General features: G+C 44.6%; 2 protein-coding genes across 3 annotated transcripts; one reads left to right on the forward strand and one right to left on the reverse strand.

Moving 5' to 3' along the window:
- The first annotated feature begins 17,906 nt into the window (after window positions 1-17,906).
- oxtr (oxytocin receptor) lies at window positions 17,907-43,061 on the forward strand. Of its 2 annotated transcripts, none has more exons than XM_033036776.1 (3): window positions 17,907-17,988; window positions 18,406-19,554; window positions 42,265-43,061. In XM_033036776.1, the coding sequence occupies exons 2-3, from the start codon at window positions 18,623-18,625 to the stop codon at window positions 42,659-42,661; spliced, it is 1,329 nt and encodes a 442-aa protein (XP_032892667.1). In that variant the 5' UTR covers window positions 17,907-17,988; window positions 18,406-18,622; the 3' UTR covers window positions 42,662-43,061. The 2 variants fall into 2 exon arrangements, with proteins under 2 accessions (XP_032892667.1, XP_032892668.1); XM_033036777.1 differs by having other exon boundaries at window positions 18,406-19,529; window positions 42,265-42,660.
- Window positions 43,062-51,901: 8,840 nt separating this feature from the next.
- cav3 (caveolin 3) lies at window positions 51,902-59,278 on the reverse strand. Its single transcript, XM_033036778.1, has 2 exons — window positions 58,920-59,278; window positions 51,902-52,438 (listed from the first exon to the last, which is right to left on the reverse strand). Exons 1-2 carry the CDS (start codon window positions 59,028-59,030, stop codon window positions 52,097-52,099), a joined length of 453 nt encoding a protein of 150 aa, XP_032892669.1. The 5' UTR covers window positions 59,031-59,278; the 3' UTR covers window positions 51,902-52,096.
- Window positions 59,279-60,948: the final 1,670 nt, after the last annotated feature.

Genomic DNA, 60,948 nt, shown 5'->3' on the forward strand with positions numbered 1-60,948 from the left:
ATGGAACAATTATATTTCATGCTCATCCAGTAGCTTGCTTCAGTCCTTTGTCGAGTTGTACAGAAGTAGATAGCATCAATAATCTTAGCATTGCATGAACATTTCATGAATTTAACCTTTTTTTTAAATCATCTCTTCAAGCTACTTTAGTTTGGTTTAGTTTATTATTGTCACATGTACCAAGGTACAGTGCAAAGTTTTTGCTTGCGTGCTATCCAGTCAAAGCATAGATAAATACATGAATACAATGAAGCCGTCTATAGCGTACGGATAATGGGGATAAAGGGTAAAGCTTTAGTGCAAAATAAAGTCTGATAAAGTCCAATTAAAGATAGTTAAAAGGTCTCCATTGAGATAGATGGGAGGTCAGGACTGCACTCTAGTTGCTGAGAGGATGGTTCAGTTGTCTGATAACAGCTGGGAATAAACTGTCCCTGAATAGGAGGTATGCGTTTTCAAACTTCTGTACCTGTTGCTTGATGGAAGAGGAGAGAAGAGGGAGTGACCAAGGACCAGGGATTATGCTGGCGGCCTTGCCAAAATATCGTGAAGTGTAGATGGAGGCAATGGAAGGGATGTTGGTTTGTGCGATGGTCTGGGTCACGTGCCCAACTTCTTGCAGTCTTGAATGACGCTGACTGTGTTGCATCCCAGTAAAATGCTTTCTACCACTGTGTCATCCTCTAAAGTTTTACACACCCCTATTCGTCATTATTGTTCTCCAACCGTGCAACTTTGGGCTGATGCTCTCCAAGAGCAGCCTATTACCTCCAGGCTGAAGATGGTTGAACGAGATAGGATCATAGAACTACACAGCACAGAAATAGACCTATCGACGTGCCAAGTTTGTAGTGACCGCAAGCAACCTATTTACACTAATCTCATGTGTGAATTCCCCACATTCTCATCAACTCCCTCTAGATTCCATTACTCACCTACACACTTAGGGCAATTTATAGTTGCCAATTCGTGTGCGGACGTGGCGTCGAAGGACGAGAAGCCGAAGCAAAGAAATGGAAGCCAAATACCCGAATGGAAACAAAGCCGAAACGCCAACCAACCGAAAGGGTGGGACGCCTAAAAACCAACTAACCAAACGGCTGCGTCGCCTAAAAGCAAACTCACCGAAAGGCCGCTCTGCCGAAACACCATCTACCTGAAAGTCTGCATCACCTACAAGCCAACGAACTGAATGCCGCTCAACATAAAAGTCAAATAATGGACATGACGTTGCCGGGGGGCGGGACTTGTCAGCGATTGGTCCAGACCCCCGCGTCCAACACATCACTGGCCGGTGGAGACAGGAGGGTGGGGGTCATTTTCCCACACAAGCCATAGGTGACTGGACAATCTGAGCCACAGCACCAAGTTGTAAGCGACCGAAGGTGCGCATCCCTCGGGACAGCCCCAACTCTCCCACGGCCACGGCTGCCCTCCGCCTCGTCTCCCCATGCGGCCGCACTGTGACGGGCTGTGGGTCAGGTGGAGTGGAGTTGTGGGACAGGCTGGTCCCTCTGCCCACCCAGAGTCACTGACCGCGATGCACTGCCAGCGGACCCCAACCCCCACACCAGGTGATTCCAACCCCCTGACCCTGACACCCACACCAGGTGATTCACCCACACCCCGGCTGCGTGAACAGATGGCTCGGGGCATAGTAAATCGCTTTTAAAACATGCGGGGGGACACACATTACCTGGCAAGCCAATGACAAGTGTGCATGACAACAAACAATTTTATCTCCTCCCACCCCTCCCCCCCCCCCCCCCGTGACAACAAGAAGCACGTGTGTGGAACGCACACAAGCTCCCACGCACAAAACACCAAATAATCTGTAAACTGTTTTAACCGAAGATGGACACAAAAAGCTGGAGTAACTCAGCGGAACAGGCAGCATCTCTGGAGAGAAGGAATGGTTGACGGTTCGGGTCGAGACCATTCTTCAGACCTGAAAACTGAGTCTGAAGAGTCTCAACCCGAAACGCCACCCATTCCTTCTCTCCAGAGATGCTGCCTGTCCCACTGAGTCACTCCAGCATTTTGTATCTATCTTTGGTGTGACAGTTGTCTCATTTCATCGGCTTCATGTATTGCGCGCAGGGAATTGCTGTTGGAAGAAGATAATTCTAAATGGACGAGAGAGACGTCGGTCAGCAGGCAACGGGGGGGACCATGATGATTCAGCGTGATGATTGGAAGAGGGAGGTGTCTGTCAGAGGCGGAAGCAGGGGGGTGGGACTAAGGATAGAGCGCGGTGATTGGAGGAGGGAGGCGCCCTGGTGGAGCAAAGATCATAGTGCGGAGCTTGAACCGGCCCGTTCGTGGGGCCTTTCATCGCCCGGCTCGTCCCGGCCGGCCGCAGGATCTTCTACCGCCCCGCGGTCAAATTGCTGTGTCGAGGTGATCGAGGCTCCCGATGTTGGCCCCGCGAACGGGCCGATTGAAGCCCCACGATTCGGGGCGGACAAAGCTGCTGTTGCTGGAGTTCGGAGTCGGTCACCAACCAGGTCAGCTCCCGATGTTACCGTCCACAGGGCCCATTGCCGAAGCCCTGCCTGTGTGCGCATGCGTGCACGGCCGCCAAGAAATTGTGTCCCCCCCCCATGTTTTGATAGCGATTTCCGTGCCTATGTGTAATGTTATTTACTGAATTCACTCCTACAAAGCCTGGCGCTCACGTTTGACACGTTCCCCGTCCTTCGCTTTTCGGTTAATGGAAAGAGATTTTCTCTATCGATCCAATAAATTCCTTTTAATTAATTTCTGTACATGTCATGTCATTTAATGATTGATGTTCTTCGACATCAAATCATTAGTCCTCCTTCGCCTTCAACTTTTCATCATTTTGTAAGTACTCAGTTCCCTCATAAAGTGGGTGCTCTCAGATATTCCTTTGTAAAAATCTATTTGCTACAATTTTGCTCATTTACTTAATTTATTCCTAGAAATTCAATGCTACCACCTACACTGCTCACACTGCTGTCTATCTTTGAGTCATCAACAATCCTGGATACACTACTCTCCATTCCATCATTTATAAATATAATGAATAGTGCAGTCCCATTAAAATCTTGACAAGCACTACTAGTCATATCCTGTCAATGTGAGCACTCTCCCATTATACCTACTCTCTCAATCAATTTCACAGACAGATTAAGAATTTGTTTTCACTTCCATGAATTTCAACTTTAGCTAACAGCCTCTTCTCCGTTCCTTTATCAAGTGACTTCTGGAGGTCATATTAATGACACTCAAAGACACACAGTGGTTAGTGCTGCATCCTCACAGCTTAAGGGACCCGGCTTCTATCCTGACCTCCCATGTTGTGAGTGTGTGGAGTTTGCACGTTCCCATGGTGAATGTGGGTTCATGGTTATGTGGGAGGGAACGGGATTATTCAGAGTTGGGATGGAGTCACAGAGTCATGCAGCACAGGAACAGACCCTGAGGCTCACCACATTCATGCCGACCTTTTTGCCCATCTACACTAATCCCATTTACCGGCATTAGGAACATATCTATCTATGCCTTGTCTATTCAAAAGTCTGTCTAAATACCTCTTAAACACCAATGGGTTGAATGGCCTCTTACTTTAGGAGAACTATGAAATTCCCTGTCTGCTGTTTTAAGCATCAAAACTCAAACACCACATGCCCACTTATAAATTATGCTTGTTCGCTCTGACCATCTGAAAAGCTTCAAGGCAGTGTCATCCTAGCCTTCCTTCTAAATGGTAGCAATTACCCAGAAATAAATATTGTAAGACAAAAAGTGACCCACACGATTTTCTGGATACAAGGGAATGTTGCTGAATGACAAGGACTTTGGAAAGTTATAGTTATGACCAGGCTGCAACATTCTCCTAATTCCATGGCTCGAGCCCCTCTTATACAACTCTTTATTTGTACTTTAAAACCTCTCACACCAGAAAAATCAGACTCTGAAAGGTCCCGTCCCGAAAGGAGAAGCTAGACAAATGAGTGGCGGAGAATGAAATAAAAGGGTATGTTGGGTTGGAAATAAGTTGATTGCAGATATGAAAGAGGCATGACTGCCAGTATTGGCTTCATGAGCCAAATAAATTATTTATTTATTATAAATATATATGTAATTCATTTAGACCCAGTTCTATGTCCTTTTCCCATTTCCTTCTAAAATGATTATTTTAAAATATTTATTTATCTCATTTTGCAGTGGACTTTCTTCCACCGTCATCCTCAACAGTACCACCTTCTCTGCATAAAATCATTTTTCCAAATCTTTATCTTTGACGATAATCATAGATGTATGCCTTTTCACCATCATTGATCGGCTGAAATCATCTTCCTTGTCAAAAAATTGAATTACCTTGAGCATCTCAAAAATAAGTTTCTTGATTCTAATGAATTAATACTGGTCTAATCTTTCCTCATAGAATAAGCATCTCACTAAATCTCTTCTGCACATTATTCATAATGTTCACATGCTTTTTGAAATGCTCTGCACTGGCAACAATATATCAACCAATGATGTGTACAGTTATCACATCACTTCTGCTTTTAATAAGTTGCAAACCCAAATGTCATTTATATTTTAATAATTTATCCATCTATTCCTAATTATAAATATTTCTCTGTTTTGAACTTTCTTAATATCTTTGTTTTTCTGTTATATTACGTTTCACGGTAGCGCAGTGGAAGAGTTACTGTCTTACAACAGCAGAGACCCCGGTTTGATCTTGACAACGGGTGCTGTCTGTACGGAGTTTGTACGCTTTCCTTGTGACCACGTAGGATATCTCTGGGTGGTCCCGTTTACTCCCCCATTCCAAAGACGTACAAGTTTGTAGATTAATTGACTTCTGCAAATAGTAAATTGTCACTAGTGCGTAGGATAGTGCTAGTGTATGGGGTGATTGCTTGTCGGCAAGGACTTGATGGGCTGAAGGGTCTATTCCCGTGCTGTGTCTCTAAAGTCTAAAGTCCGAATGTATCAATTCAGATTTCACTAATTTAAAGTGAATCACATCACATCCAACTATGTCCTGTTTTCACGATTAAGCATATATTGTTTGCAGAATCTGTTGACATATTTGGTAAACTGTTAGTCTTAGCACTAATCTCTGAGAGATACATCTGTTTACACTTCTGGTCTAAAAAGAACATCCAATTAGCTAATAATTCAATTGTCCAACGTAGCCAACTTCCAACAAGCTCATGCTGTTCGTTCAAAGTTATCAGTAAGTCTCCATACAATGCCTCATCAAATTAATTTTATAGAAAAATATACAACGCTTAGAGCATTTTCATCATCAATAGATTACTACACGTGAATAATTATGTTGTAATTCTCTACCTTATAATTCTGAGAATTCAAAATTCTTCCATCTCTGGATCATTGAAAGTTCCCCATTCTTTGCCCCACTATTTATAGCTGGACATTTGAACACTGAAGCCCCCCTTCATTAGCCTCTCTAACCCCATCCCCTCTGATAAAAATATTAATTAAAACCCCATCTTTGTCTTCAATTATAAGGATAAGATTCTGTGTATTAAATAACCAATACACTTCCCCTAAGAATCCAGATATTTTTATACCCCTTAATTTTAATCTACTTCCTGAAGTTTCCTTCTTTGCCTCAATGTCAACATCTCTGTTTCTGTTGATGACTTGCATTTCCTTCCATTAGTCCCAAAATAGCTCAAACAAAGCTTTGATTTTTACATTTAATTAAATTCATTTAAAAAAAGCAAACATTCATTTGATTCTACATTACAGCCTCCAGGTGTTTTACCTGTTACCCAATTTCAAGAAATACCATCCTATCCATTGAAATACCCCCATTGCCTCTGCTCAAACTACCACCCTGGTTTATACACATTTCTCCCTCCATCTCCCACCATTGCAGTCACACTGCTAATTTCCACTCCTCCGTATGCTTATCTCCCATCCCCAAGACCCATATTCCCGTTCCCTCCGTGCCTTCCATTCATATCAGTCCTTCCGGCTTTATATTTCACTCCTCCTTCACTTATCTGACACCGTTTTGATTACTGTTCACCTCTAGCCTTTGTCACTATCTCCACCCATCTGCAAATCACCCCCCTCCTCTCACCTGTATTCATCTATAACTTGCCAGGCTTTGGTCCACTCCCACTGTTCTTTTCCAGCTTTCTCCACCATACTCCATCAGTTTGACCCGAAATGTCACCTGTCCTTTCTCGCCACAGATGCTGCCTAACCAACTGAGTTCCTCCAGCACTTTGTTTTTAACTCGATTCCACCACCTGCAGTTTCTTGTGTCTACAATGTTCGGTTTAAATCTAAATAGACAATTGCCAGTCATGCTCAGTAGTTCAAGCAACATCTGTGGAGAGAAAATGATTTATCTTTTCTGCTCAATGATCTTTTACCGAACTGTTCTGTTCTGCTGCTGCCTGACCCTATACTTGTTTCAAGGACTTTCTATTATTTTACAGCTTTCTATCATCTGCCTATTTTTGCTTCAATCAATGTTAGAACAATAGGTTTATCATCCTCTGAACTTATCCCTCGTTAAACAGGCACATTACATTGGCAACTCTCCAGTTTACTCAGCTTCAACTTCATGTGCACAGTGTTTGGAGCTTCATGGTCTGAGCTTTCACTGTTTATGAACAGTGTCAGATCCTGGACCTTCTCTTCTCTCAGTAATGCTTCTTGATCTATGGTTTTCATGTATAGGGTTCCAAGCTTCTACTTGACCCCAACTAACAACACCACTGACCAAGTGAGTTAATTCTTTAACTTGGTCATAGCTGACAGACTCTGCATGAATGGTGAATGAGCCAAAATAGTCAATTTTCCAGACTAATGGGGGTTATTTTTATTACAACTTCCATGAGATCATACTCACTTTTTAGGCGCTAAAGAGTACTTACAGATCTCCTTATAATGGATTTTGGTTATAGCAGACTGTCTTTAAGAACACAGGCTGCTAGTTGCACCGCGGAGACCATTGAAACTGACAAGCAATTGAAATTGACCGAAGAAGTCTGAAGAGTTTTAGGAGTCTGAAGAAGGATTCCAACCCGAAACGTCACCCATCCCTTTTCTCCAGAGAAAAATGAAGCAGTACAAAAAATGTATTAAGATATATGTGTTCTGTATTATTGTAATTTACCGTACTTCTAATAAAAATATTTTTTTTTTTTAAATAAAAAATAAAATTATTTTCATTTTCGATGCATAAACATCAACACAAGAATGATTTGGACTTAGACATTACATTCGACTTTAGTGATACAGCATGAAATCAGGCCCTTCAGTCCACTAAGTCCACGCTGACCAGTGATCACCTCATGCTCTAGCTTTATCCTACACACCAGGAACGATTTTACAAAGCTAATTAACCTACAGACCTGTACACCTTTGGATTGTGCGAGGAAACCGGAGCACCCAGAGAAATCCCACACGGTCACAGGGAAAATGTACAAACTCTGTACAGACAGACCCTGTAGTAAGAGTACACGCCAGGTCCCTGGCACTGTAAGGCAGCAACTCTACCCATATGCCACTGTGCCATCCCAGATTATATGGGGATGTTGGGCAAAAGCAGGTGAGAAAGATTTATGAATGATACAATAAATGTCACAATTGGCACTAGCTTTGCTTTTGCAGCAAGTTAGGTCAACTTAGGTCAACTTAGACAAACACACTTCACTCTGGCAGAATCTGTTCAATGACGCCAGAACCCTTTACATCACAGAACCAGCATTCAGAGACTCTTGACTTATTGTCGCTCAAGCACTGGGAACATGACGACAAGATTGTAATTCCAAGTTCTTTAATAAGGCTGGTGGATGTCTGCAGGGTTGTTTTTGAGATGGTCATGGTCTGGAGGACTAATTGTGAATACTGCACTATTGTGCAAAATATTCTAGAGAGACACTGCTCTGCAGTTCAGCACGCAATACTGATTCAATAAATTCTGATGGCTAAAGATTCAAGGAGCTAATCTTCTTGGTCTTCTTTCAGTTCCCATCTCCCCACTATCACATAGTGCAAAACAGGAAGTCTAAGCTTATAATCCATTTTACCAGTGGAAAAGAATAAAAATGTTGGAAATTTATAACAAAAGCAGAAAATGTTCACCAGGCAGCATCTGAGCAGAGAGAAACAGAGTTACCATTTCAGGTAGATGTTTATTCACCAGTAATGAGAAAGATTAGAAAACCAAATATAATTTAAGTTGCAGAGTCGGATATTGAATATGGAGATGCAAGGAGATATATCTGTGAGTGAGAAGAATGAGAGGAACTGAATAACACATGTTGTGTGGTGCTGGCTGAGAGAAGGCAATAAAGGCTTGTAATCACAATTGATCAAGGTCATAAGGTCATAGGTGATAGGAGTAGAATTAGGCCATTTGGCCCTTCAAGTCTACTCCGCTATTCAATCATGGCTGATCTATCTCTCCCTCCTAACCCCATTCTCCTGCCTTCTCCCCATAACCTCTGACAATTGTACTAATCAAGAATCTATCTATCTCTGCATTAAAAATATCCACTGACCTGGCCTCCACAGCCTTCCGTGGCAAAGAATACCATAGACTCACCACCCTCTGAAGTAAAGACATCTCTCCTCATCTCATTTCCAAAAGAACGGCCTTTAATTCTGACGCTATGACCTCTAGTCCTAGACCATCCCACTAGTGGAAACATCCTCTCCACATCCACTCTATCCAAGCCTTTCATTATTCTGTATTTTTCAATGAGGTCCCCCCTCATTCTTCTAAACTCCAGCAAGTACAGGCCCAATGTCATCAAATGCTCATTATAGGTTAACCTACTAATTCCTGGTATAATTCTGGTAAACCTCCTCTGGACCCTCTCCAGAGCCAGCACATCCTTCCTCAGATATGGTGCCCAAATTTGCTCACAATATTCTAAATGCGGCCTTACCAGCGCCCTATAGAGCCTCAACATTACATCCCTGTTTTTGTATACAAGCCCTCATGAAATAAATGCTAGCATTGAGTTTGCTTTCTTTACTACCGATTCACTCGCAGATTAACTTTTTGAGAATCCTTCACCAGCACTCCCAAGTCCGTTTGCACCTCCGATTTCTGGATTCTCTCCCCATTTAGAAAATAGTTTATGCCTTTATTCCTACTACCAAAATGCATGACTCCACATTTTGCTACACTATATTCCATCTGCCACTTCTCTGACCACTCTCCCAACCTGTCCAAGTCCTTCAGCAAGGCCCCTGCTTTCTCTACACTACCTGAACTTCCACCTATTTTCGTATCATCCACAAACTTGGCCACAAAGCCTTCAATCTCCTCGTCCAAATCATTAATATACAACGTGAAGTAGCGGCCCCAGCACCGACCCCTGTGGAACTCCGCTAGTCACTGGCAGCCAACCAGAACAAGCCGCCTTTATTGACACTCTTTGTCTTCTGCCATCCAGCCAACCTGCTATCCACGTTAGTATCTGCCCTTTGATACCGTGGGCTCTCATCTTCCTTAGCAGCCTCACGTGCGGCACCTTAGCAAAGGCTTTCTGAGAATCTCAGTAAACAACATCTACTGACTCTCCTTTGTCTGTCCTGCTATTTACTTCTTCAAAAATTCCAGCAAATTTGTCAAGTAAGACCTCCCCTTCACAAGGCCATGCTGACTTCGGCCTATTTTATCATGAACATCTAAGTACTCCGTACTCTAAAATCTTACCACCACCAAAGTCAGACTAACTGTCCTATGGTTCCCACTATTCTGCTTTGCTCCCTGCTTGTGATCTGTCTGGAGGAGGTGTAAATGGAAGGAGATACCATTATTAATTTTGAAAATTGCGAATCCTGGTACTGATGGTAAACCAAACAAAAGATCTACTCTGGGCTAACAGCCGCCTTCAAGCAAAAGCCCGGATCCTGCTGAATTTCCTATGAGAGTGCAACAAACGTATTACAACTAAATTGGAAATTCCATCTCCGTGCAGCATCTTTTAAAAACTGATGATCCTCACACGTACTCTTTCCTTGTGCTAAATGTGCACGGTGTCCTTTATTAAAGATGGAGATTGCAGCTGCAGAGAAGCAGATGGTAGGACGTGCAAGACCACTGTGGTCCTTCTGCTGTGGACATTGTCAGTGGGATCAGAGGTCGGTAGGAATGAACTGCAGGTGCTGGTTTACACCGAAGATGGACACAAAAAGCTGGAGTAACTCAGCTGATCTGGCAGCATCTCTGGATGAACCTCCTATTCCTTTTCTCCAGAGATGCTGCCTGACCTGCTGAGTTACTCCAGCATGTTGTGCCTATTTTCAGATCAGAGGTGGGGCTAGCTGAGGACAGCCTGTTTCATGAGAGTGGCATGTACCTGCTGTCTCTTCTCATTTCCCTGCAATCAGACCCAGCAGCTGTTAATGCATCAGTTAGATGGCACTTTCAAATATAGTTCAGTGTAAATCCTTTGTATTCACAGGGTTGAATTGGGGGGAGTGCATTAATACTGTAACATGTACTGTGACATTTTGTTATCCTGTCTAACTAATCCCTGATGGTGTTGCTCCTCGCAAACATGACAACTTGCCATCATGATGCCTGGGGCAATTCCTCTTGCCTTTGCAAATAAACAAATTTATCCCTGTTTGGGCTAAGGCTGCACTGACATCTGGAACTGAGCAGTCCAGATGGGACCCAAGCTGAGCATTGGTTAGTAGGCTGTTAGTGAGCCACATTAACAACATTTTCTGGCACTTCACTGACGAAGGGACAGTAATTATGTCCAGCATGTTCTTGGTGACTTGGGCTTTGTCAGCAGGATTAGAGGTACAGATGCTGAGGACCTCTTTTTTACGAGAATTTGACGTTGAATATAAGGGGAAAGTATGCTGTTAATGTCATGACTCTTAGCAATACTGATGTGCAGAAGGATCTTGGGGTCCAAGTCTTTAACTCCCTGAAAGTGGCAACACAAATAGATAGTGGGACGACAGATGGCACAATGGGCTAAGTGTTCGGCTGGCGACCGGAAGGTAGCCGGTTCGAATCCCGCTTGGAGTGCATACTGTCGTTGTGTCCTTGGGCAAGACACTTCACCCACCTTTGCCTGTGTGTGAATGTGTGTGAGTGATTGGTGGTGGTCGGAGGGGCCGTAGGCGCACATTGGCAGCCACGCTTCCGTCAGTCTGCCCCAGGGCAGCTGTGGCTACAGAAGTAGCTTACCACCACCGAGTGTGACTGAGGAGTGAATGAATAATGCAATGTAAAGCGCCTTGAGTATTAGAAAGGCGCTATATAAATCCCATCCATTATTATTATTATTATTATAGTGGTAGAGAAGTCATATATTATGTTTGCCTTCATAAGATGGGGCATTTGTTGGAATAATTTACACGAGACGTGAGTGACTTTCAAACAGTAGCTACTTTATTAGCAATAACTTGTCAGACAAGGTGAACAGTCAAGCAAGAGACTGTTCTCTCAATTCAAAGCATAATATAATTTTTGATAGCATAATAGCAAGGTCAGTCACGTACACTTGGTTACATGGTTAATTTTTGTGATCCAGAATTCAGTAACTTTCCACTGAGAAACAAGCTTTTTTATCCATGTAGGAAGATTAGGGTATCTCGGTGTAGCTTTGAGTTCACAAGCTCTTATTTGTGTTAAGTGAACTTGTTTTCTTAGCTCTATGGTCCACCTGCACCAGGAATGTTTAGCCTACTTCACACAGGTTACATGTACTGTATTAACGTTCGATACCCACAGAGTGAAGTGGAGCCCATGTAGAAAGACAAAATGGTAGAACAGACCAGTTCTTCCCATAATACCCACACGTTGAGTATAAGAGTCAGGAAGTCATGATGCAGTTTTATGGGGCTTTTGTTAGGCCACATTTTGATATTATGTGAAGTTGTGGTCACCTCATTACGGAAAGGATGTGGAGGCTTTGGAAATGGTGCATAGGCAGTTTACCAGAATAATGCCTAAATTATGGGATATTAGCTACAGGATAGTGAAGTGGATAGTCTTAGGTCACAGGCAGACATTGATCAGCTGGGAAGTTGGGCAGAGTAATGGCAAATTGGATTGAATACTGATAGAGCTAAGTGATGCATTTTAGGACCATAGGACAGGACACAAAATTAAGCTTTTCATCCCATCGAGGGTGCTCCTTCATTCAATCATGCCTGATCTATTTTTCCCTCTCTACCCCATCTTCCCGCCTTCTCCCCATAACATTTGACACCCTTATTAATCAAAAACTTGAAACGCCACATACCTGGTGTCCCTTCTTATTCCCCATGCAATCAGGAACCACCAGGGTAATTATGATACGGCCAAAAGGCTCACCAAGACCTCTATTTCCTCAGAATGCGAGGAAAATATGGCATGATTCTAATGGGTCTCACCAATTTCTACAGTTGCACTTCAGAATTCATCCTATCACTATGTATGCTTGATGTGGCAAATACTCTGCTCAAGACCGCAAGATATCACAGAGAGTTGTGAATGCCGCTCAGTCCATCATGCAAACCAGCTTCCTCCCATCGACTCCATCTACCTCAAGAAAGCAATCAACATCATCAAGAACCCCTCACATCCCAGTCATTCTCTCTTTGCCACACTCCCATTGGGCAGAAGATACAAAAACTTGAAAACACAGACCAAATTCAAGAACAGACTCGTGACCAGATCGCTCATCTGTATGAAATTAGTGATCTCCCAATCTGTCTTGTTTCCACTTTTGCACATTTTTACCTGCACGTTATCTGTAGCTATAACGCTATGTTCTGCACTTGTTTATTTTCTCCTTTTCATGATGCATTCGTGCATGTTACGATTTGCTTGATTAACATGCAAAACAAAGTTTTTCACTGTTTCTCCATACAGGTGACAATAATAATGCACCAATCCAAACCAACAAACCACTGAAGTACATTTGATGTGTTCTGCTTTTTGTGGACCAGGCATCTGGAAATAGTTCTTCACCTCTCCGTTTGAAGAAGGGTTTCGACCCGAAACATCACCTATCCAAGTTCTCTAGAGATGCTGCCTGACCCGCTGAGTTACTCCAGCACTTTGTGTCTTCACCTTCCCATATGTTCTGAAATTGCACCCGTGGAGAGGAAAGCACCAGGTGTAACCCCACTATTTAAGAAAAGAGGAAGAAAGAAAACAGGGAACAAATGACTAATGTTTGTTGTGTAGAAAAGACTGGAGTTTGTAATGAGGGATGGAATAATAGGGTTGCATTAACATGGATTTCTGAAAGGAAAATTGTGTTTGACCAAACTGTTGAAGATTTTGAGGACATGACTGGTAGAATAGAGAAGTAGGAAACAGTGACTGTGAAAGTATTTGGAAGAGGTCCCACACAGAAGGTTGGTCAGCAGTGTTAGTCCTCTTAAACTCAGGTGTTCCAGCCAGAGGAAAAGGGGTGAGGAGAGAAAGGGGAATGAAGAGAGGGAGGAATTAAGAAAGGCAGGAAGCATGGGAGGAAGGAAGGGAGTGAGGGAGGGATGGAGGAAGGTAGTGTGGAGGAAGGAAGGGTTGAAGGAAGGATGGGAGGAAGGGTGGTAGGGAGGGAGGGAGGGAGGGAGGGAGGGAGGGAGGGAGGGAGGGAGGGAGGGAGGGAGGGAGGGAGGGAGGGAGGGAGAGAGAGAGAGAGAGAGGGGGGGGAGGGAGGAAGGAAGAGAAAGTGGGGTGCCTCCCTGCTAGCTGTGTTCCCTTGTTGCAGGTCTGGAGGAATGAGCCACTAGGACAAACCCAAGACCACCAGAGCCAATATTTTTTGGTCAAGACTGGGCTGCCAGGACAAGGCCTAGATAGCCACAGCCTCCACTGTGCCAAGACTGAGTACCCGGGCCATGATCTAGACTGCCAGTGTCTTAACTGCCCACAGGCACAAGAGACTGTGGCCCAACACAGAGGCAAAGACTGAGTCACCAGGATAAGCCTGAGACTGCCAGCGTCTCCTCTCAAGGCAAGGGTGAACTGCAGGGCTTGAGATCATTGCACTTCCTCCTTCGATGCCAGGACCGAGCTGCCGGAACAAGATGTGACAATGAGGGACAGTATCTCCATGTAGACCTGGACCATATCAGGCGAGTACACCCTACTGCAAGTGTCCGGTGTAGTCATTCCTGGCGTCATCCCCGACACCACAGGACTTCTGGACAAATTGTTCCTTTATCCTGCCTCGTGGCTAGTCCGGTGCCAGGTAGTCTGTCTGCCTGCTTTTACTTTGATTGTATTATTGTAGCTGTTTGATACTGCAGGATCACACTATAATTTTAGAAAGCAGAGTCAGCCACATTGATGGGGAATTATGTCACATACAGGCCGTCAGCTAAGGACTATGAGTCCGAAGAAGGGTCCTGACCCAAAATGTCATCTGACCATTCCCTGCACAGGTGCTACCTTGACCCGCTGAGTTGCACCAGCACTCTGAATTTTGCTCAAGATTCCAGTATCTGCAGTTTTTCGTGCCTCCGATGGCTTTAAGTGTTGTTCCCCAAAAGATGACCAGTTCCAGCAATCCAGTGGATATTTGCAGGTTTATTTAATTATGGGTGTTTACATTTTCCAGCTGCTGTATGAAGTTGTCTCTGGATCTTAAGCCCAAGCATGTGTAGTATATTTCAGTGTGTGCTCTCATATCCACTTTCAGCACAGCAGTGGCTGGATTTGAAAGCTGTGAGATGCTTTGGGATTTCTCAAAATCATGAATGGTAATTAGAAACAAGCTGACTGTGATGTCAGGGTGCAAACACTGGACGATTTGCTGCAAGCTCCTGTTTTACCCAATGGATGCTCACGTTTGCTCTATCTGGTTCTAATTGGTTCGCCCTGCCTTGATTATAGCCACAGTGCGATGAATGAGAACAACAGGTTGCATGTATAGCACACGTTGATTGTAGCACAGCAGCTCAAGGAGTCTCACAGCAGCAATTATCAAGCAGGATTGGAAGCAAGCCAAAGAATGCAGTTGATCAAAAGTTGAATCTTAAGTGAAGGGAGGGAGGCTGAGAGATGTGGGAGTTTTCATTGATTGAAAGATTCAGCATGGAAACAGGCCCTTCGGCCCACTGGGTCCATTCCGTCCATCGATCACCCGTTCACACCAGTTCTATATTATCCCATTTTCGCATCCACTCCCTACACACAAGGGGCAATTTAGAGAGGCAAACTAACTTACAAATCCGCACGTCTTTGCGATGTGGGAGGAATCTGCAGCACCTGGAGGGAACCATCATGAGCACTCCACACTGACAGCACCCAAGGTCATGATCGAGCCCGGGTCTCTATTGCTGTGAGCCAGCAGCCTTACCTGCTGCGCCATTGTGCCGCCCAGACCACCGGGTTACAGATGTTGGAAGCTGGCAGGGCAGATGCCAGTGGAGTGGGGAACAACTGTGGAATACACAGAAGGCTCTGGCTCATACAAAGAATGCCCCCCTAGAGTAAGCGACACCAGCCAAACCAGGGGTCAGCAGGTTGGGAAAGGAAAACAGGAAACATTTTTAACATTAAACAGCAAAATCAAAGTGTGCATCCCCATCTAACGCAGTGTGATTCTGGCAGCAATTTTTCACTTTTCTTCCACCCACGTTCTAAAACCAATGTTTACTGACGTTGCTGCAAATCTCACACTCTGAATGCATCAACATGACATCTCATTACTCATCGCGGTGAGACAAACTGTCAGACTATGGAAGCCTGCTGCACAGAAGAAAATATTAAACAGATGTCACTGGTGCAGGGAACAAATGTGTAGACCTTTACCAGATGTGTAGGAAAGCACACCATGAAATGAGGGAGGATTAGTGAATTCATCCAATGCACATGGTGTGTATGGTGGAGCCAGACAGAAGCACATCAACACTCCACACAATGATCATCCATAGTAACCAACCACACACGTTAACCCATAACATGAAAGGACCACATGCTGCCGACCAAAGTTCACAAACCTGAATTCTTATGCAAACTCTTGCTTCTATTATTTACTTGTTTTTCCCATCCACATAGGGGCACAAAGTGTTGCAGTAATTCAGCGGATCAAGCAGCATCTTTGGAGAACATGAGTAGGTACCGTTTTGGATTGGGATGCTTCGAAGGGTCCTGATCTGAAATGCCTCCTATCATGTTTTCCAGGGACGCTGCTTGGCCTACTGAGTTACTCCAGCACTTTGTATCCTTTTGAGTAAACCAGTATCTGCAGTTCCTTGTTTCTACATTTCCAAGTTTCCCATCTCCCCTCCATCCTCTCTTTTCCCATTTCTCCTTCTCTCCAAACCTCCTTCTATTGGCCTTTCTTCTGCTTAACAACATTGACATGTAGAATACTGAACAAGGGACAGCATCCTAGGTCAGTACACAATGCTCAACACCTAGCCACAAAAGAGGATGTTACGGAAATGAGTGGAAAAAAAAATTCTAGTAAGGTGCATTTTAAAGGAGGATGGAGAGTTGGAGAGGCAGAGATTATAATAGAATTCCTAACTAGGAGCTAATGTATTTAGCAATACCAGAATGCCAATGCATGGTGCAGTGTGAGTTTGGCTTTAGACAGCAGAGTTTTGGATGTGCGTGTTTATAGTGTTCCTTCTCTGGTGTTCCCCCCTCATATTACTCCCTCCACTTCTCCTTCCTCTATTCATTCCTCCCTCCTATTTCTCCTTCTCTCATGACATTCGCGCACGTATGTCCCTCTCCCCCTCATATTGCTCTCCCATATCCTTCCATTTTCCTTGGTTCCTCCACCCTCCTCTCCTGTCCCACTGCTCGACACCCCCCTCTCCTATCCCTTCCCCTTCCTGTCCCTCTCTCTTCTCCCCTTGCTGCCCCTCTCTCTATCTCTCCTCCTCCTGTCCCACTCTATCTCTCCCCCTCCTGTCTCTCTCTCTCTCTCCTCTCCCAATTACTGTCTCTCCCCCTCCTGCCCCTCTCTCTATTTTGCACCCTGCTGCTCCCCACCCCCTCTCTCTCTCTCTCTCCACACATCCCCCTCTCTCTATCTCGCCACCTCCCACCCCTCTCCCCCAATCCCCTTCCTGCCCCTCTCCTCCAAATCTCCCGCTCCTGTCATTCCCCCCGAAAGCACTCCTGCTATCCCTCTCCCCCACATCTTCCTTTGGCTTCTGTTGCCGTTCTACCCCATTTCTTCTCTTCCTATCCCTGACCCTATTCCCTCTCCAGTTCCTCTCCTCATCCTCACCCTCCTTGATTCCTTGTTCCGTCTCACTCCACCTCACTCGTCCCCCCTCGTCCCCCCCTCTTGCCCTCTCACTCCGTTGCACCCTCAACCTCATTGAAGAGTTGAGGCAATTGAGATAATCCGTCATCATATTGAATGGCTTGAGGGGGCTGGTGTTTCGACGGAGACATTCAGCACAGAAACGGACCCTTCGGCCCACGGAGTGCATACTGCCCCATTGCTTAATGTGTTTTTTATCCTTATCTCTCCAACCTCTTCCTCTCCCTCCCCGTTGTTTCCCTCTCTATTCCCTCATTCCCACTCCCTCAATCTTCACCCCTACCTTCCCAGCGCTAGTCCTTGCCCCCCCCCCCCCCCCTCCTTCTTGCCCACCGAAGCTTCAGTGCTCCGGCCGGGCTTTGCGTGGCCCTGGCTCCCCCTGTCGAATGGTCGCCGTACCGCCAATGCGTGTCTCCTCCCCATCCATCTCCCCAAACTGCTATATATTTGGGAGCTGGAAGCTCATCAGGTTAGTCCGCGCAAGCTCCTGGTCTGCTTCCAGTTAACAGCAAACCGAGAGCAAAAAAAGTCACCCCCCCCCCCCCCCACATCCCCGAATCCCCAGTCCGGCAAAGAAAACATAACTCCGTGCAGTGATACAGACGATCCCTGCTCTGCTTCTCTCTGGAACTCACCCGCTCGCAGTTCACAGCAAAGATCCTATAGCGGATCTTTGGTTCACAGGGGTTAAGGATTCAGGGAAGCAGGTTCAAGTCCTGCGCTGCCTCTTCACGCCAAAAGCCGGCACAACAAGCAGGTAAGTCTGAAAATACCCCAATTTTCGTTGAATGGCGAGAGGCAGCAGGCGGACGTTGGGTCAGGGTTGACATGGCTCTCGGTTCTCGGCTTCTACCCACGGCCGATAACTAAGACCCGCCGCAGAAATCGTGTTCAAGTTTCAAATAATTGGAAAAGCGCGAAATTGTTTCCCTTTAAAAGACAGAGACATGAAGGACGGGAGTCCAGATTCCAGCTCCTGTTTGTATGAGTGCAGGGGGGGGGGGGGGGGGGGGGGGTCACTTCGTTGGGAGGAGAGGATGGTGTGGGTAATTTTCCAGAATAACCAATCCAGCCATTGGGAGGAAGGAAAGTTGCGTGTAACTGGGTCTGATCTTGTTGTCTACGGGTCTCCAGGTTAAAGCAAAGCGGGATGACAGAATGTTTCTTTTTACAGCCTCGTTGGACGCGCGTTGGTTGAAATGTGATCATCCCGGGGAGATTGAGATCCCAGAGGTTTGAGCAGCGGCAGACCCCGGACTCGATTACCGCGTTGGAACAGGAGAACGTTCCCATTAAACTCGCTACCCGGCCGGTGGGGCAGAAGAGCCGGGCGGAGAGAGAAGAGGGAGATAGATAGATGCAGGGGTGAGTGAGGACGGAGTTGAGAGCGGATGGAGGCAGCGTGCGGAGCGCTGGGCCCGGGCAATGCCTCCGCCAGTGGCTGGGACTCTCTGCTGGACAACACCACGGCCACCTGTAACCGCTCGGCCCACATCTCCCCCAGAGACGAGGTGGTGGCGCGGCTGGAGGTGACCGTGCTCGCCGTCATCTTGATCCTGGCCCTCGGCGGCAACATCGGCGTCCTGTTGGCCATCTACTCCAACCGCCACAAGTCCTCCAGAGTCAACTTCTTCGTTAAGCATCTGAGCATCGCCGACCTGGTGGTCGCGATCTTCCAGGTCCTCCCGCAGCTCATCTGGGACATCACATTCAGGTTCTACGCGCCCGACTTTGTGTGCAGGACGGTGAAGTACCTTCAGGTGGTTGGGATGTTCGCCTCTACTTACCTCCTCATCGTTATGTCCATCGACCGCTGCATGACCATCTGCCAACCCTTGATGTCCCTGCACCAGCGCTCCAACCGAGCCTTCGTGGTCTTCTCCTGGCTCATCAGCCTTGTCTTCAGCCTCCCCCAGGTCTTCATCTTCTCCCTCACGGAGGTGGCGCCCGGCACTTACGACTGTTGGGGTCACTTTGTGGAGCCCTGGGGTGCCAAGGTGTACATCACCTGGATCACCCTCTCCGTCTATGTCATCCCGGTCATCCTCCTGATCGTCTGCTACTCCCTGATCAGCTTCAAGATCTGGCAGAACGTGAAGCTGAAGACCCGCAGGGAGGCCAAGGCGTCGAGAGGAGGGGTGGTGTTTTCCCGAGTCAGCAGCGTGAGGATCATAACCCGCGCCAAGATCAGGACCGTCAAGATGACCTTCGTCATAGTCCTGGCTTATGTTGTGTGCTGGACGCCGTTCTTCGTCGTGCAGATGTGGAAAGTCTGGGACCGCCAGGCTCCTCAAGAGAGTAAGTTGATGTCTTTGGGACTCAGGTTAGTGCGAGCGGGACCGTCCAGCCCGCACACCCATCCCGTTCCTGGTTAACAGCGGGCGAGAGGCGAAGTGAGTTCAATACTCTTATCAATAAGACCGCTCACGAAACAGGCTACACTCATAGATATCGCCCTTATCTTCGCATCTGGGAACCGTGCTGATTCTTCTGTACAACGTGTAGGAAGGAACTACAGATGCTGGTTACACCGAAGATAGACACAAAACGCCGGAGCTCAGCGGACCCGCTGTGTTGCTCCAGCATTTCGTGCCTATCTTGTGTATAATGTTCGGTTATTATACACATTTTGACTAATTCTAAATCAATGTCTTATATGTACTGACAAATTAGATGTCAAAGTAGCCACGCGTTATTTATACTAACAGTATAATTCGTGATTTATTTATATTAAACGGCTTCATAGTAATGGAATTCGCGGATATGTTATTGTCGTGTATTAGTTATACTGATAGATGTATATATTAGCTATCCCGACACATATCGGTTATACTATTCCAAAGATGGGCACGAAAAAGCTGGAGTAACTCAGCGGGACAGGCAGCATCTCTGGAGAGAAGGAATAGGTGACGTTTGGGATCGAGACCTTCTTCAGTATTATTCCAATTACGCTATGCTAGTTAAAAAAAATTTAATCTATAAATTGGTTTGATTGGTTTTGATTATGCTTTGAGCTAATATCTCGATATGACATTCTGATATTTATTATAGGTGAGGTCGTTAATTATATGTCACCTACTCACATAATTTACAGACTGATATTCTGACATTGCTTACTGCCTATTTAAAATGTATGCTAATTCATTATATATTACTGGCTGGTCCTTTAATTGTCGCTTATCATTATAGCTGCTTGGTGTGCACACAGCATTGACAAACTAATGACATTGAGTGCACAGCTAATGCGGATTGATTGTAAACATGGTATATACCAATTGATTACAGTGTAATTAAAATGTGGGTGAAAAATGTGTAAATATATTGACATAATCACAAATCTAAAATCTTATATAAAGCAGTGCAAATAATTCCCCCACAAAAAGCATCATTATTTTATGCTGCCTGACTAGTTGAGTTACTCCACTTTGTGTCTTTTTTATAAACCAGAATCTGCAGTTCTTTGCCTAGATTATTATTTACTACTTGTCCTTTGATTAAAGAATTATTAATGCATGTAAGAGTGGCAAGCTAGTGAGATTTTTTTACTACAATTGCCAATTAATTTATCACAAAATTAGAGCGCTATTACTAAGCTTGTACGATCCTCCACCATGAGGTGTTCTGATATATAAATCTCGACTAGCTTCTGTGGTGTAGTCTGTCAATTCCTTCGTAGTCTTTTTTTAAGATGCCTAATGGTGCCTTAACCTGAAACACAATAAACTGCCCTATTGGTAGAGATTCATCAAAATGGTCAAAATGAACAACAGCTCTTTGGTGAGAGAGTGGGGATAGTGTCATATAGGGATGGAGTTATTTGTAAACTAGCCTTTTACAAATGTGAAATTTTTTAATGCAAATAATATTTAAAATTTCCTGCAAAAAAAGCAAAGTTCTGGAGTAACTGTGGGCGGGGACCATCTGTGGAGGGAATTGACAGACGGCACCTTCTTCAGGGTGATTGGAGTAGAAAAGAGAAAGCTAGAAAAGTGAGGTGGGTGTGGGGTAAAGCCTTGGAAGTGATAGGTGGATACAGGGGAGGGTGGTGGTTGGTAGATGGGTGGAGTGAGTGACAAAGGCTCGAGGTCACAAGGGGACAAAATGGTGTCAGATAATAAAAGATGAGGGATATAGGTGGAAGAGGAAGGGAGATAAGGGAAGAGGGGGAATAAAAGGAACCAGAGGACCTGGGGATGGGTGATGAGCGTACAAAGGAAGGGAAAGGGGCCGAGTGATTGGGGTGGTGGGAGATGGTGCCTTCCCCCTGTTCCGATGTATTGTCTTCACTGGTGTCTCCTCTGTATCCCACAGTTCTGCTCTTGTTCCCCCATCCCTCAGATGGAACAAGGAGAGAGTTCCCGTAGTCCTCCACTTTCCACCAAACCAGCCTACGTATCCAACACATCATTCTTCGACATTTCCATCACCTTCAACATGATCCCACCACCAGTCACACTTTCCCATCCCCGCCCTTTCTATTTTCCACAGAGACCACCCTACGTGGTTCCTTGGTTCACGCATCCCTTTCCACCTAACTTGCCATCTCCCAAGGTACACTTCTACGGGTGAACAAAGAGGAAGATGACTGAACTTTATTGCCTTCCCTCACAGTGGGAAACGTTGATTTCACTGTGTGGGGATGTTCATGTTAAATTCTATCGTGTATTGTGTTCTTTTTATTCGTATGGCTGTATGGTAACTCAAATCTCACTGTACTAATTGGTGCATGCGACAATAAATGTAACTTGAATTTGCAACTGCTAGAGATGTAACTTCCTCTCTCACGTCCATTCAGGGACCATCAGCGGGACAGAGATTCAAGTACATTACTTCCAACCCCGTCTACTGCTTTGGTGCCTCCTCTACATTGACGAGACCAAGCGTAGACTAGATGACTATTTCGCTGAACACATGCTCGGTACACCAATGCCTGCTGGATCTCCTGGTTACTAACTGTTTTAACTCCCATTCCCATTCTGAGCGTTCGCTCCTTGGCCTCCTCTATTGCCAGAGTGAGACCACACATAAACTGGAGGAACAGCACCTCATATTCTGCTGTGGTTGTTTACAACCCAAAGGCATCTTTCCCCTGCTCCCTCCCAGCCTGGTGCACTCACGTTTCTCTCACCATCTCCCACCACTCACTCACCCTTTTCCTTATCCTCCTTCGTAGCATCCTCTCCTATGCTCAAGTCCCATGGCTCCCTTTGATCCCTCTCTTTCCCCTCCCTTAGTTTAGTTTATTAATATCATGTGTAGCGAAGTACAGTTTTGTTTGCATGGTATCCAGTCAGAGGAAAGACTACAATCCACAGTGCACGGATAAAGGATAAAGTGTACAATATTCAGTGTACACTGCAAGATATAACGTTGATAAATTCACATTAAAGATGGTTCAAGGGTCTCCAATGAGTTAGATGTGAAGTCAGAACCACACTCTAGATGATGAGAGGACTGTTCAGTTGACTGATAACAGCTGGGAAGAAATTGTTCCCGAATCTGGAGCTGTGTGTTTTCAAACTTCTGTTGATCTTGCCTGATGGGAGAGGGGAGAAGATGAAAAAGTCCCCTTTCACCCATATCTCTCCCTCCATCTTTATATTTCACTCCTCATCTTTTCTTATCTGACAAACTTTTGTCTTTCTTACATCTTGAGCTTTGTCACGTACTCCACCTATCTGCCATCACACCCCAGTCACCTGTATCTTCCTATCAGTATGTGTCTGAAGAAAGGTCTCAACCAGAAACGTCACCAATTCCTTTTCTCCAGAGATGTGCCTGACCCACCGAGTTACTCCAGCATTTAGTGTCTATCTTCGGTGTAAACTAGCATCTGCAGTTCCTTCTTATAAATTCTCCTATCGCTTGTTAGACTGTTCCAGCTCCACCTTTCATTTCCAGCTTCTCGCCCCCTCTTATTCCAATCAGTCTGAAGAGTGTCCACATTCAAAAAGTCCTCTATTCATTCCCTCCACAGATACTACCTGACCTGTTGAGTTCCTCCCGCGCTTTGTTGCTCAAGATTAGAGCAACTGCAGTTTCTAGTGCCTGAGTTTAAAATATTACACTGTTTTACACTGCTTTGGCCAATTTAATCTACTTTGTATTGCTAATGCTTGTTGTGTTGTAAGTCATCATCTTAACTGACTCTTACATAAATGTTTTGGTCATTCTACGTTGTAAATATTGAGCAGTTATAAATTAATTTATTCTCAAATGTACTGGCATTTTACGTTAACTTAGACGTAGACTTCACGCCCTAAGCGCAAGTAAGCACATGACCATCAGGCTACAGAACGGTGCAGTAGTTAGAACTGCCACCTCATAAATCCAAAGGCCTGGATCCTGACCTCGGGTACTGCCTGAGTAGTTTGCATGGTCCTCCTGTGATTATGCACTGTTAAATGGTGACTATAAATTGCCCCTGTGTATCTGGGAAGAAGTGGGAAGAGTGAAGGGGATATGAGAGGAAAATGGGTTTCATGTAGATGGGGGCTTGATGGTTATAATGACCCATGAAATGCCTGAAGTGGGTTTGTTCCCATCACAAACCTTTCCTTTAGGTGGCTATGAAATTGTACCATGGCAGTTACTAAAACATAAAAAAAAGTAAAGCGAAATTAAGCAAATTCTACGGCTTCTTTGTATGTCTTGAAAATGACAGTAACCTCCTATAAACTTCTGAAACCTGGATTAGCTACTGAAGGCACCCCTAGGCATTGGATAAATATTTTGTTCACACGGGACTTTGAACTTTGATCCATTGGGTATAATATTGCGATGAGTGAAATATGTGTCAATCAGACTATTTGCCTGAAACTTAGAAATTAAAGTTTGCTGAGCACCATTTGACAAGAATCATGTTCCTTTAACAGACCCAGAGTTTAAGATAAAAGTTGACATTGCAGAATTCCCTTTACTCTGTTCTGACAAGCTATTGACCAGGATCTCCATCAATTCAATTTACATACTTCTCTCCTCACTGTGATGGCTTGCAATGGTGACTTGCGGACTCCTATCCTAGGCAAATGCATGGAGGCAGAATTGAGGTTGACATACGTGGTGCCCGATGCTGTACTAAACAATCACTGCATGTGGGGTTTTTTTTACTCGTGTGTCAGACGATGTTCTGCCATCGCTTTGCCACATCTGTGCCTCTGCGGAGATCGACCACAGTGCATGCCTCTCCGCCGCAAGTCAGTAGGTGGGCCATTGTCTGTATCTCTCCACAGTTGCACTTGTCAGAGTTCGAGAGGCCAAAATTCTTCAGGTTGAGTCCGCAACATCCCACTCCAGTGCAGAGGAGGTTTAGGGCATTCCAGGTAGTATAAGGCAGGTGGTGTCCTGGTGCCATCTGTTGTTTGGTTTTGGTGCCTGGTACGGTTGGCTCTAGTTCAACTTTTGTCGGCTTCAGGCATCCTGTGGTTTTCCTGCAGGCAGTGTCCAATGCAGAGTCCACCTTGCGTGCATGTTTAGAGCGACTCCAGATGGGGCTTGCATATTCTGCCACTGAGAAACAGAGCGCCAGGGCTGCAGTGCAGATTGTTGTTGGGTTACTTCCAAATGAGCTGTTTGCCAATTTTTCGATGACATTGTTCCGGGTGTTGACCTTTGCCTTTGTGTTCTCAACATGTTGCGATATGATACGTGCGATCGAGAACCACACCTAGGTACTTTGGGGCTTTGCAGTGTTCCAACAGGACATTCCGTCGTGCCCGCATTGACGTTTGGCATCCCGGTTCCGGAGGTGGAGGTGTTGGGTTTGGGCGCAGGGAGTTCTGTTGGTAGTATGTTGTCATATTCTGCAGAGCAGCCTCTAGTACGGTCTCAATCTGGCTGAAGTCTGAGGATTGCATTGCGATGCACAACTCATCAACATACAGAAACAACCTAGATTTCGGGGTGATGGGTTGGTCATTGGTGTATATATTGAACAACATTGGGGCAAGGACACTGCCCTGTGGGAGACCATTCTTTTGGCATCTCCAACAGCTGTTCTGACCATTCAAGCATACAAAGAAGTGGCGGTTCTCCATCATTGTCATGATGAACTGGACAAGATGAGACTCCTGTAGTGTTTGGTGCAGTTTGGCTTTCATGGTACGGTGGTTTACAGTGTCATATGCTGCGGACGGGTCTACAAATACTGCACCTGTGATCAGATTCCCCTCGAAGCCATCTTCAATGTGCTGAGTAAGGTTCAGCAGTTGTCCTGTTGTTGACTTTCCCTGGCGGAATCCAGCCTGGTTGCGCATGCTAATGTTTCCACCTGATATTAGGCAAGACCCTTCCCTTTTAGTTTAGTTTAGAGGTACAGTGCAGAAACAAGCCCTTCAGCACACTGAGTCCATGCCAACCAGTGACCCCCATACACTAGCACTATCCTACACACACTAGGGACATTTTACAATTTTAGCAAAGCCATTTAACCTACAAACTTGTATGTCTTTGGAGTGTGGGAGGAATTCAGAGCATCCAGAGAAAACCCATGCAGGTCACAGTGAGAACCTGGTTTCATTTGCCTGGTTTCATTTAATCAGGAAGTAGAGGCGCTGATGTGCTTTCTTTATGATTGCATCAGTGTTCTCCAACCGGGAAAGATCTTCAGAGTTATGCACGCCCAAGAATTTGAAGCTCTTGACCCTTACCACCATCGACCCGTTGATATAGATGGAACTGTGGGTCCCCATCCTACCCCTTCCAAAGTCCACAATCAGTTCCTTGGTTTTGCTGGTGTTGAGGTCCATGTTATTCTGCTGGCACCATTTGGTCAGTCGGTCGATCTCACTTCTATACTCTGACTCGTCCCCATCAGTAATACGTCACACAACAGTGGTATTGTCAGCGAACTTGATGATGGAGTTCGCACTATAACCGGCTACGCAGTCATGAGTATACAGTAAGGGGGCTAAGCACGCAGCCTTGAGGTGCTCCCGTGCTGATTGTTACCAAGGCTGACACATTTCCACCAATACGAACTGACTGTGGTCTGTGAATGAGGAAGTCGAGGATCCAATTGCAGAGGGATGCGCAGAGACCCAGTTCTGTGAGTTTGGTAACCAGCTTGGAGGGGATGATTGTGTTAAATGCCGAGCTGTAATCAATGAATAACAGCCTGACATATGAGTTTTTGTTGTCCAAGTGGTCCAGAGTGGAGTGGAGGGCCAGCGAGATCGCATCCACCGTTGATCTGTTGTGGCGGTAAGCGAACTGCAGAGGGTTCAAGTTTTTGTCGAGGTAGTTGATTTGCGCCATGATCAACCTCTCAAAGCACTTCATCACCACCGGCGTTAGTGCCACTGGTCAATAGTCATTGAGGCACGTCACCTTGCTCTTCTTGGGCACCGGTATAATTGATGCCCTTTTAAAGCAGGTTGGAACCTCAAACTTCAGAAGTGAGAGGTTGAAAAGGTCCATAAAAACTCCAGCCAGTTGGTCCACACAGGTTTTTAGAACACGACCGGGTATACCATCAGGTCCAGGCGCTTTTCGAGGGTTCACCCCTCTGAAGGATTTTCTGACGTTGGCTTTCAATGCCCCCAATTCTTCCATTGGCCGTGGTCCAAGATACTCCACTAAGTTTACGTTAGCAACATCTTACAGAGGAAAGAGAAATGGAGTTAAAAGGTGCAGATAAAGTCTAATCAATGGCGCATGATACAAGTGGCTTACTCAATGCAACATTTGGGCCAAAGTTTCATAATAAACAACGCATCATTGGGCCAGGTTTTGCTGTCAAAATAACAGTGAATTGGTGTTATTTATGTGTAAATTGTGCCACAATTTCAGGCAAGAGGCAGATGTGCAGTTGAATTCTAACATCGAAGTGTTGTTGAGTATTTTCCACTCCTTTCTTAGCTAAATGTTGTTCTGCAAAGTGCCACATCATTGACATATTGCCTTGTGTCTGGAGCGTGTAAGATTAAACCTGCCACAGGGCTGGTTACGTAAAGCTTCCATTCACCTTTAATACTGGTTAATGATGTCCAATCTATTTCTGTGGAGTGGAAATGTAATGTAATGAATGCCAAGTGTCAGGTCGTCAATTATTAAAAAATTTAAAACAATCAGCAATTAAATGAACTCGTCCTCAAACGACGGAAGCCCTCTGTTACAGCGTTCAGGTCGTGTAAATTCACCCTAACAGAATTCACAAATCATAATCATTTAAAAATTTACAAAATTGAATTTTTACAGAATTACGTGCGAAAAAAATTACTACATGGAAACAAAACGAAAAATAAACGACAAATGTCATTTTTGTCAAGGGTTTATGTTACGGAAAATCACAATATGTCCAGTTTTTTATGAACGCAGTCCTTCAATATCACAGGGAGCAATGTACTGCATTTTCTTTCTCTCCCATTCTACCTGTTCTTTTCCCATACCCTAGCTTCACTTCCTTGACCCAATTGGGTAATGAATTTATTTCTTCCAATTATTTTTCTAAGTCTTTCCCCTTTTATTTTCCCAATCCTTAAATCTCATCGGTGAAAGTAATCCCTTTTTTGGTCATGCTTTATTCAAATCCCAGCCAGTCTATTTCTCTTGAGAAGCAATAGTCAGCCAGCATTTTCAGGAACTCAATGGCACATATCCTTTGAGTTGAAGGGTCCAGAATAAGTAAAGCTAACAGAAGACTTGATCAGATCCCTTGTTTAGCAAAGCTTGGCCACTATATAAATTCTGTCAAATCCCACATTGTTGGATTTCTGGCCATTCCCTTGCTATTCTGGTGGGTTATTCCTTGAAGTCCTTTACATAGGATTTTTAAATAAGTCTCAGATATAATCTATCCAGTTAACAGTCACCTAAAATAAATGTGTGCACCTCATTATTGTTTATTTGAGTTGGTACTTATAGAATTGTGCAACTGTTACAAATGTAATTCCCCCCCCAGGAAAGTTAGATTAATCTGTAATATATTCTTAATGTGGAATGAACAATGCTCTCAGACAACTGGTTTAGTCACATGAACAGGGGAGAAAGGAAATGCAGCTGTAGCCATTTATGTAATAAGATGTATGTACAAGTAATTAAATGGAATTATGCGAGAGGATTAATACAAAAATTAAATTAACATACTTTCTCCAACAGCAGTTCAGTAGAAGATAATAAAGTTTACATTGCTGACTAGGATAAATACATTGGCAAAACGACAAATAAAATGAAACCAAACAAATTAATATGCATTAACGGTAGGGATATTAGGATACTGTGGGTGAGCTCTCGTAAATCTACAGGAAGACCTGTGAAGTGAGTCACTACAGTGAAATGCAGTTGTGAGAGAGATTATTGCATTGGAGAGTCGGTCAGAGAAATGTTTAAAACCACATACCAAACATTTTCCCCAGAGAGGCAGTCAATGAGCACTTTTTGGAACAGGATTATATTGAAGTAAAGGATTAGTCCTAGTCATTTCCCACAGAACAAACATCTTTCAAAAATAAGGCACTACCAATATAACACAATGCATAATGATCAACTCTAACTAATCGATGCTCAAGGATGAAATGAAGTAAATAATTGCCTCGCAAGGAATTAAAATGAGCAAAATATAAATTTCTGAATGGTTATTCCACCGAAGAATCCACAAAGAAAATGTAAACAATGTGCGCTGACCAAAGAAAAATAGTTCAGTTTAAATGAGCAAGACAGATTAAATAGTTAAAGCAAACAAACCCACAATACACATTGGGAGAGATAAACTTAACAGGAGCAGCAGGAAGTCATGTTCCCCCTTGAGGCTGCTCCATCATTCAACAAGATCATGGCTTTTACTTCAACATCAATTTTCTACTTTGTTCCCAGATCCCTTGAGTCTTCTAATATCCAGATATCTGTGTATCGTAGTTTTAAATGAATTCAGTGGCTGAATATCCAGGTGAAGGTTTATGAAACTTTATCAGGTCAACAGGCTTTGATGATTAAGATAATGCAGGGATCAGTACATGGGGCCCAACCCTTCAACATCCACATCAGTGAAGGGAATAAATGTGGTATTTCCAAGTTTATTGATATATGAAATTAGATGAGTGGAATCATAGTCATATAGCACAGAAACATGCCCTTCAACCCACCATGTTCATGTTGACCATTCCACTTATCGATACTAGTCCCATTTACCTGTGACAATTGCTCGTTTCTAAGCTTCCCCCCAGTCTAGTTTCAGTAAAAACACTGAATCAAGCACTTGAATCAACTGCATTTTATTTTACCAAAAGCACGTTACAGATCACACACTGTACCTATCCCACCGCGGGTTCGATCCTTGCGTCTATCTGTTCAAGCCCTCTAGGCCTCGCTCAGACAGAGGCACTCCAGAAGGGTATGCGGTCCTGAGCGCTCTTCCAGAAGATCAACGCTGAGCCTCATGGCCGCGGACTTTTATATGTCCCGGGAACTCAAGGGGCCGAACCACTTGGGGGTGGTCTCTTAATCACCCAATTACAGATATCGATTAACCCCATACATAACAGGCATTTCCCTAACCCAATGATACAACAGTTCAATACATTGTATTCACAGCGGACTTCGAGATGAAGTCAACTTGGAAACATTTACCCTGATTAACAGAAATCTCAGACAAGGCTCAACACCTCATCCAATCAACACTTAGCAAAGTAAGACTCTGCAACATTATTTACAACTATTTACAAGGTGTATGTCTGGTTTGCAACCATCCAATCCATTCTATGCATTTAGCACCAGATTGACAGGGTTTGCAAGGCTTCCCATTCTTTGCTTGCAAATTGTATCTAAGCTCCAGACACTCTGGCACCTCACGCAGCCTGTCCCAGCTCTGCAGAGAGTAATTCCAATTTGACCAAATCTCCCAGCAACCCTGAAACTTAACCCCATTTTGAAGTCCTAGCTGGTCAAATTTGGCCAGGATTAACATCTGCATTTATTTAATAACCTTTGTAGAGAGGAGAAGGATATATAAAGAGGTTTGGGGGATGACTGGAAAGGAACATGGGAAATTAAATATAATGTGGTAAAAATGTGGTTATTCCATTTTAGCGCACAGCATAGAAAAGCAGTGTATTGTTTAAATGGTGGTAGATCGGGAAATGTCGATGTTCAAAGGGAACTAGGTGGTCTTGTACATAAGCCACTGAAGGACAACCTAGAGGCATAGCCAGAATTCAAGGCAAGTGGTATATTAGCCATTATTGCAAAGGTATTTGGTGTCTTATTGTAGTTTTACAGAACCTTGGGGATACTTAGACAATAGACAATAGGTGCAGGAGTAGACCATTTGGCCCTTCGAGCCAGCATCACCATTCAATGTGATCATGGCTGATCATCCCCAATCAGTACCCCGTTCCTGCCTTCTCCCTATATTCCCTGACTCCGCTATTTTTAAGAGCCCTATCTAGCTCTCTCTTGAAAGCATCCAAAGAACCTGTCGCCACCACCCTCTGAGGCAGAGAATTCCACAGACTCACCTCTCTCTGCCCTAATGTGGATTTCCTTCAGTTCCTCCGTCATCCCAGATCCTCTGGCCACTACTATATCAGGAAGATTGTTTGTGTCCTCCTTAGTGAAGACAAATCCAAAGTACCTGTTCAACTCATCTGCCATTTCCTTGTTCCCCATAATAAATTCACCTTTTTCGGTCTTCAAGGGTCCAACTTTGGTCTTAACTAATTTTTCCTCTTCACATACCTAAAGAAGCTTTTACTATCCTGCTTTATATTCTTACCTGGAGTCTTTAGTCTCTTTAAATAAAGAAGAATAAAGTTGTTTGGGCAGATAAGGTCTGAATTCTCCAGAGTTTAAATCTTATTAAAATGTACATGATCCTTTAAGGATTCTTTAAGGACTCAAGTACTTATTGTGGTATCAGTTTTGATACTTTTCATTCTCTCTCCTCTCCTCTTTGACTGGAACTTCTGGGCTAATAAGGAGTGGGGCTGACAAGGTGTAGGTGAGTTGATCCAATAACCACTAATTGGATCCAGCCATGGCTCATTTGACTGTGACCTCAGCTCAGTCCAGAGGGCCGATGTTTACCGGCAGCCAGATGCTGTTAGTAGCTTCTTCTGGGTTGTCCGCGGGTGTCAGAGATCAGAGCCGACTTTTGGGTGAACATATTGTGACATGTGACTAAAGAGGCTTTATCCAAATTCCATTCGGAAGATTACTGATTAAATTCAAATCTGCACAGGTTAATGCAGAGATCCCGGTTCAGGTCAATAAAGTATTAAATATCTGCAGCAGAGAAATCATACGTGCAAATAGTGGAAAACAAGAGGCAATAAGATCAAAAGTGGTTTCTCGAATGAATGGAGAGATGGATGGTACATGGATAGGAAAGGTTTAAAGCAACATGTTATTCTACTCCCTCCAAACATTAGATGCACAACAACGTCCCCCCAAGCACTTCCAGGATACATTGGTTTAGCAAATATATGGAGCTGGAGGAGAGAGGAAGGGATAACTAAAAGAAAAGGATGGGAGAAAGTTAAGGGAAGAAGAGGGAGGATGTAGAAAATCAAGGGAGCATGGAGAGGGGATGGTGGAGCAAGAGGGAGAGGGGAAATGAGAAAAGGTTTATGAAGACACCAAAATCACACAATGTTCATTCTGCCTAGTTTTGACATAATATTTGATAACAGCTTAAAATTCCACTGAGGTAATGTGAACTTAAGTGAAAATAGAACTAATTAAATCTAAATAACTAAAAATCTGAATGATCATATTTGCCTTTATATTTTGTATCCCGTTTTTCTTTTTATTGCAATCATTGAAAATATATACTTTTGTTAATTTTCTATTTTGTTTGGAAGCAACCTGCTCAGATTTCATCCTTCTTTTCCAATTTTTGGATGATTGTTTCTTAGGTTATGTTATTTCAAACTCCTTTATAAACAAATTCACCCATGCAGGCCCCTGTGGTATGTACTGAGGGATAATGTTATCAAGTTAGCCTTTGGTTTATAATCAAGAGCTTCATAGTAGCCACTTCCATTCTGCAACAATTTAGGAACTGCTCTTGCACGTTGTAGTGAAGAGTCAAGAGTATTTATTTGTCAAATGCACCAGATTTGTACCAGAACAATGGAATTCATACTTTCTGCAGTTTTACAGGAACAGTAGACAATCGACAATAGGTGCAGGAGTAGGCCATTTGGCCCTTCGAACCAGCACCACCATTCAATGTGATCATGGCTGATCATCCCCAATCAGTACCCCGTTCCTGCCTTCTCCCCGTATCCCCTGACTCCGCTATTTTCAAGAGCCCTATCTAGCTCTCACTTGAAAGCATCCAGAGAACCTGCCTCCACCGCCCTCTGAGGCAGAGAATTCCACACACTCACTACTCTCTGTGAGAAAAAGTGTTTCCTCGTCTACGTTCTAAATGGTTTACTCCTTATTCTTAAACTGTGGCCCCTGGTTCTGGACTCCCAGAACATCAGGAACATGTTTCCTGCCTCTAGCGTGTCCAAACCCTTAACAATCTAAAGCCCCTGTCCCACTTAGGAAACCTGAACGGAAACCTCTGGAGACTTTGCGCCACACCCAAGGTTTCCGTGCGGTTCCCGGAGGTTTTTGTCAGTCTCCCTACCTGCTTCCACTACCTGCAACCACCTGCAACCTCCGGGAACCGCACAGAAACCTTGGGTGGGGCGCAAAGTCTCCAGAGGTTTCCGTTCAGGTTTCCTAAGTGGGACAGGGGCATTATATGTTTCAATGAGATGCCCTCTCATCCTTCTAAACTCCAGAGTGTACAAGCCCAGCTGCACCATTCTCTCAGCATATGACAGTCCCGCCATCCCGGGACTGTCGATACAACCATAATAATATACAATAAGTTATTCATTATTCCAAGTAAACCAGGCCATAAAAGTGCAAAAGAAAACAAAGTAAATATAGCAAACCTGTTCGGCAACTTTATAGAATTTAACATTAAACATAAAAAACATCCCCCCACAGCGGGATCAACGTTTCCCACTGTGAGGGAAGGCAGCAAAGTTTGAATTATCTTGAATTACTTATGTAGAAATAATTAATATATAAATAATTCAAGGTACTAAAAGATCAAATAACTGGTTTTAGTTGGTGCTTGTTTTTAAATCAGAAACTACATTTTCACAAATGCTATGAGAAAGTTATAGTTTTTGTTCTGTTCCGATCCCTCAATTTCCTGTGTTTATGGGTTTCTTCCGATGGCTACGGCCTCCTCCCACATCCTGAGGAAGTGTGGGTTAGAAGGTTAATTGGTTGCTATAAATTGCCCCTACCGTTAAGGTGGGAGGTAGAATCTGGCGGGAGTTGTTGGGAATGTGGGGAGAATAGCTTAATGGAGAAAGGGATAACATTGTCAACAGAGATCACTGGACCAAATGGTCTCCCTATATGTGGTCACCAAATCCACATTTTCTTACTGGCCCACCGAGTCCGCGCAGACCAATGATCACCCGTACACCAGTTCCATCCTACACACTATGGAGAATTTATAGAGGCCAATTAACCTACAACCCTACAAGTCTTTTGAATGTTGGTTGATGGTTGGCATGGACTCAGTAGGCTAAAAGACCGCTGTGCTGTGTGACTTTAAATACAAAGTTCAGTTCCTGAGACATTTATAAGGTTATATTTCAAAGGCTTGGCAAAAATGTGTGTAAAAACTTTAACTGGGCCAGAAATATTTTCATATTTTCTTACAACATAGAAGAAGTCTATAGTGGTTCTCAGAAAGGGTTGCCAACTGTCCCGTATTAGCCGGGACATCCCGTATATTGGGCTAAATTGGTTTGCCACATACAGGACCGCCCTTGTCCCGTATTTGACTGCTACTACTCAGGTCGAGGGGACCGCCTCTCCCGTCCCGACGTAGTGCGCCCCATGCAGCCGCACCTTGCCCGCGGCCCGGTCGGACGGCAGCCCAACCAGCTGTCCGACCTTCGCTTGCCGCCAACACCACCACCCCTCCTTCTCATGGCCGATCATAAATTCATGAGTTGGATGGGGTGCCAGACTGGGCTTTGTGTGCAGGCCAGTACCCGGGCCAACTCATCATTCACCCAGCCAGGGCCGAGTCGGTCAACGAAATGCCGTTGGGAATTTGTCCCTTATTATGACCTTTTGTCCCTTATTTGGGAGTGAGAAAGTTGGCAAACTTATTCTCAGAACAAACCGATCACTCACACTAATTTCCCCTGTTGCCTATTCTCCACACATGCTAACCATTTTGCTTGCATTAGGTCTGTATTCCTCTCTGTCTAAACGCCTCTTAAAAGTGGTCATTACAGTTGATTCACCATCTTTACCGATAACGTGTTCCATTCTATGAAAAACAAACTTATGCCATTCATTGGCTTATATACTTCTATCAGATCGTCCTCAGTAAGGTTGCCAACTTTCTCACTCCCAATTAAGGGACAAAAGGTCAAAATAAGGGACGAATTGCCGTCGGGAATTTGTCCCTTATTTTGACCTTTTGGTCAAATTCCCAACGGCAATTCGTTGACCGACTCGGACATGGCTGAGTGAATGATGAGTTGGCCCGGGTGCTGGACTGCACACAAAGCCAAGCCGGCGGGCCAGCTGAGGAATTTTGGTCCGGGCGCCAGACTTTGCGCCTCCTTAAAACTCCTCAGCTGGCCCACCGGCTGGGCTTTGTGTTCTGCTGCACGCAAAGTCCAGCACCCCATCCAACTCATGAACGGATGATCAACCATGAGAAGGAGGGGTGGTGGTGTCGGCGGTAAGCGAAGGTCCGTAGGTCGGACAGCTGGCCGGGCTACTGACCGATGGCGCCACGCGCGAGGCGCTGCTGCTGCACTCCATGGGCTGCATTATGTCGGGACTGGTGAGGCGGGGCCCGACACGGTGCTCCGACTCGACAGTTCCCTCGACCCGAGTAATAGCAGCCAAATAAGGGCGGGCACATATGGGACAAACCAATTTAACCCTCTATACGGGATGTCCCGGGAAATACGGGACAGTTGACATACCTAATCCTCAGCCTCCTTTGTAAGCCCATCTGAACCAATCTCTCCCAATAACTAGTCCTCCAATTCAGCCACATTCTGGTGAATGTTCTGCACTTTCTCCAGTGCAATCACACCTTCTCTGCAATGCGGTGACCAGAACTGCGCACAATGCTATGTGTGCAGCCTCAACAGTGTTCTGTAATGTTTCAGCATTATGTCTCTAACGCTTGTGTCCAAGCATGCCATAAGCCTTCTTCACCACCCTATCGACCTGTGTTGCCATTTTCAAGCAACAATAGTCGAGAACCTCTCAGTCTCTCTGGTCATCAACATTGCTTTCAGCCCTACTGTTTAAATGGTGTAATGTGGGTGGTAGAGCCATACCATTTACTGAGCCCTATCCCCAGTGTTTTACTGATGGTATGCAGTGATACGGCACATCTGCACTTCTAAAATGTTAAAAATTGATTATTAAACGTACAAATTATTAAAGTCTAAAAACTAAAATATATTTAATTAATGAGGCAGTCAGGCCCTGAAAGAACAACAATCTGTCATGGACACCAAAATGAAGAAGGGATATGCGTACTGGCATCTTTTTGTCAACAAAATAAACACTGCCCGCGCCTATTAGATTTCCCAAAATGCAGCTTGCATAACTTTCATGTTTCAAACAATATGTTTTTAATTACGAAAGCTAATAAAATATTTAACAAGAAGGACCAAAATCAAACTATTCCAAATCCCATTGTGAAATGCAAGGCTAGATTACATGCTTGGCTCTGGGGATGAGACTTGAATTTGGACCTTTCTGATCCACTACTGCCCACTGGTGTCAATGCAAGTTGGTCTCCTGTGCTCTGCTGCCCTCTGTTGATAGTCCGTTAATGTACAATCAGCACCTCCTCACTCTGCACTAAATTGTGTGGTTGGGATCCAACCTGATTTATGTTCCAACTGTTCCAACACAGGCAGGAAGTTTCATTCTCTGGTGTGCTGTCAAATTGTATTTTACAAAAACACAAAGTGCTGGAGTAGCTCAGCATGTCAGGCAGCATCTCTAGAGGACATGGATAGGCAACGTATCTGGTCGGGTCTCTTCCTCAGATGTATTTCATGTGACATAGATCATTAATAATCTGGTGCATCAGGTCAACTTCTGACATGCATGATGTTAAATGAAAGCAAAATATTGTGGTTGGTGGCAAACGGAAATTGTGGTGATACTCCGGGGGTAATGCACCAACTGTAGGGAATAAAGCAGAGCTAGTGCTTTAGGACAGTTACATTTATAACTGGGCTAAATTAATGGTGGGGAAGGACGTGAGGAGGGGAAATTATCCGGCAAGTTTACAGTGCAGTCATTTTGTTACTAAAACAACTGAAACTGCAAGAGACTGCAGATGCTGTAATTTTCAGTAAAAAAACAAACTGCTGGAGGAATTTCGTGGATCAGGCATTATCTGTGAAGTGAATTGAACAGATTATGTTTTGGGTCAGGACTCTTCTTCTGACTGATGAAGGGTCCCAACCTGAACATTGTCTGTCCATTTCTCTCCGCAGATGCTGCCTGACCTGCTGAGTTGCTCCAGCAGTTTGCTTTTTTTCTGAAGGTATTCAGTTGTAAAATGAGTTCAGATGTTCAATATAAAGCAGATGCTAAGTGGGAGTTTCCAGGACAGAATCAGATCAGTTTTTGATCCCACTCAATGATGATGGGCGTGAATCACAACTTCATCTACCTGGTCTTGCTCGTCATTTCCAGATATCTATACCTACCAGATCTTTGTGTTACGAAATGTGGTAGAACAATGCCTGGAATTTCAGAAGCCAATACTAATAAACTTTGTTGATTTCATAAAGGCATTCGATAGTGTACATAGAGACACCCTGTGGCAAATTCTTAAAGTGTATGGCATCCCAGAGGCTTTCATAAACATCTTCAAGAACCTTTACGAGGGATCCAGTTGCTGCGTCAAGGTCGATTCAGGAAACACAGAATTCTTTGACATTGTCACAGGGGTAAGACAAGGTTGCCTTCTATCCCCCTTACTGTTTATTGTCACAATCGACTATGTCATGCGGAAGACAATGAACAAACCTGGTTTTGGAATACTGTGGAGAACAGGAAGATGCCTCACAGCTCTAGAAATTGCACTACACTATATACCTAACAAGCTTAGCCAGCAGATGCTGATAGCTTCTGTCATCCAGCATTACTCCAGTTCACTGGAGGTGAAGAGTTCCACTTTCCCAACAGTCTAACTTTAATTTGAGAAATGCTTCTCGATTTAGCCCAAGTGACCAATTCTTAAGTCTCAAACATTGCCTCCTTCAACGGCAGTGGAGATAATTACTTCTTATCTAATGCTTGCAGACTGTCATATGCTGAGAGAATGGAGCGGCTGGGCTTGTACACTCTGGAGTTTAGAAGGATGAGAGGGCATCTCATTGAAACCTATAAGATTGTTAAGGGTTTGGACACGCTAGAGGCAGGAAACATGTTCCCGATGTTGGGGGAGTCCAGAACCAGGGGCCACAGTTTAAGAATAAGGAGTAAGCCATTTAGAACGGAGACGAGGAAACACTTTTTCTCACAGAGAGTGGTGAGTCTGTGGAATTCTCTGCCATAGTGGAGGCAGATTCTCTGGATGCTTTCAAGAGAGAGCTAGATAGGGCTCTTAAAAATAGCGGAGTCAGGGGATTTGGGGAGAAGGCAGGAACGGGGTACTGATTGGGGATGATCAGCCATGATCACATTGAATGGCTCGAATGGCCTACTCCTGCACCTATTGTCTTTTGTCTTTTACTTTAATCATGTTAAACCCACATGAGATCTCCCCTCAATCTTGTCTCTTCCAATTCAATCAAACTTCTAAATATTGTCAGGGATCAAGGATAATGCCATCTGAGATTGACAATAATATGGCATTTACCATCACCTTTTCAGTTATGTTTCGACATTGATCAACGAATGCTAGACTACATCTGTACAGTCAGTACACCAGGTCTAGAAGCTCAGTGGATTACAGAGGGGGTGGGGACATTTGTCTTCAGTGGTAAAAGATGCACACATAGGAAAGTGCAGGCTACACTCAGCTCTGCACGATTGGTTCCACTTAACTCAGAATATAGGAAATAAAAGCTAGAGTAGGCCATGTAGCTCATCGCAGCCACTCCATCAGTTAGAAATTCAGGATGAAACTGTACCTCATCCACTTTGCCACCAGATATTTTAATTGTCCTCTTTCCCGTTGAACCCAAACTCTATATATCACAGCCCTAATTAAAGTGATGGACCAGCCATCCACAACCACATGTATCGGAGAATTCCAAAGACTTGCAACTCTCTGAGTAAAATAATTTCTCCTCATCCTGCACTCTTTCCAGCTTAATGGCATCTTCCCCAAAGCAAAGGTTTCACGAGGTCTCAAAGGTCTTTTGTTGTCACATGTACCAATTAAGGCACATTGATATGCAAATTACCATAGAGCCATACGGAAAAAAAAGCAACAGGACACACGACTACTTTAAAGTTAACATAAACATCCACCACAGGGGATTCCCCACATTCGTCACTGTGATGGAAGGCAAAAAAGTCCATTCTTCTTCCTCTTTCTTCTCCCGCAGTCGGGGCAGTCGAACCATCCATCGACGCTCCCCCAGCCAGCACTCGAAGCTCCCGCGTCGAGGCAATCAAAACTCACTCGTCGAGGTGGTCGAAGCTCCTGCGGCTTGGAGTTCCCGAAGTCAGACTCTGACCAGAGACCCTGAGCTCCGTGATGTGATAGTCCACAAGCACCCACGGTTGGAGCTCTGAGGTCGATCCCTGGCAAACCTGAACTTGAACCAAATGTGAACACAATACTCCAAATTGCTCTCTCATCAACATCTTATACAACTGTAGCATAATGTTCCAACTACTAAACTCAGTTCCCAGCAATTAAGACAAATTGGGCATAAGAACAAGAATACTTCATTCATCACCATGCAACTTCCACGGATTGAGCCATGCCTTTATTCAATTGACTCATCTATTTCTGCCTCTGAGAAATCTGTCCATCTTAGTTCTGAAGTTTTCAATTGATACAAGGTTCCAAAGATTAGATATTCCCAAATCTTCACTAGCCATGATAAGGTTTTCTTTTTGCCAACCCTTAATGTCCAAGTTTTAGTTCAGGTCCAGTGTTCTGGACTCTGACATCCAAGAAAACCCTTCAATATTCTGAAAAACTTTGTTAGATCATCCCCTGATCTGCTATACTCAAGTGAGTGACACCCAGTCTGTGCAATAAGTTCTTATGTCAGACCTTTTATCTACAGTGATACAAAAGCACAGAAAGCTGGAGGAACTCAGTCAAGGAGTATATGTGAAAAGAGAGACATTTCAGATCAGGGACCCTTCTTCAGAACTGGCTGATTTCTTCCAGCATTTTCCACTTTTGTCTCTTGCATTTGTGGCTTTGTTTTTTATTGATCTGGTGAGTCTGTGCCTCTCCCCTCCCAATGCATCCTTCACTGTTGTCATGCCTAAGATGGAAGTTAGTATTCTAGAGTCCGTGGTTAGAATTTGTGATCTATAGAACTGAAACATATTGTCCACTCCTTTGTTTTGCAGCTCCCTTGAGCTAATGCCAGGAGCCCTTCAATTGTTTAGTTGTCATCATCATCGCTGTGATTTCATTACAGGGACTAATAAAGCTCTCTGATAGTTCATAGTTCCTTGCTTCTGGGTCTTCAGAAAATACCCCCATTGATTTTGCCAGTGGTCCACATCTTAATGATTATATTGCATAGCCCAGAACCATTGTCCACAAAGAGCATAGAATAGTACAGCACAGGAACAGGTCCTTCTATCAAGTCTCCCCTCAACCTCCACAATACAACACCGGGACTAGGGGAGAATACGTGTTCGGCACGGACTAGAAGGGTCGAGATGGCCTGTTTCCGTGCTGTAATTGTTATATGGTTATATATGGTTGTGGACACAGCCCAGACCATCACACAAACCATCCTCCCTTCCATTGACTCCATCTACACCACACTGCCTCGGCAAGGCCACCAGCATAATTAAGGATGAGTCTCACCTCTTCTCACCGCTCCCACTTGATTGTAATAATGTATAGTCTTTTCATGATTGGATACAATGCAACAAAAGAGCTTTTCACTGTACCTTGGTACACGTGACAATAATAAACTGAACTGTACTCCGTCTGACATGTCTATTGTTCAACCATGGCTATCCTTCCTTGCCTGAGTCCGTGAGCCAATCTCACAAGGCAACTGCACCCTCGGGTTGGGTGGCAAGGTCCATACAGTAGCTAGGATGCCGGAAATATAGTTCCGGTGTCCTCTCCCCAGGGTGTCCCCTGGTAGCCCTTGATCCGGTGAATCTGAGGCCAGAGATTTATCTCCTCTCAAGAAATGTTCATGAAATTTTATTTGTCCACTACTTTGAAATAACTAAAATTGTACTAAAAACAAAAATATGACTACAGTTGTTTATAATAGGTAAAAATCAATAAAAGGGCTTAAAAGTCATTTAAAACATTTAAACAAAGCGATGCCTCACCGCTGGTGCGACCCTATGGTCGCAACTTCACCGCTGCAGTCTCGATGTCTCCTTCACCGCCGCCATCTTAATGGCCGCGTAAAATCCCAGCCGGGGCTTCGCGGGAGAAGCCCGGGTCGGAAAAAGCGGAACATTAATTTAAATGCGACCTTCCCCCTGATGTCACTCGAAGCTCGTGGAATATTCTGTATGTAAAACGGGCACTGACCCGAGCCATCGTGGCCACCCACCTCAGTCGAAGCTTAAAAGGCAGTTTTGTCTGTTTTTTTCAACTTTCGTCACCAATAAGTCGTGAAATATAGCATCAAATCTTAAGTGAAGCTGATCACTGCTTAGAGGGGTAAAATGTGTCAGAATATGTGAACGTTTTAACGTTACCGCGTAGCGTTTTAGCGAACATATAAAGACACACACATGTACACACATATATAGAGATAGACAATAGACAATAGGTGCAGGAGTAGGCCATTTGGACCTTCGAGCCAGTTCCGCCATTCAATGTGATCATGTCTGATCGTCCACAATCAGTACCCTGTTCCTGCCTTCTCCCCATATCCTTTGACCACTATCTTTAAGAGCTCTATCTAACTCTCTCTTGAAAGCATCCAGAGAACCGGCCTCCTATGCCCTCTGTGGCAGAGAATTCCACAGACTCACAACTCTCTGTGTGAAAAAGTATTTCCTCATCTCTGTTCTAAATGGCTTACCCCTTATTCTTAAAGTGTGGCCCCTGGTTCTGGACTCCCCCAACATCGGGAACATGTTTCCTGCCTCTAGCGTGTCCAAACCCTTAATAATCTTATATGTTTCAATAAGATGCCCTCTCATCCTTATAAATTCCAGAGTAAACAAGCCTAGCCGCTCCATTCTATGGGATGCAGACCACCAGGCCCTGGGGATATATCAGCCTTCAGTCCCATCAGTCTACCCAGCGCCATTTCCTGCCTAATGGGAATTTCCTTCAGTTCCTCCGTAACCCTAGATCCTCTGGCCACTAGTATATCAGAGAGATTGTTTGTGTCCTCCTTAGTGAAGATGGATCCAAAGTACCTGTTCAACTCATCTGCCATTTTCTTGTTCCCAATAATAAATTCGCCCTTTTCAGTCTTCAAGGGTCCAATGTTGGTCTTAACAATTGGAATTTGGAAACTAAACTGATAGTTTCAAATATGATTTCAGAGACTAGACTCTGAAGTCTAGTCTGTGGAACAAACCAAACTTTAAAGTGAGATATGTGTAGGAAGGAACTGCAGATGCTGGTTTAAACCGAAGATAGACACAAAATGCTGGAATAACTCAGCGGTACAGGCGGAATCTCTGGAAATGGATGACATTTCGGGCAGCTTTTGAATATCCTACAGTCTAAAGATGGGTCTCGACCTGAAACGTCACCCATTCCTTCTATCCAGAGATGCTGCCTGTCCCGCTGAATTACTCCAGCTTAAAGTGAGATATTATGAGGTAATAATTGTTGGTTAAGGGAGTCATCAGAATGTTTGTTTCCGTCTTCCCCCAGACTGGGCCTTTGTCATCACGATGCTCCTGGCAAGCCTCAACAGTTGCTGCAACCCCTGGATCTACATGTTCTTCACCGGCCACCTGCTACAAGACCTGGTCCAGCGCTTCCTCTGCTGTTCCAGCCGGCTCAGAAAAACCAAGCAGCCCAGCAGCGAGCTGACCTGCAGCAAGAAGAGCAACTCCTCCACCTTTGCCGTCAGCCTCAAGAGCTCAAGCAGTCAGAAGAGCCTCTCAGTCCAACAGCAGCCAGAGGAACAATAAACCAGAACGCTCTCAACCAGGTGCTGCGGGACCCTTCCCTGGGACCCTTCCCCTTGTGCTCTTACCTGCTCTGTACGATGCTGTGCCAGCTATCAGTTCTAATTCCTCTCAAATCCCCCTTAATGCACTGCTAGAGCTTGGCCTTAAAGCAGCTAGTTCCTTTGGATATGCCATGTTCACTACTAGTGGTTGGCAGCTGAGGAGAGAAATGGCACGGGGCAGTGGTTTGCGCTCCTAACTCAGCAGGACTAGCCACTGAGGGTGGAGGCGTGGAGGCAATAAGACATAATCTCGCTCCAGGGAGGCCAGAGTCGATCATAGGAAGCTGACTTGGCAAGAAAAGATGCCCCAAGATCAGTTGCCACTTGTTGGGTATGGGAAATGGGCCTGCAGTTTGCAACCACTTGATATGCCCGCATCACTTTGAGAGCTGAGATGTGACTGAAGTCCTGATATCACCGAAGCCTAGCTCTGTCTGCACCTTGCTACCATCTGATTGTCTTATCGTCAGTGGTATGAAGCGAACATTGACTGGTAAAAATGCTATGATTACTGAGGAATTTATCTGTGTTATTTGTTCTACATCTTTATCTGTATTTATTGTATTGCTTTATCTGTATTTATTTTATTGCTTCCATCAATTTGTGGTTGAGACCAGAAGTTAACAATATTCTGGATCCATCTTACTTCCAACTGCCTGCAGGGATTCTTCAAAGGTTCCAATAGGGTTTCTGGATTTGTGGCAGGAATACAATTTATGATAGGGATAGAATCAGAGTTGTACAACTCTGGCCTAACTTGCCCAAGCCAATCTAGGTGCTCCATCTACACTAGTCCCACCTGCTTGCATTTGGCACATATCCCTCTAAACCTTTCCTATCCATGTACCTGTCCAAATGTCTTTTAAATGTGGTTATAGTACTTCCCTCAACTACATCCTCTGGCAGCTGGTTCCATATATCCATTAGTCTCTGTGTGAAAAGTTTCCACTAAAGTTCCGAGTGAACCTTTCCCCTCTCACCATAAACCTATGTCTGGTTATTTTTTCCTTATTCTGGGTAAAAGATTCTGTGCAGTCATCCTATCTATCCCCCTCGTGATCTGATATACCTCTATAACATGATACCTCATCCTCCTGCAAGCTAGGGAATAAAGTCCTAGCCTGCCCAACCTCTCTCTACAGCTCAGACCCTCAAGCCCTGGCAACATCCTTGTAAATCGTCTCTGTACTCTTCCAGCTTAACAACATTTTTCCTATACCAGGTTGACCAAAACTGAACACAATGCGTCAAGTGTGGCCTCACCAACGTCTTGCACAACTGTAAAAAAACATCCCAACTTAAATAATACCCTGACCGATGAAAGCTTTCTTCGACCCTATCTACCTGTGATGCCAATTTCAACTAACTATGTACCTGCACTCCTAGATCCCTCTGATGTACAGCACTCCCCAGAGCCCTGCCATTCAATGAGAAGGTCTTGACCTGATTTAACTTCCCATCGTGAATCAAGAATACCTAAAGAAACACAAGGGGAGGAAATGGCCCCCAAACTGTTCAGAAAAGCTCTGTTAGCAAGTCTACAGGGGGAAGTGGGAACAGAACCATCAGTATCAGAACAAACTAAGTATGAACCATAAATTGGCAGGGCATGTAGTTCCCACTCTCCTGCGAGTGTGGCATGAGCATCTAATGAGTGGCTATTTGACCAACAAACAATTATACCACAACTCCATCAATGAGACTGTAAATGAGGAAAGATACATTAATTTTGCAAAACTTCGAAATATGCTCCAGGCTTCATCATCAGTCCTGATACAGCTTCACTGTTTCTGACAGATTAAGAGGCGCACTCAGGGAGTGAATTTTGCTATAACTTTTCCCAGTTCTATGAATCATAATTATAGCCAAATGTTTATTGTGGATATTTTTCCCCACAAATTGATCAGAGATATTCCAAAGCAGTTGGTGAGTAAAGTCTATATTGTCCCATGGGGATCTTCTTGTTACATCTGCACTTCCTGAAGTAAGAACTTGAGCAGTTTATGAAATTGCCCAAACATCTCTCTTCCCGGCTCATTCTACCTAATTCTGAGGTTCACAGCAACTCCAGTGCTTATCCAGATGCTGTTTCTATGCCAAGAGAGTTTCTGCTTTCACCTTTTCAGGCACTGAGCTCCTGTTGCCCGCCATCCTTTGTATGAAGATAGACACAAAATATTGACACAAATCATACACATATTTGTATGACACAAACATGAGGTGATCTAAAATGAAAAGGGGGAGCATTTATAATGTGATGAGCGATTGAAAAGTATCTTCAGAGGGATCTTAGTATCACTGTACATGAGTCAATGAAAGATAACAATTGGGTGGACAAAGCATTGAGGCAGAGCAGCAATATGTTGACCTTATTTCATGAGGATTTGGTTTCCCGAATAAGGACATCTTGTTCCAATTACATACAGCCCCTTTGTACCAATTGCAGTTTGGAAATTTATCTTCAAGGAGAGGAATTACAAAATGTTCACACAGATGAGGGAATGTGGGAAGAGGGAAGTAGCTGTAGCTGTCCCGCTGAGCCTGAGTGTGATTCTGAAGGTGTGATTGTGCAGCAGGAAACTATTTGGCATTACTTATCAGATGTGAAGGATGTAAATCCATCCTCTGAGCGTCTAGTCCTGCTTCTTCCATATCTAAGATAGACACAAAATGCTGGAGTAACTCAGTGAGACAGGCAGCATCTCTGGATAGAAGCAATAGGTGGCATTTTGGGTTGAGATCCTTCTTCAGACTGAGAGTCGGGGATGAAGGGTCTCAACCCGAAACATCACCCATTCCTTCTATCCAGAGATGCTGCCTGTCCCGCTGAGTTATTCCAACATTTTGTGTCTATCTTCGGTGTAAACATCGGTCCTACATCCTTTGTGTGAGTCCCTTCCTCAACTGCCTTCTCATCCCCTGCTAAATATCTGTGTATACTCTAAGTTAACTCTGATAAGGGAAATAGATCCTTCCCGTTCAATCAGAGGTGAATCACCAAGATACTGCCTGGTTTGGAGGACTTTTATTACAGAGAGAGATTGGACAGGCTCAGCTGGTTTTCCCAGGAGCGAAGGTGGCTGAGGGATGACCTGCTAGAAGCATATAAGATAATGAGAGGGACAGATAGGAGAAATAGCCAACGTTATTTTTGTCCAATGTGAGCAGTATCAATAACAAGATGGTATAGGATTGAGGTATAAGGAAAGAGTATTGAAGTGGATTGCAGCCTCAAATTCACGTTCCTGTTTACCTAGGGCAACATTTTACCATCTTGCATGAATCTATCTTTGTTTGCCTTAAAAATCACCCTTTGAGGAAGAATGCTGCAATGACTCATGACCCTCTGACAGAAACGAAAATCGCCTCATCGCTTGTGACTTCATTAACATGTTATTCACAACAAGGGAGTAGGTAGGTGGAACTTAAAATTCCATTCCAAAAGAGTGAAAGGTCTATGATGACCATCGAATTAGTCTGCGTGCCATTCTCTTTGTACATTCCTAGATATGCCACTGGGTGAGTAAACGGGGATTTGAGGTTTTGTCCGATAGGATGTATTCTCCAGCAAGGTTCAGGCACAATTAGCCACAATTTAGCAGAGGGCAGAAGCGTCAGTTACAGACCAGCCTGTAATTCCAACACCAGGCTGAACTCTAACTGAGGCTTCCGCCCTCTGCTAAAATTCGGGGGCTAATGTGGTGAATCACCAAAACTTTCCCAAGAACGTTGGGGTGAGCTGGACCAATAATGACAACTTCAGTTATGGAAAGGTGTTTGAGAGATGGGGAAATAAAGTGTCCGATGCCAGATGCAAATGGTGGTGCAGGGAGAAGCAGTGAGGTAAAAAACAAAAGGTGAGGTGCCATTGTTTACTGATTTGTACTGCGAGCCTGTTTACTATTAAATACATTTTACTCAATATGTTGTTCTGTCTGGAATTTCTTTGGGATTCGAAGACCTTCCTCAGATTTATATCCAGTACTGTATTTGGAGCTTCACACTGCATTTAATTTCTATCAGTTTTATTACAATTATTTAATAAACCCAGGTTTAATGGATTCTTATTTTAATTCAGCTGGGAGGGATCCACAAAGATAACAAGATTTACGTATCCTTATACACAGTTTCATGCATGGCGTGCCGAAGAATCTGCAAGAAAGGAGATTAAATGTAAGTGTTAACTACCCCCTACCCATAACACACGTACCTCAATCTCATTTGATTATGGGAAATGCTAAAAAAGACACGAAGTGCTGGAGTAACTCAGAGGGTCAGGCAGCATCTCTGGAGAACATGGATAAGTGACGTTTTCAGGTTGAGACCCTTTATCAGACCTGCTGAGTTATTCCAGCACTTGGTGTCCTTTTGTGTGTTAACCAACATCTGCTGTTCTTTGTTTCTACATGAGGAATACGCTTGTTTATGCTGCTTTAAATGAAGGCAACAGCTATACAGTTATTCTGCTCCTTAGCACTAGGATTACACCACCCAGCCTCACAATTCCCACTCAATAAGTGGCTACTATTCAGCTCCTACACGGACATGAAATGATTCCAAGATATTTGTGTTCCACCAGTGCAGTGCCTATCATTGGGTATTGTGTACCAGTTTGTCCTGCTTGGGTGAATCAGTAAAGGTTATCAACTGTGCCAAATATGCTGTTTGGATGCCACACAGCAGTGATGGTGTGGAGCGGGGACTTCAATGAAGTGCATGGACCTATTTTCATTTAAAAGTGGCACCAGGTATTGTAAAATCACTTGTTTCTCTTATGCAGAATGTACTTTGAAATATTAGTTGGAAAGTTCTTCATTTATGAAGGTGGAGTGCCTAGGATGCTCAGTAGAAAATCAATTCTGATGCCAGATTATATGGGGAAGAAGGGAGAGGGAGTTATATAGTTACCTAAAAGTGATTAATGCAATGTTCACACAGTTGGCTGCTACCAAAGCATAATATGAGGAGTTCTTCCTCCTGTTTGCGTGAGTATGAATGAGTCCGACAAGAGTCTGAAGTGTATCTGTCACTCTTCAGATACCACAGGAGCAAAATAACCACTCTAAATACATGGCCTTTACACCAGTTAAGGGATTTAAATCAGCAGATTTGAAACCTGACATAAACTTGAAACATTTCAGAGTCCGGCTTCATTCTGGAAAAACCTTTTGAGAAGGTGAAATATATATATTCATCACATACAGAAAAAGACAGGCAGGAGCTTGTGTGTTTGACATGGGTCGTCCCTGGTTTCCATTCCAACACAATATTCGGCATGGGAACAGGGTGTATGTGTAGTGCCAAGGGTTGTGGACGTAGCCCAGTCCATCAGGCAATCAATCCAGCCTCCCCTTCAATCACTCCATCTACACTTCATGCTGCCTCGGGGAAGCAGCCAACAAACTCAAGGACCACTCACACCCTGGTCATTCCCTCTTATTCATTCTTCTGTCAGACAGAGATATAAAAGCTTGTGTGTATGTACCTCCAGATTCAGGAACAGCTCCTTCCCTGCTGTTATCAGACTCTTGAACGGCCCTCTCATAAACTAAGTATGTAATCCCAATCTATCTTGTTGTGGGCTTTCAATTACTTTTTTTTCTGCTCGTTCTTTCTATCTGTAACAGTATATTCAACACTCTGTTTCCTTTTTGTACCACCTGTTGTCCTCATGTGTGGATTGATTGTACTAGTGCATCGATGATTTTCTCAGATAGCATGCAGAGCAAAGTTTTTCACTGGATCTCGGTACTTGTGATAATAATAAACCAATAACACCAAGGCACAGGGCGAGAGCAGTGGTTAGCAATGGTGCTGACTGCTCCCTGCCATTCAGCACAGCTGAAGTTTGGACATGCGTCTCAGGTAAAGCAGACTCTGAACTGAGCAGGATGAAGAGAGGGAGGCAGTTTTTGAGGAGAAGCACGATGAGGAAGGGGCCATTGTCAGCTGAGTAATTATCCTGCAAGCCAGAGCCAAAGTAAAGAAGGGGGAGAGGGGAATATCTGACGGCTGGGTGGAGGAGGAGAAAGAATGGGAGAATGAATGGAGTGTCAAAGGACAGGAGGAAGAGGAGCAGAAGGAGCAGGAGGAGGTGGAGCAGGAGGAAGAGGAGAAGGAGGAAGAGGAGGATGAAGGAATATGTGTGGATCAGAAGGAGGTAGAGGATGAAGAGAGTGCCTGAGTGACAGAAGGAGGAATAAAAGGTTGTAGACTGTCAGGAGTAGGAGGCGTGGGGAGCACAATACGGGCTGAATCCAAGGAGTAGCAGGAGAGGAGAAGTAGGTCCAGGGAGATTCCAGACATCAGGGGGTGGAGGAAAGAGGCAGAGACTGATGCAAGTAATGTGGAGGAGGAGGATGGAGGCAGTGTGCGAGGCCCAGGCGGGCAGATGGGGAGGAATCAGGCTGGAGGCAGAAATGGAGGAGCTGCAGATAGAGGAGGATGCAGGCAGCAGTCTGAGGAACAGCAGGAGGAGGATGGAGAAGCCGGCAGTCTGAGCAGCGGAGTAGGAGGATTCATGCACTTCCCAATTAGAAGGTGGAGCAGGGCTGGCAGAGTATGTCAGTCATGCCTGAACAACAGGAAGAATGTGATGCAGGTAGGAATGAATAGGAAGACTTGATGGTGGATGCGGTCTGTGTCTTAAGTAGGAGGAAGCAGGCAGTGTTCGAAGAGCAGGAGGTGGGAGATTCTGCTCCATCCTTGCCCATTCATGTGGCCGGTCCATTTCCCGTGAGGCCTAACTAAATCTGCCCCACATCCCACTCTGCCACATCGACTGGCATCGATTGGCTACATTACACTTGATTCCCTGATTAATATCATGATATAGATTGTGAACAGCTTGAACCCCAATAGGAATCCATGTAACACCCCACTAGTTAATCTCCCCATCTAGCTTTAATTTAGTTTAGAGATACAGCACGGAAGCAGGTCCTTCGGTCTACTGAGTCCACGCCGGCCAGTGATCCCCATACAATAGCACTCTCCTACATACTAGGGACTCTTTTAACAATTTTTAGCAAAGCCAATTAACTAGAACACCCAGAAAAACCCCAGATTGTCCAAGGGGAGAAGGTATAAATTCCATACAGACAGCATCCGTAGTCACAATTGAACCCCGGTCTCTGGCGCTGTAAGGCAGCAACTCTACCACTGCCCGCCCTGACTGTGATTGTTCAAAGGTTCAAAGGTCTTTTATTGTCACGTGTACCAATTAAGGTACGGTGATATTCGATTTACTATACAGCCATGCTAAAAAATAGCAACAAGACACACAACCACATAAACGCTAACATAAACATCCACCACAGAGGATTCCCCACATTCCTCACTGTGATGGAAGGCAATAAAGTTTAATCTTCTTCCCTCTTTATTCTCCCGCAGTCGGGGCAGTCGTACCATCCACAGTCGGGGTGATCGAAGCTCCCGCGGCCGGTGATCGAAGACCCCACGTCGGGGCGATTGAAGCACCCGCGTTGGGGCGGTCGAAGCTCCTGCGGTTGGAGCTCCTCAAGTCGATCTCTAACCAGGGACCGCGAGCTCCATGATGTCAAAGTCCGCAGGTTCCAGCAGTTGGAGCTCCTGAAGTCGGTCTCCAGCAGAGGCCACCTACTCCTTGATGTTAGGCCGCAGTGCGGGCAGAGAAACGATATGGAAACAAATTGCACCTCCATCGAGGTAAGAGACCAAATAAAAGTTCCCCCCATCCCCCACATAAAGTAAGTAAGTAAGTTTATTGGCCAAGTATTCACATACAAGGAATTTGCCTTGGTGCTCCGCCCACAAGTAACAACATGACATACAGTGACAGTTACGAATGACTCACAAAATACTAAATAATAAAACATTAATGATAAAACACCATTGATCAAGTATGTGAACCAACAAAATACCAGATCAAAGGGAGGCTACAGATTTTTGGTTATTGAGTAGAGCAACTACTCGTGGATAAAAACTTTTTATGTCTGGCTGTGGCAGCTTTGACAGTCCGGAGTCGCCTTCCAGAGGGAAGTGATTCAAAGAGTTTGTGGCCAGGGTGAGAGGGGTCAGAGATGATCTTGCCCGCTCGCTTCCTGGCCCTTGCAGTGTACAGTTCATCAATGGAGGGAAGGTTGCAGCCAATAATCTTCTCTGATCGGACGATTCGCTGCAGCCTCCAGGTGTCGTGCTTGGTGGCTGAGCCAAACCAGACCATGATGGAAAAGGTGAGAACAGACTCTACGATGGACATGTAGAATTGGACCATCATTGCCTGTGGCAGATTGTGCTTCCTCAGCTGCCGCAGGAAGTACATCCTCTGTTGTGCCTTTTTGACTGTGGAGTCGATGGTAGCCCCCCACTTAAGGTCCTTGGAGATGATGGTTCCCAGGAACTTGAAAGACTCCACAGATGTGACTGTGATGTTGTTGGTGGTGAGTGGGGTGAGGGGACGGAGAGCTCTCCTAAAGTCTACAATCAATTCCACTGTCTTAAGCGCATTGAGCTCTAGGTTGTTGCTACGGCACCAGGACGCCAGCTGTGACACTTCGTGTCTGTAGGCAGATTCCTCCCCATCCTGGATCAGTCCAATCAGGGTTGTGTCGTCAGCAAACTTGAGAAGCTTGACAGAGGTGTATGTGGAGGTGCAGTCGTTGGTGTAGAGAGAGTAGAGGAGAGGAGAGAGTACGCAGCCTTGCGGTGCTCCTATGCTGAGTGTTTGCGGGTCCGAGATGTACTTTCCCAGCCTCACATGCTGCTTCCTGTCTGTCAGGAAGTTGGTGATCCACTGACAGAGAGGTTCAGGCACAGTCAACTCAGAAAGTTTGGAGTGTAGTAGCTCTGGCACAATGGTGAACCTACGGGTGGCGCCAGCAAATAAAACAAGCTAAAGAACACTAAAACATACATTTAACACATGCTATAAAACAACAAAAAAAGGAATGGACGAGACAGACTGTTAACATTGCCGACGCGACCCGTAGGTTCACGGTGATTGTCTGGATGAATGTGGCAATCATTGCCCAACGACCAGCGTTAGACATATGGAGAGATCGAAATAATGGATAAGGATTTTAGCAGAAAATGGATTGAGGTAGAGAAGGAACTGGTAACACTATAGGTGAGGTAGTACACAGTCTGTGCGGTGGAGAGGTCACAGTTGGAAGTTCACCCCTGGATTACATAGGATGTCAAGATTGCTAATAGTCTGAATGCACCCAAAATAGGAAACTGAAAAGAGAATAGAAGTATACTTGGAAAGCATTAGTGATGAAATTTGGATATAGACACAATAGTGACAGAATTAATTGTAAATGGACATGCATAAAAAAATGACTCAGACAACTCTTGGTCAATGAATTCTCAGAGATTTTTAGAACTTCACAATAATCAAAAGTGGAAAACAGTAGTGAGATAAAGCTAAATCATATCAACAGTCAAAGTGAAGTACAATTACATGAAGCAAAAGTTCTGAATAAAATCTGGCAATTTAGCAGACAGGCCTTCTGTCAGAATGCATTTATTGATTGGAGCCATCGGGAGCAGCTAAACTTCCTTGTGTAAATTGACACGAATGTTGCTGAATACTTTCCCCAGGGCTTCGTAGAAGGGGTCGCAGAAGGTGTGAATACATATGGAGAAGATCCTGTTGATGCACTGGATCTCAATCAAGTAGCTCTTGATACAAGGCATAATAGCCCAAATGTGGCAGAAGGAGAGGCAAGCAAAGTAGAAGCCCCAGATCAGTGATAGAGGGACACCAAAGATAGCGGAGAGTATTCGGTAGCACCAGTATTTGGAGACGGTGAAGACTGTGAAGCTGGTTTTCCACACGCCATCCAGGCTGTATGTGCCCTCAGGCTCCGCAATCACATCTTCAAAGTCCACCTGCGGGATATAACCAACATCATACATTAACTCTCCATGTATTGTCAAACACCAAGCATCTCTGTCTGAAAATTGGGTTGGTTTTGTAAGCATTTTAATGATGTTCAATGACAATTCAAATATTGGATTTATTGTTTGTGGGAACACTATCTGCATATTCCGCAGGAGTGGAAACGTTCTTGTGGAAATTGGAGAATACCTGGTTCCAATTATCTGCCAGTCAAATTATGTTGCTTGGAGTTGAACATTTCAAATGTTCAGTAGGTGGATAATAATTACATAAACAATCAAAGCAGGAGAAGATGATTCAGCTCTCACATATGCTCTGCCATTAAATAAGATCAAAGTTGATCATTTACCTCAATGCCACTTTCTTGCACTAACTACATCCTTTGGTAGACACAAAATGCTGGAGTAACTCAGCAGGACGGGCAGCATCTCTGGAGAGAAGGACCGGGTGACGTTTCGGGTTGAGACCCTTCGTTTTGTGTCTATCTTCGGTTTAAACCAGCATCTGCAGTTCCTTCATACACTCTACATCCTTAGGTCCGAATAATGAAAAGCTTTGTTTGGACTGCATGGAAAACAAAGCTTTTCACTGCATCTGGGTACACGTGACAAAAATAAACATAAACCTAATATCTAAAAATCTCTCAAATTCGAGTTCAACTTTACATTGGGTTGCCATACAGCCATACAAATAACAAGAACACAACACTATTTAATACTAAGTTGGGATGAAGTGTGGCTTGTTATGTGCAACCTGGATTTGCTCCAATGCACCTGCTTTCTCTGATCAACTGTCAAAAGTACTGTCAAAAAAAGCTCAGGCAAATGATATTGCATTGCTGGTGTTCCTGCGATGTAATCCTTCATGCCGTACTCAGACCTGCACTATGCAGTTCCACATCAGTAGGAAGCTCCTCGAAGAGGTGTTGGCACTGTCAGCTGAGACACAGCCGCACAACAGCCTGACCCAGTTTTTATATTAAATTAGCAAGCAAAGGTGGGTGGGAAAATTCCTCACTTTCATTTAAATAAAAGTCCATTGGATTTGTTGCAGCAGTGTAACACAGCGGTGACACTTTGTACCAATCTCAGGCACTCTCACTCAGTGCAATGACCACTTGACTCCCGCTGATGTGAATTAAGTCCAGCAGGTTTTCTTCCCGAAGGACCCTGGCAAATTAGTTTAATTTTTACAATGGAACAATGTCACAATGGAAAATCTCGGACGGCACGGTGGCGCAGCGGTAGAGTTGCTGCCTTACAGCGCCAGAGACCCGGGTTCCATCCTGACTATGGGTGCTGTCTGTACAGAGTTTGTACATTAACCCTGTGACCGCGTGGGTTTTCTCTGGATGATCCGGTTTCCTCCCATATTCTAAAGATGTACAAGTTTGTATGTTAATTGGCTTCAGTGAAAATTGTACATTGTCCCTAGTGTGTGCAGGATCGTGCTCGTGTACGGGGTCACAAGTCGGCGCGGACTCGGTGGGCTGTATCTCTAAACTAAACTAAACTAAAAATGGCTTTGCAGTGACACAAGAAACTGCAGGTGTTGCAATCCCGAGCAAAAGTCAAACTTCTGGAGGAACCCAGGCAGCATCTGGTTAGGCAGCTTCTGTGGAGGCAAAGGGATGGTCTACGCTTCGGGTCGAGACCCTGCATCAGGACTCAGAGTGTAAAGTAGAGAATACTCCGGTCACTCCCTCTTCTCCCCTCTCCCATCAGGCAAGAGGTGCAGCAGTGTGTAAATGCACACTTCCAGATTCAGGGACAGTTTTTTCCCAGCTGTTATCAGGCAACTGACCCATCCTATCACCAACTAGAGAGCGGTCCTGAGCTACCATCTACCTCTTTGGAGACCCTCAGACTATCTTTAATCGGACTTTACTGGACTATCTTGCGCTAAACGTTTTATAATTTATCTGTACACTGTGAACAGTTTGATTGTAATCATGTATTGTCTTTCCACTGACTGGGTAGCAAGCAACAAAAGCTTTTTCACTGTATCTCAGTATACATGACAATAAACTAAACTAACTAACTAACTAGAGGGGAGATAGCCCGTTTAAAAAGGTGAGCGAGAGGGGTGAGGCAACGGCTGCCAAATAGCTGGAAAATAGACACAAAATGCTGGAGTAACTCAGCAGACCAGGCAGCATCTCTGGAGAAAAGGAATAGGCGATGTTTCAGACCGAACTGTAGAAGGGTCTCGACCCGAAAAGTCAACTATTCCTTTTCTCCAGAGAAACTGACTGACCTGCTGAGTTACTCCAGCATTTTGTGTCTATCTTTGGTGTAAGCCAGCATCTGTAGTTCCCTACACAAGTGATGGGTGGAACCAGGTGTGGGGAATGGGAGGGGTGTGTTGATGGGTAGCCTGGTAGTGACTGATCTGAATGTTTTACTTCCAATTTTGTGCCTTAGCTGAATTCAAACACTGAATTGCAAGTGGGGTCTACAGCACGGTAAGCAGAAAGCCAGTGACTCCAAGGGCTGCTTGTTGCTAGGCTACTCAAACATCAGCAAAAGTGCTGAGCCTCCACTCCAAAAACAGAAAGTTAATTGGGGTCAAGTTACAGCTCAGCCAATCAGGCTGTCCCGCCCTCCTGGGCACCAGAGGTCCCCTCGGCTCTCTGCAATGGTGCTGGGCCGTGCAGAGCGTGTGAGTGGGACATTCCACCACCGCAAGTGACATTCCATCACAGCAAGATCCGCCAGCTGCCTGCCACCCGTCCCAGGGCATTGATTTACCTCAGCAAATACCACCCTAACCCACCGGAATGCAAAAACCCCCAAGAGGAGAAAAGTGAGGTCGTCTGTCATATAACGTCTGGGGGTTTATGCATATGTTTAAACCCCACTTGACTTTAGGCATGGTTTGGGCATGATCAAGTGCATGACTAATTGCTCAGGAAGCTTGTAAAGAACTTTGTTTCACCGTGCCTATCTGTAGATTTGAATTCTCTTTCAGAAAACTGTTTGGAATTTAAAATGCAATGTCAGTAAAAGTTAGATGGAGACACAAGGAACAGCAGACGCTGGTTTACAAAAGAAACACAAAGTGTTGGAGCAACTCAACAGGTCAAGCAGCATTATTGGAAGACATAGATAGGTGACATTTCTAAATTGGTCTAAAGACGGTGTTCCAACCCAAACCCTAATTTATCCAGAGATGCTGCGTGACCTGCTCAGTTTCTCCAGCACTTTGTGTTTTCTTTAGCTAGTAAAGTTAGTCACGAAAACCAAATGAAGCTTACCATCTTCAGCTGGATCTCAGTCCCAACTCAAAGTGGCTGAACAATTGTCCTTCTAAGTGTAGTCATAGAGCCATCGTGAGGCAGAACACCAAAACAGGCCCTTCGGCCCTCTGTGTCCACACTGACCTTCCACCACCTTTGTAGTAATTGCAGTTGAGAAGTTTATCTTGAAGGAGAGGAATTCCAAAATTCTCACAAAGATGAAGGAATGGGGGAAGAGGGAAGTGTGAGATGGAAGGTGAGATTGTGCAACAGGAAACCCCATAGCATTTCGTGTTGCGTGAAGATGTAATTCTATCCTCTGGGGATCTAGTCCTGCTCCTTCCATATCCTCAAAAGTCAGAGGATGTGGAAGAGGACCTATCCTGTCCACAATCTTGCTGTGGGTTGCCTCCAGCCAGACCCAGATATGACATAGGTAACTTAAGCAAGCCATTCAGCTTTTCAATTCTGTTCTGCTATTCAGTTAGATCACAACAGTATCTGAACTCTAATGACCTGCTTTGGTTAGTTAAGCTATTGGTGCTTCGCTTTAAATGTAGTTGCGGTCCCACTAATGTAGATGCTCACCACCTTGGCCACCAACAGAATCTAGCAGGTTTAGATGGACAAATGGAGTTTTGAATAGATTAAATAAATTCCTGATTTGTAACATCCATCCACCACCAACCACTAGGCAGGTTGAGTTAAAAACAACCCCATGGTTCTTTAAGTGTTTGCAAGCAAATAAATGAAAGATTTAGCAGCTCCGTGGCACAATTCACACCATCATAGTTATAACAATGGCACAAATCAATTTTCTCTTGGTTCTTCTTCTTGCGAATGAAACATAAACCAAAGGAATAGTTAGATCGCAAGCCGGGTGTTGAGCAGCCAGGTTGTTGTCTCTGCGTCAATGTCTGCCAGGCCCTGAGCTCCATTTGGTGGGTGGTAGAGTGGGCATCCAGAGATGACATGGTTGGATGTCTGTTGTACTGCTCCGCATTCACAGGCTGGGCTTTGACGGAGCCCCCCTCTCCACACGCTGGCATTGAAACTCCCAACTCCAGTACGAAGTTTGTTGAGCTTCACCCATGCTCCTCTGGGGAGGTCAGACTCTGGACAGCTTTTATCAAGCTTTCACCAATATCTCTTGGTGAAAACACAAAAAAATGCTGCCTGAATCACTCAGGCCAAATGTTGACTGCAGAGAAACTAAACTCCAGTCATGTCTCTGCCTATCCCAATGGGAAAGGATGTGTCTTTTCACCAACTAGTCATTGGGTGGTGTAATTGGATCAACTGTACTAATGATCATTTCCATTTTATACAGTAAAGGTCAAAGAACTCAGTCTCAGCTTTCTATTTTACACCCAGCTATTGAACTCATTTGCAATTCTTCATGCCACTCATTGCTTCCCAATTCATCCTCAGTTGTTTGAATCAGAATCAATTTGAGACATTGGTCCTTTTCCAATACTCACCTTGGGTTAGCAATTTAAAAGCTCTTGTCTTGCACTAGTGGAGATGGGCACAACATACTGTGCACAGAGGGCATGTTGTAGGTCTGCATAGGTATTGTAGGCTAAAGTTCTCCACATCACCGTCTGCATCTCTCGTTTCTCATATCCCTAACCAGTCTGAAGAAGGGTCTCGACCCAAAACGTCACCCATTCCTTTCCTCCAGAGATGCTGCCTGTCCCGCTGAGTTACTCCAGCTTTTTGTGTCTATCTTCGTAGGTTAAAGGGCCTGTTTCCTGTATCTACTCTTCTAAGTTACATGTATATAACTTTTGTGCCTTCCATCACAACGGGAAGCGCTGGTCCTACTGTTGTTGGATGTTTTATGTTTTTATGTTGATTATGTATGGATATACGTATGTATGTATATATGTTTATGTTTGTGTATGTGTGTATATACTGTCAGGTCAAGGCATAGCCTTGCAACTGGTACCATGTAGTCCAGTTCAACCTGTGGGACATTCTCATCCTTCATGGAAAGTCTGCTCTGGTGGACCATGCGGAAGAGATCTTTATGAACCAATGGCTGGAAAGGTGACGCAGCAACGCACTGTGGATTGCGAAGGGCTAGTCAGAGCATTAAAGACGACATGGCCATCCACTGCAGCCAAGAAGTCTCCAGCCGTGATGATTTTTCATACCACTGGACTTCTGCAGCCAAGAGGGTGGGGTTGTTACTGTGAAACAGCTTCTCCACCTTAAACTCATTCACATACAGGTTTTTGGGCAGCACTCTTCTCTACACAAAGTCCTGTGGCGATGGGCTAGGAGCAGAACGACAGAGTAGAAGTTACTACTGGAAGTCGTAGTTCCACACCTGCACGTAGGCGGCCTATGGACCAGTGGTCGCTCTTCTTTGTATCAGGCCAGCCCACGCTGGTCAACTTGTCCCGTCTGCACTAGTCCTATCTGTCTGCATTTGGCCCATAATCCTCTAAATCCTATCCATGTATCTATCCAAGTGTATTTTAAACGTTTTGAAACCTATCCCCTCATATAGACACATCAAAAGTTCCAATAGATTGTTTTGATGAATAAAGAAGCTGCACAATGACCTAAACAATATTCCTCATAAAATTGACATTTGGACAAATGCAACATTGTAATCATGCCAACACAGTGTTAATTGTGAAAGGCCAAGAGCTACCCCATGGATGTAAAAGTCTTTACCAATTTATTTTTGAACTTTTGCTTCCTTTTTCAAAACGTTCTGAAGAGTTAGATCGGTAAGATATAAAGTTTCAGACCACCGGCACATGTGGGATAATCAATGAAGATGATGCTTTACAACTGTGGCCAATATCGAATCGCAGGCAGTAAGTACTACAGTAAATGCAACTCAACCCAGAGTCTGTACATTCATAACGTTGGTTAAATATAGCGCGGTTGTCAACACTCTGTGAAGCTCGGGATATTTAAAGCAGGAACGAATTTAAAGCGGCAACACTTCTCCTCCCTACCAGTAAAAAAAAATGATTGAAGAGACGGAGGAACTGTCAATAATGGGGTGCATTTAGTCTTTAGAAATTGAACTGAACTTCAAGGTGCGCGCTTGTTTTAAGTATTTAGTGTAGCAGTTATTAAATGACAGGTGTATGAGCACAATATAAAGGGCAGCGGTTAATGAATGGGAGAGCTGTTAGTCACAGGTTTTCGCGTTACAAGAAACAAACTCCCACGACATGCAGGTTACAAAGAGAGGGTGAGAGATATACCTTGACCACGTCCTCGTTGATGTGGTTGGGGTCGCGGTTCACCAGGTCGATTTCCTTGTTGATGCCGCCCGTGAACTTCTGCTCGGCGCTGTTGGGTTTAGTCTCGGCCATGACTCTCGATAACTTTGCCACCGCTCAACTGGCCTGAGCGTCGCGGTCAAAGCGACGGGGAGTGCAGTCTGCCTGTGCGGCCAGGAGGTGCCGAGGGCTCCTCCACAAACTCCCCCCAACACGGTCACACCCGGGATGTCAGTCTGCAAGGCAAACAGCTCTGATCCCTGCAGCCCCGCCGTCCCACCAGCCCGTGGCACTCCTCAGCGAAAGAGCCGGGAGGACAGGCGGCCACCGGCACCATTATAGGGCATCCCCTCGCCCTGTTTTAATAATAACACCGACAGAAATTCCTCACTTGTTGCCTTTACACTGGAGCAGAAACACCGGGCTCTGGGATATTGGGTACTGTTATGGACTATTTGGTTTAGAACATTGGTCAAGTTTGAATTGCTTTGCTATTAACCAAAAAAAAAAACAACACTCAAAAGCATCCTTAGAATTTCTTTTTTCACACTTATAATGGTAGAGGTGAGTGGTCTGTATCCTAGCAGTCCTTGCAGCTACAACACTTGTACATATCTAGTGCAAGTCTAGAGCTCACTTGCTCACAATGAGTTTCCTCTACATCGAATAAATCAAATGTAGATTGGGTGACGGTTTTCTCAGAATTTAACACTTTGGGCTGCAAGAATGACCAGCTTGCTGAATACTATAAATCTCCCTCCCACTCATCCTCTGACCTTTCTGGGTTTGGATTCTTGCACTATTCCAGCAAAGCTCAATGTAAACCCAAGGAACAGCCACTAATTTTCTGACTGAACACTCCTTGATTCCAACCGTCAACTCTCAATATTGAATTCAACAATTTCCAGAGGATCAGCCTTATGTCAGTAGTGGCTACTTCAGGTGAAAAAGTTATCAAACTGTAATGTTAACTGTGGTTTCCTCTCTTTTCATCAGCCTCTACTTTCTTTCAGATTCTCAGTAGCCGCAGGGTTTTGCAACTCACACTCTCAGCATTTATTTTTACTCTCTCTCCTCTACTTATACTTCTGCAGACATATCAGTTGTGCTTAATAAGCCTTCACCACCCTCTTTCATCCACCACCATCAACACTTGTGTCAATCCTGATCTTCACCATAGCACTGACATTCAATTTGTTCCATCTACCCTATGATTGCAGTTCCCTTTGATGTCTCCACCCTTTCATGGCTTTCCCATTGTTCTATGCACCGCACCCCCAGCCCCCCTTCTCATCATCATCATCATCGTTGAAACCATCAACGAGCACGGTGCCTTACAACGCTATGTACGACAGTGATCGCAACTTCTACTGAAGTGTGGATGGCCCGTTGGATCACTAGGAGCTCATCCACCCTTTGACAGGTCTTGTTTTTGGTCCTGCTGGGGGTCCACACCCCCCTCCTCACCTGGCAAACCAGGTGGGGGAGATGGTTTAGTCGCCAACTATCCGGCCATGGAGCAGGTAGCACGGGATTACATGGTACCCGTGGCGGGGGGAACTCCCCCCGACCTGACCTGAAAAGCGATAGTGATAGTGTGCGGGAATCGCTAGTCAGTGCAGACTCGGTGGGTCAAAGGGCATGTTTCCACGCTGTATCTCTAAACTAAACGAAACTAAAGATATTACAAAAACATGCCTGGTGAAAGGTTGGCAGCTCAATGTTCCAGGGTACAAACATAGCAAAGACAAAAAGGCTTTTAACCCCCCCCCCCCCCCCCCACCTTCTCTGCTTCAGAAAATTAACATGGTTTTACTCTGTCCACCGATACTGCCTGACCCGTAGGGTTTCCAGCGTTGTTGTTTTCATTTCTGATCGTGCCCTGGTACTTTAAGCAGAGTCAAATCCTTCCTAGTGAGATTTGATTACTGTTCTGTTTCAATAAAATTTCCAGTAGTGACTCCCATTTTGTTGATAACATTAATCTGCTCAGTCTTTCATGAGGATCAAG

The sequence above is a fragment of the Amblyraja radiata genome, chromosome 18, assembly GCF_010909765.2.
Source record: "Amblyraja radiata isolate CabotCenter1 chromosome 18, sAmbRad1.1.pri, whole genome shotgun sequence".
Lineage (NCBI taxonomy): Eukaryota > Metazoa > Chordata > Chondrichthyes > Rajiformes > Rajidae > Amblyraja > Amblyraja radiata.

Excerpts from the sequence above, each read along its gene's own strand:
- oxtr (XM_033036776.1), top strand. The coding sequence starts at position 18,623 with ATGGAGGCAGCGTGCGGAGCGCTGGGCCCGGGCAATGCCTCCGCCAGT. Across the intron at positions 19,555-42,264 it reads TTGATGTCTTTGGGACTCAG|ACTGGGCCTTTGTCATCACG; the intron begins GTTAGTGCGAGC and ends GTCTTCCCCCAG.
- cav3 (XM_033036778.1), bottom strand. The coding sequence starts at position 59,030 with ATGGCCGAGACTAAACCCAACAGCGCCGAGCAGAAGTTCACGGGCGGC. Across the intron at positions 52,439-58,919 it reads TCAACGAGGACGTGGTCAAG|GTGGACTTTGAAGATGTGAT; the intron begins GTATATCTCTCA and ends TATATCCCGCAG.